Source organism: Arachis stenosperma, chromosome 5 (genome assembly GCF_014773155.1).
Source record: "Arachis stenosperma cultivar V10309 chromosome 5, arast.V10309.gnm1.PFL2, whole genome shotgun sequence".
In the NCBI taxonomy this organism is placed as follows: domain Eukaryota; kingdom Viridiplantae; phylum Streptophyta; class Magnoliopsida; order Fabales; family Fabaceae; genus Arachis; species Arachis stenosperma.
In genome coordinates, this window is record NC_080381.1 from 98222394 (window position 1) to 98294482 (window position 72089).

A 72089-nucleotide genomic window follows, 5' to 3' on the forward strand; every position below is an offset into this window, starting at 1 on the left:
AGGCAAAAGAGTGTGCTTAAGAGCTCTGGACACCACTAACTGGGGACTTTAGCAAAGCTAAGTCACAATCTAAAAAGGTTCACCCAGTTATGTGTCTGTGGCATTTGTGTATCCGGTGGTAATACTGGAAAACAAAGTGCTTAGGGCCACGGCCAAGACTCATAAGTAGCTGTGTTCAAGAATCAACATGCTTAACTAGGAAAGTCAATAACACTATCCGAAATTCTAAGTTCCTAGAGAAGCCAATCATTCTAAACTTCAAAGGAAAAAGTGAGATGCCAAAACTGTTCAGAAGCAAAAAGCTACAAGTCCCGCTCATTTAATTATAATTAATATTCATTGATATTTCTGAATTTATATTATATTCTCTTCTTTTTATCCTATGTGATTTTCAGTTGCTTGGGGACAAGCAACAATTTAAGTTTGGTGTTGTGATGAGCGGATAATTTATACGCTTTTTGGCATTGTTTTTAGGTAGTTTTTAGTAATTTCAAGCTACTTTTAGGGATGTTTTCATTAGTTTTTATGTTAAATTCACATTTCTGGACTTTACTATGAGTTTGTGTGTTTTTCTGTGATTTCAGGTAAATTCTGACTGAAATTGAGGGATTTGAGCAAAACTCTGAAAAAGGCTGACAAAAGGACTGCTGATGCTGTTGGATTCTGACCTCCCTGCACTCGAAATGGATTTTCTGGAGCTACAGAACTCCAATTGGCGCGCTCTCAACGGCGTTGTAAAGTAGACATCCAGGGCTTTCCAGCAATATATAATAGTCCATACTTTATTCGGAAATTGATGACGTAACTTGGCGTTGAACGCCAAGTACATGCTGCTGTCTGGAGTTAAACGCCAGAAAAACGTCATGATCCGGAGTTGAACGCCCAAAACACGTCATAACTCGAAGTTCAACTCCAAGAGAAGCCTCAGCTCGTGGATTGATCAAGCTCAGCCCAAACACACACCAAGTGGGCCCCGGAAGTGGATTTATGCATCAATTACTTACTCATGTAAACCCTAGTAGCTAGTCTAGTATATATAGGACATTTATCTATTGTATTAGACATCTTTTGACAGTTTAATCTCTTTGAATATTCGGTCACTTGATCATGGAGAGGGCTGGCCATTCGGCCATGCCTGAACCTCTTTTACTTATGTATTTTCAACGGTGGAGTTTCTGCACACCATAGATTAAGGGTGTGGAGCTCTGCTGTACCTCAAGTATTAATGAAATTCTATTTTCTTTTATTCAATTCCTCTTTTATTCTTATTCCAAGATATTCATTCGTACCCAAGAACATGATGAATGTGATGAGTTAGATAACCCTCATTATTATTCTCACTTATGAACGCGCGTGATTGACAACCACTTCCGTTCTACATGCAACCGAGCTTGAACGTGTATCTCTTAGATTCCCCAACAGAATCTTCGTGGTATAAGCTAGATAGATGGCAGCATTTATGAGGATCCGGAAAGTCTCACCTTGTCTGTGGTATTCCGAGTAGGATCCTGGGAATCCGGAAAGTCTAACCTTGTCTGTGGTATTCCGAGTAGGATTCCGGTAATGAATGACTGTGACGTGCTTCAAACTTGCAAGTGCTGGGCGTTAGTGACAGACGCAAAAGAATCAAGAGATTCTATTCCAGTAGGCGCGGGAACCAACCAGTGATTAGCCGTACTGTGACAGAGTGCGTGAGCATTAGTTTTCACTGCGAGGATGGGATGTAGCCATCAACCATGGGTGATGCCTCCAGACGATTAGCCGTGCGAGTGACAGCCGCATAGGATCATTTTCCCGAGAGGATTGAAAGTAGCCACCGCTGATGGTGAACCCCTAAACAAAGCTTGCCATGGAAAGGAGTAAAAAGGATTGAGTAGAAGCAGTAGGAGAGCAGGCGTCCTTGAGCCATATAGCATCTCCATCCACTTATCTGAAATTCTCACCAATGAATCGGCATAAGTATTCTATCCCTTTTATTATTTTCTTATTATTAATTTCCGAAATCTTAAACAATTTTAATCTGCCTAACTGAGATTTGCAAGGTGACCATAGCTTGCTTCATACCAACAATCTCTGTGGGATCGACCCTTACTCACGTAAGGTTTATTACTTGGACGACCCAGTACACTTGCTGGTTAGTTGAACGGAGTTGTGAATTTAACCAAGAGCCACAATAGTTTTTGTGTACATACCAAAGAGCCAATATTGATGATCACAATTTCGTCCACCAGCAGGGATAGAGATGCTTCTCCTATAGAAGTCGGGAGTAGGTGCAGTAAAGTCACCCAACACCTTCCTTGCATTATTGGCATTGTTGTTGTTTTCGGCTGCCATGTCTTCTTCTTCTTTGAAGATTTCTGTTAGGTCCTCTATAGAGAATTGTGCCCTAGCTTCTCTTAGCTTTCGCTTCAAGGTCCTTTCAGGTTCAGGGTCAGCTTCAACAAGAATGCCTTTGTCTCTGCTCCTGCTCATATGAAAGAGAAGATAACAAGAAAATGTGGAATCCTCTATGCCACAGTATATAGATTCCTTGAGGTGTCAGAAGAACGGAAAAATAGAAGAAAGAGGTAGAAGAATTCGAACTTAATCAGAGAGAGTTCGAATTGTGCATTGAGAATGACTAGTACTCCATAAATAGAAGGATGTGAGAAGAGAGGAGGAGCTTTTTCGAAAATTAAGTTAAAGAATTTGAAAACATTTTGAAAAACACTAATTAATTTTCGAAAATAAGAGTGGGAAAGAAATCAAGTGATTTTTGAAAAAGATTTTGAAATTAGAAATAAAAAAGATTTGATTGAAAACTATTTTGAAAAAGATGTGATTAAAAAGATATGATTGGTTTTTTTAAAAAATGTGATTGAGAAGATATGAGTTGAAAAACATTTTTAAAAGGTTTGATTTTAAAAATTAATAACTTGGCTATCAAGAAAAGATATGATTCAAACATTAAACCTTTCTCAACAGACTTGAAATGTTGAATCAAATCATTAATTGATAGCAAGTATCTTTGAAAAAGGAAAGAAATTGATTTTGAAAACATTTGATTGAAAAGATATGATTTGAAAAAGATTTGATTTTGAAAAACTTTGAAAACTAACAAAAAAATTGATTTGAAAACAAAATCCTCCCCCTTGTGCCATCCTGGCGTTAAACGCCCAGAATGGTGCACATTCTGGCGTTTAACGCCCAATGCACTACCTTTTTGGGCGTTAAACGCCCAACCAGGCACCCTGGCTGGCGTTTAAACGCCAGTCTGTCCTTCTTCACTGGGCGTTTTGAACGCCCAGCTTTTTCTGTGTAATTCCTCTGCTGCATGTTCTGAATCTTCAGTTCCCTGTACTATTGACTTGAAAATAGAACCAAGATCAAATAAACAATGCATTGCAAGAAACCAAACTTAAAATTAGACACTAGACTCAAACAAGAAACATAAAATATTTTTGGTTTTTATGATTTTGAAATTTTTTTTTTGAATTTTTCGAAAATTAAGTGGAAAAAGAAAATAAAGGTATCAAAATTCTTAATGAGAATTCCAAGAATCATGCAATGTTAGTCTAAAGCTTTAGTCTAAAGGAATTAGACATGGCCAGCCAAGCTTCAGCAGGACATTGCATTCAAGAGCTAAATTGATGAAAATCAATCAGCTTTGGTGATGATAAGAACATCACCTTGAAACACTAGAATTCATTCTTAAGAACTCTGAAGAAAAATACCTAATCTAAGCAACAAGATGAACCGTCAGTTGTCCATACTCGAACAATCCCCGGCAACGGCGCCAAAAACTTGGTGCGCGAAATTGTGATCACTACAACTTCGCACAACTAACCAGCAAGTGCACTGGGTCGTCCAAGTAATAATCCTTACGCGAGTAAGGGTCGATCCCACGGAGATTGTTGGTATGAAGCAAGCTATGGTCACCTTGTAAATCTTAGTCAGGCAGACTCAAATGGGTATAGATGATGAATAAAACATAAAGATAAAGATAGAGGTACTTATGTATGTCATTGGTGAGAGCTTCAGATAAGCGTATGAAGATGCCTTCTCTTCCGTCTCTCTGCTTTCCTACTGTCTTCATCCAATCCTTCTTACTCTTTTCCATGGCAAGCTTATGCAAGGGTTTCACCGTTGTCAGTGGCTACCTCCCATCCTCTCAGTGAAAACGTTCCTATGCTCAGTCACAGCATGGCTAATCATCTGTCGGTTCTCGGTCAGGCCGGAATAGAATCCAGTGATTCTTTTGCGTCTGTCACTAACGCCCCGCCTGCTAGGAGTTTGAAGCACGTCACAGTCATTCAATCATTGAATCCTACTCAGAATACCACAGACAAGGTTTAGACCTTCCGGATTCTCTTGAATGCCGCCATCAGTTCTAGCCTATACCACGAAGACTCTGATCTCACGGAATGGCTGGCTCGGTTGTCAGGCGAGCACTCGGTTGTCAGGCGATCAACCATGCATCGTGTATCAGGAATCCAAGAGATATTCACCCAATCTAAGGTAGAACGGAGGTGGTTGTCAGTCACACGTTCATAGGTGAGAATGATGATGAGTGTCACGGATCATCACATTCATCAAGTTGAAGAACAAGTGATATCTTGGACAAAGAACAAGCGGAATTGAATAGAAGAACAATAGTAATTGCATTAATACTCGAGGTACAGCAGAGCTCCACACCTTAATCTATGGTGTGTAGAAACTCCACCGTTGAAAATACATAAGAACAAGAGTGATCATTGGTTTCGGCCCCAGAGAGGGAACCAGAAGAACCAAGATAAAAATACAATAGTAAAAGGTCCTACTTATAGAAAACTAGTAGCCTAAGGTTTACAAAGATGAGTAAATGACATAAAAATCCACTTCCGGGCCCACTTGGTTTGTGCTTGGGCTGAGCAATGAAGCATTTTCGTGTAGAGACTCTTCTTGGAGTTAAACGCCAGCTTTTATGCCAGTTTGGGCGTTTAACTCCCATTTTGGTGCCAGTTCCGGCGTTTAACGCTGGAATTTCTGAAGGTGACTTTGAACGCCGGTTTGGGCCATCAAATCTTGGGCAAAGTATGGACTATTATATATTGCTGGAAAGCCCAGGATGTCTACTTTCCAACGCCGTTGAGAGCGCGCCAATTGGGCTTCTGTAGCTCCAGAAAATCCACTTCGAGTGCAGGGAGGTCAGAATCCAACAGCATCTGCAGTCCTTTTCAGTCTCTGAATCAGATTTTTGCTCAGGTCCCTCAATTTCAGCCAGAAAATACCTGAAATCACAGAAAAACACACAAACTCATAGTAAAGTCCAGAAAAGTAAATTTTAACTAAAAACTAATAAAAATATACTAAAAACTAACTAAATCATACTAAAAACATACTAAAAACAATGCCAAAAAGCGTATAAATTATCCGCTCATCACTTATCTTTTAGGAAGAATAAGATAGCTAATAATAATAATTCAAATCCTAATAAAAAACAATTCAAATCAAATCCTATCTTATAGAATCTTCCACAATCTTAACCAAAATTACATCTTTGAGGGGAGAGTGGGCTTGCTTGGCGTGTAATTTGGGATCTTGAGCTTGTCACTTTAGGTCTTGGGCATGCCACTTGCTGTTTGGGTGTGTAACGCAACCCTTGGCCCTCTTCAAAGGCATCACACGCTAGTTTTGGGCATGACACACCATGCATTATTATTCTTGGAGCGTTGTTTTGCGAGCTGAAAAGATGAGGGTCATGCGCGGCTCAAACTAAATATCCACTATAGACATATGCATATCGCTTGGAAGCTCTAGATGTTAGCTTTTTAACGCCATTGGAACTGCCTCATTTGACTTCTCTAGCTCAGGTTATGATCACTTGAGTATAAAGAAATCTAGATTGACAACATTTATAAATTTACTTCCTAGGGGTTTGGCTTCTTCTAGGACGTGGCATGCTTAGCTTCTCTTCCTCCAGTGCATGGCACGTCCTGCTCCAGGTGTTGCTCGCCCCCTGCTTCTTGTTCTTGGGGGTGGCATTCCTCTGCTTGTTCCCCTCAGGGCTTGGCACGCCAGCTTGCATTTCTTCTAGTGTCGTTGCACGCCACTTTCTTCCTCTAGGGTGCGTTACACGCTTCTTATTTTGCATGAATTGCATGGCTTGATCCTTACGTGCTTGGCTTTTGACTTTTGATGCAATGCTTGCCCTTTTGAACAAGCTTTTTTTGCTACTTGATTTCTCTTTCTTTTAACTATGTTTCATTGAAAATACTTAACAAATACCTTAGTAGTAAAAGATATTTAAAAATATTGAGATTAGAAGATAAAACTATAATTAAACGTAGAAAAAAACAAGAAATTAAGACCAAAAAACTTACTAAAGATGCGAACGCATCAATTTAAAAAAAATAGAAAGCTCTTCTTTATTTTTTTTTTACTTTTTGTTAGACAACTATTCTAGCTAATTAGAGTTTAGAAGTTCAGCCACTTTTTTATTTATTTTCCTTGTTGGGGAAATTTTTTTAATAAATATATTACATTAAAAGTATAAGTCATTCTAAAATCACCAACCTACACTAACGATTAAAGTGGTTGGACTAATTTTGTTGATTTTAATTTGTTATGTAACAAATTAATTAGGTATCTTGGTGTAATACAAAGAAGAAAGCGGTGATTATTAAATTAGACTTTCAGAAAGCGTATGATCGGGTAAAATGGAGCTTCGTGGATATTGTACTACAAAAGATGGGATTTGGTTGGAGGTGGAGGGAATGGGTGACGGAGTGTGTTAGTACCGCCTCGATGTTGATTTTGATAAATGGTTCACCAACTAAACCATTTAAGATGGAGAAGGGTTTGAGACAAGGTGACCTACTGTCTCTATTTTTGTTTGTTCTTATTGTTGATGTCCTGCATAGGATGGTAGGGGAGGCAGTCAGAAATAGACGTATTTTGCCTTTGCTGGTTGGCAAGGATAATATAGAGTTATCACATCTTCAGTTTGCATATGACACTATATTATTTTGCCTGCCGGAGGAGAAGACCATCAGAAACTATGCCAGTTTGCTGAGGTACTTTGAGATGATGTCAGGGTTAAGTATAAACTTCGATAAGTCCAGTCTGATTCCAATCAACTACGAATAGCCATGGACACACAATATGTGTAATTTATTAGGGTGTAAGAAGGTGAACCTTCCAGTCAGATATCTTGGCATCTCCTTGGGAGCGAACCCCAGGTGGGTCAGCACGTAAAAATCAATAATTGATAAGGTCAAAGAGAAGCTTAGTCTATGGAAGGCAAAAGTCCTTAACAAAGCGGGTAAGTTAGTCCTAATTAAGTTTGTGTTGATTAGCTTGCCGGTGTACTATTTGAGTCTATATAAGATGCCAAAGGCAGTGGCAGAAAAGTTAATTTTGTTGCAGAGAAAATTTCTTTGGAGTAAGGAGGAAGGCAGGCATGGCGTGGCACTTGTCAAGTGGGAAGTGGTTCAGGCTCCTAAAAAGTTACGAGGATTAGGAGTGGGTGATGTCATGGTGAAGAACACAGCTCTCCTTTTCAAGTGGTGGTGGCGATTCTCAAAAGAGGAGTGTCCATTATGGAAGAAGGTTGTATGCTCTTGTCATAACTTGAAGCCTAATGTGATGTTGTCAGCTCAGACATTGCCTAGTAGAAGAGGTCCATGGAAAGATATCTGTCAATTGCAGTTCAAAGACCATAATGTGAGATATAAGATGATTGCTGGGTTGTCTATGAAGGTGGGTGATGGAAGGAGGACTCGGTTCTGGAGAGATGTTTGGCTATAAAGTGGGTCGCTTAAGATGACGTTTCCGAGACTTTTGTCTATTTCAAACCAAACATGATCTATTATAGGGGATTGTGGGTTTAGGGATGGGTTAAAGTGGATTTGAAACTTCTAGTGGAGACGAGAATTATACCAATGGGAGTTGGAACTAGTGGATCAATTGCATGAGACTTTAAGACCTGTAAAGATAGCATGTGATACGCAAGATAGAGTTGTATGGAAGTTTGACAAAGTATTTTTTCAACTAACTCCTTTGTGCAGGTGTTGCAGTCAAAAACACTATCAGAAGATATTACTAGCTACAGTTTCACCAGAGCCATATGGAAAGGTTTGGTTCCGCCACGAGTAGAGTTATTTATCTGGTTTGCTTTGACAGGAAGAATAAATACTAAAGAAAGATTGCATAGACTGGGCATTCTTAGCCATGGTGATAACATCTGTGTGTTGTGTAAAAAGATGTGGAACATATTTATCACTTGTTTCTTGGTTGTGAGTTTACCTAGCAGGTATGGTGTGAATGACTCTCTGAATTTGGGAGGCTGTGATCTGTTCCGGTTTCACTGAAAGAACACTTTGAGAGTTGGACAGATGTAATTAGCAAGAAAGAGGAGCGCAACAAATGGTTCATATATTTTTTGCAGTTATATGGAATGTTTGGCTTTAGAGGAAAGAGCGGATATTTAATAACAAGGAAGCCGGTGTACAAGACGTATTTCACAAATCTTTAACAAATTATGAAAAATGGAGTAGTGCGGATCCCTTTTGTTGTTGATGGCAATTCCAAAGATAACAATAGGGATCGTGTTCAGGTTGGTTTTTGTTACTTTTATTGTCTGAGTACCTTTATTTTCTGTCACTCCACTTTAATTGTGTTGAGCTCGTTTGTTCAAAAAAAAAAAACAAAGAAGACCTAAATACGTTACTTAATTGAATATGAATATCACAATCATCATATAGATCATTTTATCTCCGTTGTCATTTACTTTTATTTAATTTTTAAAATATAGATTTGGATTTTTTAATTTTTAGATTTTATTTTAGAGGATAGAATATTATCTATAATCAAGTTACTATTTATTTCATAAATAAAAAAATATAAAAAAAATTAAAAATAAAAAATTATATTTTATTTCTTCAAATAAAAATTCAAAATTTAAAAAATTTAAATTCTTAAAATATAGATAATGAAATAGGCTAAAAGGCGCTAGCTATTAATTACGAATATTGCAATTATTACGAATATTGCAATTATTATCCCCGTTGGCATTTATTTTTAGTTCATTTCCAAAATACATATGATCTAATATGCCCAAAGCCTCTTGGTGGGATTTTACATTTGGTATTATATTATTTTTCTGGGCTGTATAATTTTATAAAACAATTTTTTTTTTGTTTGGTTTTGATCTATGCCCTGTAAGACACACATCGGAAAACCAGCTTTTGTGCCTGTTTTTCCAATATTGCCACCGCCATAAAAGAGTGAAAGTGACCGTCTTTTATAGCGCCTTAATCACATGTTTACTCCTCCTCTTGGAATCTTCATTGTCACATGTCGGCAAATCACCCGCTGGTAAACTTCTAGCCATCGTTAGTTACTCAAAATCTTGGCCACTAGAGAACTTTCTTAAATAATGTGTGTTTTGTCGATGTTTAGTAAATTAATGGTGATTCGATATCTAATGGTTTGGGAGTGAAACCTATTCTTCTATACGAGTACCAGTTTTTTAGAAGTGCATCAAAACATCTTCGATTAGACAAATGTTAAAAAAAAATAAAGAGAAGTTATAAATTAATAAATAAAATTTAGAAATTAAAGTTTTCGAAAACTAAATACGTGGTAAATGAAATGGTTTGCATCAAAATTAAAAGAAAACAATAAAAGTGTCTTTAATTAAATCAAAGGACTTTAGCATAAATGATAAAGTGCAAAATGGTAAATTAAACAAAGAAAGTGAAGAAAATTGAGTAAATAAGATTAATTGAAATGTGAAATGTACAGAAAAATAAATTGAAAGAAAGAAGAAAGTGGAAGGAATCCTACAGAAAATGTAACTCAAATGCAAACTCAGGAATTTCCTGGGATATGAGAGTGCTAGAGTATTTTTTCTGAGTAAAAGTTCAAACCCTTATTCCCTAACATTTTCTAGTATCTATAGGCTATCTTACATAACGGTCAATTAAACCACCATTAATTACAATTAAATAAAAGTTACGAACTTTAAATACAATCCCTCTTGGTAACTGTTTCCGTTGCGTGATTGTAGATATTCCCCATGTTTTCCTCGTGTGATGAAAGCCACTAACCTTCCCACTTCCACAACTATTCGACCAGCTCTTCGAAGGCTTTACCCGATTTTCCGAATCGAATCTCCTACTTGATTTAGCTTCGCTCGATCAACAAGACGATCGAAACCCAAATCGACGCTAATTACTTTCGACCTCATACTTGTGTGCATGTCTTCTCGAGAAACCATACTTTACTCATTTCGATTCAACTCACTCTCGATCGAAAATATTTTCGATCAATAAATTGCCCCCTTGGATTAATGTGATTGCCTTCGATAACTTTATCGAAGAATAAAGCATTTAATCCAAAAGACGTCAGTTTTCAAATCAACAATAATTGTCATTAAAATTACCCATTACTACTGATCTACTTGACACATTTCCCGAGACTTGCGCTTTCTCTCTCCATTACTTCATCTTCTTCTCGAAGTTACCTTTATTCGTATTCCTCCCACAGTAACAGCTACAATAATACTTTAAATTCATCACTCTCTCCCTTGTTCGAACTTCTCGAACTTCGTTATTTTCTAAAATTTCCTTGTACCAAAAATTTCTTCATAGAAACCCTCAACCTTCATTCTTACTTCCTCTCCTAAAAAAATGGCAGGTTCTTTTTTTAGGCTGCCACCCAAGACAAGGGTAAAGGCCCCATGACAGCACCACCAGCCCTTCGCATCCTCAATCAAGTCAATGATGAAATCATCGATGATCCTCATTTGTAAACTACTGATACCAGAATTCGAGTCACCTTCACAATCGGTGCCGACACACATTGCTTTCTTGGACCAATTGAATCCCTTGAAAGGGCAAATAAAAAACTTTCCTTTTTTCCAAGCGCTGAAGGAGAAGATTTATTGATAAACCAAGCCTTCAACATCTCTCATTTTATCAATCAAAAGTCCTTCAGGAACAACCCAAAGATTAATCCTCGGGGATACGATTTTACAGCTTGGTATCGTCGTCTTGAACTTACCAAAAATGCTGATTGGCGAGCTTTAGGAATTCATGAACTATTAAGGCTCTCTCACTTCTCACTTATCACATACCCTTGGATGATGGGGTTGTGACTTGTTTTTGTAACAAAACAACCAACAACCTTCACCTTCCTTGGGGAATGGTTGGAATGTCTCTCCTTGATGTAGCCACTATTACAGGGCTTCCAATCAATTCTCCAGGCGTCAATACAACGTTGTTCTGACCAGGTCTTATAATGACTTCATTGCCCACAATATGGGCGCAGAAGGTACAAAAATCACTGAAAATGAACATGTAGCCTTCTTGTTTTACTGGTTAAATGCAATTTTGTTCTGCTCTCAAAGCGTACAAATGTGAAAACTCTACCTTCCCTTGGTTGTTCTCATTCACGAAGGAAAAGTTCTCAATTTTGCAAAGCTTCTTCTAGGACACATTTTTGAAGAGCTTAGACAATTTGTTTGTGACCTTCAAGATAATAAAATAATTAGTGCAGGAGGCCCTCTATGGCTTCTTCAATTATGGCTCAATGCCATTTTTGAAAATTTTATGACAAAACCTGAGAGTGGGAACACTAACAAGCAATACATTGCAGTTTTTGACTGTCCAAAATCAAACTCAATTTTCTGGATGCCCAATCAGATGAAGACAAATTCTGGGCTGTTTTTTCTGTCTTCCACTCCTGCAATGATTTCGAAAATGATCAACTCAATTTTACCCCATTTTTGTGCCCCAATCGTGGCCCTGCTTGGCTAGATCGTTTACTCTTTCCCGATATTAATGAAGAAAGTGAACTTACAAATCAAAGCTGGGCGAACTTACTGGTTGTTCAAGTAATTCCATTAGGATTGCCTTCAAACAAAAAGGAAAGGATCAAAATCACTCTATATGCCCCTTGATGAGTGGATAATTTATACGCTTTTTTGCATTGTTTTTAGAATATTTTTAGTATGTTTTAGTTAGTTTTTATTATATTTTTATTAGTTTTTAGTTAAAATTCACTTTTTTGGACTTTACTATGAGTTTGTGTATTTTTCTGTGATTTCAGGTATTTTCTGGCTGAAATTGAGGGACCTGAGCAAAAATCTGATTCAGAGGCTGAAAAGGACTGCAGATGTTGTTGGATTCTGACCTCCCTGCACTCGAAGTGGATTTTCTGGAGCTACAGAAGCCCAATTGGCGCGCTCTCAATTGCTTTGGAAAGTAGACATCTTGGGCTTTCCAGCAATGTTTAATAGTCCATACTTTGCCCGAGATTTGATGGTTCAAACAGGCATTTCAATTCAGCACAAAACTGCCCGGCGGTAAACGCCGGAACTGGCACAAGAATGGGATTTAAACGCCCAAACTGGCACAAAAGCTGGTGTTTAACTCCAAGAAAAGTCTCTACACATGAAAGCTTCAATGCTCAGCCCAAGCACACACCAAGTGGGCCCAGAAGTGGATTTTTATGTCATTTACTCATCTTTGTAAACCCTAAGCTACTAGTTCTCTACAAATAGGACCTTTTGCTATTGTATTTTCATCTTTGGATCACTTTAGATCTTTTGATCATCTTTGGACGTCTAGTTCTTAGATTATGGGGGCTGGCCTCACGGCCATGCCTGAACCTTGTTCTTATGTATTTTCAACGGTGGAGTTTCTACACACCATAGATTAAGGTGTGGAGCTCTGCTGTACCTCGAGTATTAATGCAATTACTATTGTTCTTCTATTCAATTCAGCTTGTTCTTGTTCTAAGATATCACTTGTTCCTCAACTTGATGAATGTGATGATCCGTGACACTCATCATCATTCTCATCTATCAACGTGTGCCTGACAACCACCTCCGTTCTACCTTAGATTGAGTGGATATCTCTTGGATCCCTTAATCAGAATCTTCGTGGTATAAGCTAGAATTGATGGCGGCATTCAAGAGAATTCAGAAGGTCTAAACCTTGTCTGTGGTATTCTGAGTAGGATTCAAGGATTGAATGACTGTGACGAGCTTCAAACTCCTGAAGGCTGGGCATTAGTGACAGATGCAAAAGAATCATTGGATTTTATTCCAACCTGATTGAGAACGGACAGATGATTAGCCGTGCTGTGACAGAGCGCGTTGAACATTTTCACTGAGAGGATGGGACTGTAGCCATTGACAACGGTGATGCCCAACATACAGCTTGCCATGGAAAGGAGTAAGAAGGATTGGATGAAGACAGTAAGAAAGCAGAGAGACGGAAGGGACAAAGCATCTCCATACGCTTATCTGAAATTCTCACCAATGAATTACATAAGTATATCTATCTTTATTTTATGTTTTATTCATTAATCTTCCATAACCATTTGAATCCGCCTGACTGAGAATTACAAGATGACTATAGCTTGCTTCATACCAACAATCTCCGTGGGATCGACCCTTACTCGCGTAAGGTTTATTACTTGGAAGACCCAGTGCACTTGGTGGTTAGTTGTGCGAAGTTGTGATAAAGAGTTGAGATTGTAATTGAGCGTACCATGTTGATGGCGCCATTGATGATCACAATTTCGTGCACCAAGTTTTTGGCGCCGTTGCCGGGGATTGTTTGAGTTTGGACAACTGACGGTTCATCTTGTTGCTTAGATTAGCTACTTTTCTTCAGAATTTTTAAGAATGAATTCTTGAGTTTCAAGGTGATGTTTTTATCATCACCAAAGCTGATTGATTCTCATCAATTTAGCTCTTGAATGTAATGTCCTGCTGAAGCTTGGCTAGCCATGTCTAATTTCTTTAGAATGAAGCTTTAGACTAACATTGCATGATTCTTGGAATTCTTGTTAAAAATTTTGAATCTCTTTATTTTCTTCTCCATATAATTTTCGAAAAATCCAAAAAAATTACAAAATTTTAAAATCAAAAATATTTTTATGTTTCTTGTTTGGGTCTAGTGTCTCATTTTAAGTTTGGTGTCAATTGCATGCATTTTTCGAATTCAATCATGTGTCTTCATTGATCTTCAAGTTGTTCTTGATGATTTCCTTACTCTGATCTTTAAATTCTCTTATCGTGAGTGTTTTGTTGTTTCTCATATGCATTCTCAATTTGTCAGGTCAATGGTATACAAACTTTTAAGTTTGGTGTCTTGCATGCATTTTTTATTTGATTTTAGTTGCATTTTGATTATTCCTCATCATTAAAAATTCAAAAAAAAAATTTTTAATTTGTGTCTTTTCAAGTTAATAATACAGAGAATTGAAGATTCAGAACATACAGCAGAGGAATTACGCAGAAAAAGCTGGGCGTTCAAAACGCCCAATGAAGAAGGAAAACTGGCGTTTAAACGCCAGCCAGGGTACCTGGCTGGGCGTTTAACGCCCAAAAGGGTAGCATTTTGGACGTTAAACGCTAGAATGTATACCATTCTGGGCGTTTAACGCCAGGATGGCACAAGAGGGAAGATTTTGTTTTTAATTCAAATTTTTTTTCAAGTTTTCATAATTTTTCAAAATCAAATCTTTTTCAAATCATATCTTTTCAATCATATATTTTCAAAATCAATTTCTTTCCATTTTCAAAAATACTTGCTAACAATTAATGATTTGATCCAACATTTCAAGTATGTTGCCTTTTCTGTTGAGAAAGGTTTAATGTCTGAATCATATCTTTTAAATTTCTTGTTAGCCAAGTCATTAATTTTCAAAATCAAATCTTTTTAAATTATTTTTCAAATCATATCTTCTCAATCATATCTCTTTAAAACTATATCTTTTCAATCATATCTTTTTATCACATTTTTTTAAATTAATTTTTCAATCATATCTTTTTTATTTCTAATTTCAAAATCTTTTTCAATTTCACTTAATTTCTTTCCCAATCTTAGTTTTCGAAAATCAATTACCATTTTTCAAAATTTCTTTTAATTAATTCACTTTAATTTTCAAAAATTTCTTCCCCTCTTCTCACATCCTTCTATTTATGGACTAACACTCCTCCTCAATGCACAATTCGAACTCTATCTCTCTTGATAAGTTCGAATTCTTCTACCTCCTTCTTCTATTCTTCTTTTCCTCTAACACCTCAAGAAATCTTTATACTGTGACATAGAGGATTCCATATTTTCTTGTTATCTTCTCTTTCATATGAGTAGGAGCAAAGACAAAAGCATTCTTGTTGAGGCTGACCCTGAACCTGAAAGGACCTTGAAGCAAAAGCTAAGAGAAGCTAAAGCACAATTCTCTGTAGAGAACCTAACAGAAATCTTCAAACAAGAAGAAGACATGGCAGCCGAACACAACAATAATGCCAACAATGCAAGGAAGGTGCTTGGTGACTTTACTGCACCTACTCCCGACTTCTATGGGAGAAGCATCTTTATCTCTGCCATTGGAGCAAACAACTTTGAGCTTAAGCCTCAATTAGTTTCTCTAATGCAACAGAATTGCAAGTTCCATGGACTTCCATTGGAAGATCCTCATCAGTTTTTAGCTGAATTCTTGCAAATCTGTGACACTGTCAAGACCAATGGGGTTGACCCTGAGGTCTAAAAACTTATGCTATTCCCTTTTGCTATAAGAGACAAAGCTAGGATATGGTTGGACTCACAACCTAAAAAGGCTCTTGGGAAAAGCTAGTCAATGCCTTCTTGGCAAAGTTCTTTCCACCTCAAAAATTGAGTAAGCTTAGAGTGGAAGTCCAAACCATCAGACAGAAGGAAGGTGAATCCCTCTATGAAGCTTGGAAAAGATACAAACAATTGATCAGAAGGTGTCCTTCTGACATGCTTTCTGAATGGAGCATCATAGGCATCTTCTATGATGATCTGTCTGAACTGTCCAAGATGTCATTGGATAGCTCTGCTGGAGGATCTCTTCATCTGAAGAAGATGCCTGCAGAAGCTCAAGAACTCATTGAAATGGTTGCAAATAACCAATTCATGTACACTTCTGAAAGGAATCCTGTGAACAATGGGACGAAACAGAAGAAAGCAGTTCTTGAGATTGATACTTTGAATGCCATATTGGCTCAGAACAAAATATTGACTCAGCAAGTCAATATGATTTCTCAAAGTCTGTCTGGAATGCAAGCTGCACCAGGCAGTACTAAGGACGCTTCATCTGAAGAAGAAGCTTATGATCCTGAGAACCCATCAATGGAAGAGGTGAATTACATGGGAGAACCCTATGGAAACACCTATAATCCTTCATGGAGAAATCATCCAAATCTCTCATGGAAGGATCAAAGAGACCTCAACAAGGTTTCAACAATAATAATGGTGGAAGAAACAGGTTTGGCAATGGCAAGCCTTTTCCATCATCTTCTCAGTAACAAACAGAGAATTCTAAGTAGAGCCACTCTGACTTAGCAACCATGGTCTCTGATCTAATCAAAACCACTCAAAGTTTCATAACTGAAACAAGATCCTCCATTAGAAACTTGGAGGCACAAGTGGGTCAGCTGAGTAAGAAAGTTACTGAACTCCCTCCTAGTACTCTTCTAAGCAATACAGAAGAGAATCCAAAAGGAGAGTGCAAGGCCATCAACATGGCCGAAATTGGAGAGGAGGAAGAGGCAGTGATCGCCACTGAGGAAGACCTCAATAGACGTCCACTGGCCTCCAATGAGTTCCCTAATGAGGAACCATGGGAATCTGAGGCTCACACTGAGACCATAAAGATTCCATTGGATTTACTTCTGCCATTCATGAGCTCTGATGAGTATTCTTCCTCTGAAGAGGACGAAGATGTCACTGAAGAGCAAGTTGCTAAGTACCTTGGAGCAATCATGAAGCTAAATAACAAGTTATTTGGTAATGATACTTGGGAGGATGAACCCCTTTTGCTCACCAAAGAACTAGATGACTTGACTAGGCAGAGATTACCTCAAAAGAGACAGGACCCTGGGAAGTTCTCAATACCTTGTACCATAGGCACCATGACCTTTGAGAAGGCTCTGTGTGACCTAGGGTCAAGCATAAACCTCATGCCTCTCTCTGTAATGGAGAAGCTAGGGATCTTTGAGGTGCAAGCTGCAAGAATCTCACTAGAGATGGCAGACAATTCAAGAAAACAAGCTTATGGACTTGTAGAGGATATTCTGGTAAAGGTTGAAGACCATTACATCCCTGCTGATTCATAGTCCTAGAGACTGGGAAGTGCATGGATGAATCCATCATCCTTGGCAGACCCTTCCTAGCCACAGCAAAGGCTGTGATTGATGTTGACAGAGGAGAATTGATCATTCAAGTGAATGAAGAATCCTTTGTGTTTAAGGCTCAAGGATACCCCTCTGTAACCATGGAGAGGAAGCATGAAGAGTTTCCCTCAAAACAGAGTCAAACAGAGCCCCCACGATCAAACTCTAAGTTTGGTGTTGGGAGGCCACAACCAACTTCTATGTTTGGTGTTGAATCCCCACATTCAAACTCTAAGTTTGGTGTTGGGAGGTTCCAACATTGCTCTGAACATATGCGAGGCTCCATGAGAGCCCACTGTCAAGCTACTGACATTAAAGAAACGCTTGTTGGGAGGCAACCCAATGTTATATTTATCTATTTTCCTTTGTTATTTTATGTTTTTTTTATAGGTTGATGATCATGGGAAGTCACAAAATCAATTGAAAAAGCAAAAACAGCATGAAAAACAGAAAGAAAAACAGCACACCCTGGAGGAAAATCTGCTGGCGTTTAAACGCCGGTGAAGATAGCAGAGTGGGCGTTTAACGCCCAGTCTAGCACCATTCTGGGCATTTAACGCCAGAAAGGGGCACCAGACTGGCGTTTAACGCCAGGAATGGGCAAGAAGCTGGCGTTAAACGCCAGAAATGGGCACCAGCTCGGCGTTTTACGCCAGGATTGGCAGAAGAAGCATTTTTGCTCGCCACTTGGTGCAGGGATGAATTATCCTTGACACCTCAGGATCTGTGGACCCTACAGGATCCCCACCTACCCCACCACTCTCTCTCTTCTTCACCCATTCACCAATCACCTCAATACCTCTTCCCCAAAAACCCATCACCTATTAAATCCTACCATTCTCTTCACCACTCACATTCATCCTTCATAAAACCCCACCTACCTCACCATTCAAATTCAAACCACTTTCCCTCCTAAACCCACCCATAATGACCGACACTTACCCCTCTCTCTACCCCTATATAAACCCATCTTCACTCCTTCATTTTCACATAACCTACACACTACTTCTCCCCTTTGGCTGAAAAATAAAGCCACCTTCATCCCCTCTATTTCTTCTTCTTCTACTCTCTTCTTCCTTCTTTTGCTCGAGAACAAGCAAACCTTCTAAGTTTGGTGTGGTAAAAGCATTACTTTTTGTTTTTCCATAACCATTTATGGCATCTAAGGCCGGAGAAACCTCTAGAAAGAGGAAAGGGAAGGCAAAAGCTTCCACCTCCAAGTCATGGGAGATGGAGAGATTCATCTCAAGGGTGCATCAAGACCACTTCTATGAAGTTGTGGCCATAAAGAAGGTGATCCCCGAGGTCCCTTTCAAACTCAAAAAGAGTGAATATCCGAAGATCCAACATGAGATCCGAAGAAGAGGTTGGGAAGTTCTTACCAACCCCATTCAACAAGTCAGAATCTTAATGGTTCAAGAGTTCTATGCCAATGCATAGATCACCAAGAACCATGATCAAAGTGTGAACCCGGACCCAAAGAATTGGCTTACAATGGTTCGGGGAAAATGCTTAGATTTTAGTCCGAAAAATGTAAGGTTGGCATTCAACTTGCCCATGATGCAAGGAGATGAACACCCCTACACTAGAAGGGTCAACTTTGATCAAAGGTTGGACCAAGTCCTCATAGACATTTGTAAAGAGGGCGCTCAATGGAAGAGAGATTCAAGAGGGAAGCCGGTTCAACTAAAAAGGCATAACCTCAAGCCCGTGGCTAGGGGATGGTTGGAGTTTATCCAACGCTCAATCATTCCCACTAGCAACCGGTCCGAAGTTACTATAGACTGGGCTATCATGATTCATAGCATCATGATTGGAGAGGAAGTAGAAGTTCATGAGGTTATATCCCAAGAACTTTATAAGGTGGCGGACAAGTCCTCTACCTTGGCAAGGTTAGCCTTCCCTCATCTCATTTGTCACCTCTGTAATTCAGTTGGAGTTAACATAGAGGGAGACATCCTCATTCATAAGGACAAGCCCATCACTAAGAAAAGGATGGAGCAAACAAGAGATCCCACTCATCATGAAATCCCTGAGATGCCTCAAGGGATGCACTTTCCTCCACAAAACTATTGGGATCAAATCAACACCTCCTTAGGAGAATTGAGTTCCAACATGGGACAACTAAGGGTGGAGCACCAAGAACATTCCATCCTCCTCCATGAAATTAGAGAAGATCAAAGAATCATGAGAGAGGAGCAACAAAGGCAAGGAAGAGACATTGAGGAGCTCAAGCACTCCATAAGATCTTCAAGAGGAAGAACAAGCCGCCATCACTAAGGTGGACCCGTTCTTTAATTTCCTTGTTCTTTATTTTTCTGTTTTTCGAATTTTCATGCTTATCTTTTGTCTTATGATCATTAGTGTCTTAGTGTCTATGCCTTAAAGTTATGAATGTCCTATGAATCCATCACCTTTCTTAAATGAAAAATGTTCTTAATTGAAAAAGAGAAGAATTGCATGAAGTTTGAATTTTATAACAGATTAATTATTTTGATGTGGTGGCAATACTTTTTATTTTTGAATGTATGCTTGAACAGTGCATATGTCTTTTGAATTTGTTGTTCATGAATGTTGGCTCTTGAAAGAATGATGAAAAAAGGAGACATGTTTTGGGGCGCTCTCAACGGCGTTGGAAAGTAGACATCGAGAGCTTTCCAGCAATATATAATAGTTCATACTTTATTTGAGATTTGACGATGTAAACTGGCGCTCAACACCAGTTTCAAGCTGCATTCTGGAGTCAAACGCCAGAAACACGTCACGAACCAGAGTTAAACGCCAAAAACACGTTACAACTTGGCGTTCAACTCCAAAAGAAGCCTCAGCTCGTGTAAAGTTCAAGCTCAGCCCAAGTACACACCAAGTGGGCCCCGAAAGTGGATTTCTGCATCAATCACTTACTTTTGTAAACCCTAGTAGCTAGTATAAATAGGACTTTCTACTATTGTATTAGAAATCTTTGGTCTCAGTTTTATTTTATTATTCACCTTAGAAGACTATTGATCACGTTTTGGGGGCTGGCCATTCGGCCATGCCTAGACCTTTATCACTTATGTATTTTTAACGTTGGAGTTTCTACACACCATAGATTAAGGGTGTGGAGCTCTACTGTACCTCAAGTTTCAATGCAATTACTACTATTTTCTATTCAATTCCGCTTGTTCTTATTCTAAGATATTCGTTGCACTTCAACATGATGAATGTGATGATCTGTGATACTCATCATCATTCTCACCTATGAACACGTAACTAATAACCACTTCCGTTCTACCTTAGACCGGGCGCATATATCTTGGATTCCTTAATCAGAATCTTCGTGGTATAAGGTAGAATTGATGGCGGCATTCATGGGAATCCAGAAAGTCTAACCTTGTCTGTGGTATTCTGAGTAGGATTCCGGGATTGAATGACTGTGACGAGCTTCAAACTCGCGATTGTTGGGCGTGATGACAAACACAAAAGAATCAAGGGATTCTATTCCAACATGATCGAGAACCGACAGATGATTAGTCGTGCTGTGACAGAGCATTTGGACCATTTTCACTGAGAGGATGGGATGTAGCCATTGACAACGGTGATGCTCTACATACAGCTTGCCATGGAAAGGAGTAAGAAGGATTGGATGAAAACAGTAGGAAAGCAGAGATTCAGAAGGAACACAGCACCTCCATGCACTTATATGAAATTCCCACCATTGAATTACATGAGTAACTCTCTCTTTATTTTCTGTTTTATTTATTTACTACTCCAAAACTCCATAACATTTATTATCCGCCTAACTAAGATTTACAAGATGACCATAGCTTGCTTCATACCAACAATCTCCGTGGGATCGACCCTTACTCACGTAAGGTATTACTTGGACGACCCAGTGCACTTGCTGGTTAGTTGTGCGGAGTTGTGACTAAGTGTGATTCACGTTTGAGAGCGCTACCAAGTCTTTGGAGCCATTGTTTATGATCACAATTTCGTGCACCAAGTTTTTGGCGCCGTTTCCGGGGATTGTTCAAGTATGGACAACTGACGGTTCGTCTTGTTGCTCAGATTAGGTAATTTTCTTTTTGTTTTTCTTTTTCAAAAAGTTTTAAAAAAATATATATTTTTCAAAAATTTTTTCTTTCTTTTTGAAAAATTATTCAAAATTTTTAAGAATGAATTCTAGTGTTTCATAAAGTATGTTGAAGCTTGGCTGGCTGTAAAGCCATGTCTAACTCAATTGGATTGAGGCTTCAAAACCATCAGCATAGAGGCAAGTTAATTGGAATATCAGTTGTTACATGCCTGATTTATATCTTCTAAAGCTGGCTGGCTATTAAGCCATGCCCAACCCTTGGATTGGAGCTTTAGGCTAATATTGAAAGATTCCTGGAACTCTTATTAAAAATTTTGGATTTCTTATTTTCTTTTTTCTATATGTTTTTCAAAAAAAATATAAAAGAAAATACAAAAAAAATCATAAAATCATAAAAACCAAAAATATTTTGTGTTTCTTGTTTGAGTCTTGAGTCAAGTTATAAGTTTGGTGTCAATTGCATATTCATCTTGTTCTTGCAATTTTCGAAAATTCATGCATTCATAGTGTTCTTCATGATCTTCAAGTTGTTCTTGGTAAGTCTTCTTGTTTGATCTTGATGTTTTCTTGTTTTGTGTCTTTTATTGTTTTTCATATGCATTTTTGCATTCATATTGTCTAAGCATTAAAGATTTCTAAGTTTGGTGTCTTGCATGTTTTCTTTGCATCAAAATTTTTCAAAAATATGTTCTTGATGTTCATCATGATCTTCAAAGTGTTCTTGGTGTTCATCTTGACATTCATAGTGTTCTTGCATGCATCTTGTGTTTTGATCCAAAATTTTTATGTTTTGTGTCATTTTTATGTTTTTCTCTCTCATCAATAAAAATTCAAAAAATTAAAAAAATATCTTTTCCTTATTTCTCTTAAGATTTCAAAAATTTGGGTTGACTTAGTCAAAAGTTTTAAAATTAGTTGTTTCTTACAAGTCAAGTCAAATTTTCAAATTTAAAAATTTTATCTTTTCAAAATCTCTTTCAAAAATCAATTCTTTTTCATTTTTTTCTATTTTTTGAAAATTTAAAAAAAAATATTTTTTCAAAAATCTTTTTCTTAATAGTATTTCATGATTTTCGAAAATTACACTAACAATTAATATGATTGATTCAAAAATTTGAATTTTGTTACTTTCTTGTTAAGAAATGTTCAATCTTTAAATTCTAGAATCATATCTTTTTGTTTCTTGTTAGTTAAGTAATTAATTTTAATTTAAAAAAAATTAAATCTTTTCCAACCATATCTTTTTAATCATATCTTTTTATCATAACTTTTTCAAGTTTTATCTTTTTTTCAAAAAGTTTGATTTTAAAATATCTTTTCTAACTTCTTATCTTCTTATCTTCTTATCTTTTCAAATTTGATTTTAATATCTTTTTCAACTAACTAATTAACTCTTGTTTGTTTCTTATCTTTTTCAAAACCACCTAACTACTTTTCCCTCTCTACTTTTTGAAAAAAAATCTCATCCCTTTTTCAAAATTCTTTTTAATTAACTAATTTTTTTAAATTTTAATTTTAATTCTATCTTACCTTTAATTTTCGAAAATCACTAACTACTTTTTCAAAATTTATTTTCGAAATTCCTTCCCTCTCCTCTTCTTCTATTTATGTATTTCTTCACTAACACTTCTCCTCATCTCAAATCACTGCCCTTATCCTCACCCTTGTGTTTGGATTCTCCTTTCTTTATCCCATTTCTTCTTCTACTAATAATAAGGAACCTCTTTACTGTGACATAGAGGATTCCTCTTCTTTTTCTGTTCTTTTCTCTTTCATATGAGCAGGAACAAGGAAAAAGGCATTCTTGTTGAAGCTGATCCAGAACCTGAAAGGACTCTGAAGAGGAAACTAAGAGAAGCTAAATTACAACAATCCAAAGACAACCTTGCTGAAATTTTTGAACAAAAAAGGAGATGGCAGCCGAACCCAACAACAATAATGCAAGAAGGATGCTTGGTGATTATACTACACCTACTTCTAAGTTTGATGGAAGAAGCATCTCAATTCCTACCATTGGATCAAATAATTTTGAGCTGAAACCTCAACTAGTTGCTCTAATGCAACAAAACTGCAAGTTTCATGGACTTCCATCAGAAGATCCCTATCAGTTTTTAACTGAGTTCTTGCAGATCTGTGAGACTGTAAAGACGAATGGAGTAGATCCTGAAGTCTACAGGCTCATACTTTTCCCTTTTGCTGTAAGAGACAGAACTAGAACATGGTTGTATTCACAACCTAAGGATAGCCTGGACTCCTGGGATAAGCTGGTCACGGCCTTCTTGGCTAAATTCTTTCCTCCTCAAAAACTGAGCAAGCTTAGAGTGGATGTTCAGACCTTCAAACAAAAAGATGGTGAATCCCTCTATGAAGCTTGGGAAAGATACAAACAGATGACCAAAAGATGTCCTTCTGACATGTTTTCAGAATGGACCATGATAGATATATTCTATTATTGTCTATCTGAGTTCTCTAAGATGTCATTGGACCATTCTGCAGGTGGATCCATTCACCTAAAGAAAACATCTGCAGAAGCTCAAGAACTTATTGACATGGTTGCAAATAACCAGTTCATGTACACTTCTGAGAGGAATTCCGTGAATAATGGGACGCCTCAGAAGAAGGGAATTCTTGAGATTGATGCTCTGAATGCCATATTGGCTCAGAACAAAATGTTGACTCAGCAAGTCAACATGATTTTCCAAAGTCTGAATGGATGGCAAAATGCATCCAACAGTACTAAAGAGGCATCTTCTGAAGAAGAAGCTTATGATCCTGAGAACCCTGCAATAGCAGAGGTAAATTATATGGGTGAACCTTATGGAAACACCTATAATTCATCATGGAGAAATCATCCAAATTTCTCATGGAAGGATCAACAAAAGCCTCAACAAGGCTTTAATAATGGTGGAAGAAATAGGCTCAGTAATATCAAGCCTTATCCATCATCTTCTCAGCAACAGACAGAGAATTATGAATAGAGTACCTCTAACTTAGCAAATTTAGTCTCTGATCTGTCTAAGGCCACTTTAAGTTTCATGAGTGAAACAAGGTCTTCCATCAGAAATCTAGAGGCACAAGTGGGCCAGCTGAGTAAGAAAATCACTGAAACCCCTCCTAGTACTCTCCCAAGCAATACAGAAGAGAATCCAAAGAGAGAGTGCAAGGCCATTGATATACTCAACATGGCCGAATGCAAGAAGGAGGGAGAGGACGCAAATCCCAATGAGGAAGATCTCATGGGACATCTCTCAAGCAAGAAGGAGTTCCCTATTGAGGACCCAAGGGAATCTGAGGCTCATAAAGAGACCATAGAGATTCCATTAAACCTCCTTCTGTCATTCATGAGCTCTGAAGACTATTCTTCCTCTGAAGAGGATGAAGATGTAACTGGAGAGCAAGTTGCTCAATATCTAGGAGCTATCATGAAACTGAATGCCAAGTTATTTGGTAATGAGACTTGGAAAAGTGAACCTCCCTTGCTCATTAGTGAACTAGATACCTGGATTCAGCAAACTTTACCTCAAAAGAGACAAGATCTTGGCAAATTCGTAATACCCTGTACCATAGGCACCATGACCTTTGAGAAAGCTCTGTGAGACCTAGGGTCATGCATAAATCTTATGCCACTTTCTGTAATGGAGAAGCTGGGGATCATTGAGGTATAGCCTGCCTTATTCTCATTACAAATGACAGACAAGTCAGTAAGACAAGCTTATGGATTGGTAGAGGACGTGTTGGTAAAGGTTGAAGGCCTTTACATCCCTGCTGATTTAATAATCTTACACACTAGGAAGGAGGAGGATGAATGCATCATCCTTGGAAGACCCTTCCTAGCCACAGCAGGAGCTATGATAGATGTTAATAGAGGAGAATTAGTCCTTCAATTGAATGGGGACTACCTTGTGTTTAAGGCTCAAGGATCTTCTTCTTTAACAATGGAGAGGAAGCACGAAAAGCTTCTCTCAATACAGAGTCAAACAGAGCCCCCACAGTCAAACTCTAAGTTTGATGTTGGGAGGCCACAACCAAACTCTAAGTTTAGTGTTGAATCCCCACAACCAAACTCTAAATTTGGTGTTGGGACTATACAACATTTACCTGATCACCTGTGTGGCTCCATGAGAGCCCACTGTCAAGCTATTCACATTAAAGAAGCGCTTATTGGGAGGCAACCCAATTTTTATTTATCTAATTTTATTTTTTATTTTATCATTCATTTATGTTTTATTAGGTACATGATCATGTGGAGTCACGAAAAAAATATTAAAATTAAAAACAGAATCAAAAAGCAGTAGAAGAAAACTTACACCCTGGAGGAAGGACTTACTGGCGTTTAAACGCCAGTAAGGAGCATCTGGCTGGTGTTCAACGCCAGAACAGAGCATGGATCTGGCGTTGAACGCCAAAAACAAGCAACACCCTGGCGTTCAAACGCTAGGAATGCACTCTGAGGAGAGCTGGCGTTGAACGCCAGAAACAAGCATGGAACTGGCGTTCAACGCCAGAAACATGCTGCACATGGGCGTTGAACGCCCAGAACATGCACCACTTCGGCGTTTAAATGCCAGCATTGCATGCAAAGGCATTTTACATGCCTAATTGGTACAAGGATGTAAATCCTTGACACCTCAGGATCTGTGGACCCCGCAGGATCATCTTAGGATCTGTGGACCCCACAGGATCCCCACCTACCATATTCTTCCCTCTTCTCAACATTCATCCTCTCTTTCCAATAAACACTCTTCCCCAAAACCCTTCACCAATCACCTCGATCTCTTTTCCCAATTACCCCTTTCACCACTCACATCCATCCACTCTTCCCCATAAACCCCACCTACCTTCAAAATTCAAATTTCTTTCCCACCCAAACCCACCCTAAATGGCCGAACCTACTCCCTCTCCTCTCCCTATATAAACCCCTCCATTCTCCTTAATTTTCACACAACACAACCCCCTCTTCTACACCTTGGCCGAATACACCTCCCCTACTCTCCTCCATATTTTCTCTTCTTCTTCTTCTTTTCTTTCTTCTCTTGCTCGAGGGCGAGCAATATTTTAAGTTTGGTGTGGTAAAAGCATAAGCTTTTTGTTTTTCCATTACCATTGATGGCACCTAAGGCCGGAGAATCCTCTAAAAAAGAAAAAGGGAAGACAAAAACTTCCACCTCCGAGTCGTGGGAAATGGAAAGATTCATCTCCAAAGCCCATCAAGACCACTTATATGATGTTGTGGCCAAGAAGAAGGTGATCCCCGAGGTCCCTTTTAAGCTCAAGAAAAATGAGTATCCGGAGATCCGACATGAGATTCAAAGAAGAAGTTGGGAAGTTCTAACCAGCCCCATTCAACAAGTCAAAATCTTGATGGTTCAAGAGTTCTATGCCAATGCATGGATCACTTGGAACCATGATCAAAGTATGAACCCGAATCCAAAGAACTATCTTACAATGGTTCGGGGGAAATACTTAGATTTTAGTCCGGAAAATGTGAGGTTGGCATTCAACTTGCCCATGATGCAAGGAGATGCACACCCCTACACAAGAAGGGTCAACTTTGATCAAAGGTTGGACCAAGTCCTTAGGGACATATGTGTTGAAGGAGCTCAATGAAAAAGAGACTCCAAAGGCAAGCCGGTTGAATTAAGAAGACTAGACCTCAAGCCTATGGCTAGAGGATGGTTGGAGTTCATCCAACGCTCCATCATCCCCACTAGCAACCGATCTGAAGTTACTGTGGATCGGGCCCTCATGATCCAGAGCATCATGATTGGAGAGGAAGTAGAAATTTAGGAAGTTATCTCACTTGAATTCTACAAAATAGCCGATAAGCCCTCTACTTTGGCAAGGCTAGCTTTTCCTCATCTTATTTGTCATCTATGTTACTCAGCTGGAGTCATCATAGAAGGAGACATCCCCATCGAGGAGGACAAGCCCATCACTAAGAAAAGGATGGAGCAAACAAGAGAGCCCACTCATGGAACCCAAGAGACGCATGAGGAAGCTCATCACCAAGAAATCCTGGAGATGCCTCAAGGGATGCACTTTCCTCCCAACAACTATTGGGAACAACTCAACACTTCTCTTGAAGATTTGAGTTACAATATGTATCAATTAATGGTGGAACATCAAGAGCACTTCATCATTCTCCATGAAATTAGAGAAGATCAAAAAGCAATGAGGGAAGAGCAACAAAGGCAAGGAAGAGACATAGAAGAACTCAAGGACATCATTCGTTCTTCAAGAAGAAAGCGCCACCATTACTAAGGTGGATTCATTCCTTGTTCTTATTTTTCTATTTTTTTCGGTTTTTTATGCTTATTATGTCATCTATATTTGTGTCTCTGTTACATGATTATTAGTATTTAGTAACTATGTCTTAAGGCTATAAATAATTCCATGAATTATTCACCTCTCTTAAATGAAAAATATTTCTAATTCAAAAGAACAAGAAGTACATGAATTTTGAAATTATCCTTGAATTTAGTTTAATTATATTGATGTGGTGACAATACTTTTTGGTTTTTGAATGAATGCTTGAACAGTGCATAATTTTGATCTTGTTGTTTATGAATGTTAAAATTGTTGGCTCTTGAAAGAATGATGAACAAAGAGAATGTTATTGACAATCTGAAAAATCATGAAAATTGATTCTTGAAGCAAGAAAAAGCAGTGAAAAAGCAAAAGCTTGCGAAAATAAAAAAAAATTTAGAAAAAGAAAAAGCAAGCAGAAAAAGCCAATAGCCCTTAAAACCAAAAAGCAAGGGTAAAAAAGGATCCAAGGCTTTGAGCATCAATGGATAGGAGGGTGATGAGCGGATATTTTATACGCTTTTTGGGGGTAATTTCATGTAGATTTTAGCATGTTTTAATTAGTTTTTAGTAGAATATTATTAGTTTTTAGGAAAAAATCATATTTCTGGACTTTACTATGAGTTTGTGTGTTTTTCTGTGATTTCAGGTATTTTCTGGCTGAAATTGAGGGAGTTGAGCAAAAATCTGAGTTAGGCTGAAAAAGGACTGCTGATGTTGCTGGATTCTGACCTCCCTGCACTCGAAATGGATTTTCTGGAGTTACAGGAGTCCAATTGGTGCGATCTCAACGGCGTTGGAAAGTAAACATCCAGGGCTTTCCAGCAATATATAATAATCCATACTTTGCATGAAGATAGACGACGTAAACTGGCGTTCAACGCCAGTATCATGCTGCTGTCTGGCGTCCAGCGCCAGAAACAGGTTACAAGCTGGAGTTCAACGCCAGAAACAGGTTACAACCTGGCGTTGAACGCCCAAAATAGCCCCAGGCACGTGAGAAGCTTAAGTCTCAGCCCCAGCACACATCAAGTGGGCCCCAGAAGTGGATTTCTGCACTATCTATCATAGTTTACTCATTTTCTGTAAACCTAGGTTACTAGTTTACTATTTAAACAACTCTTAGAGATTTACTTTGCACCTCATGACATTTTAGATCTGAAATTTGTACCTTTTGGCAGCATGAGTCTCTAAACTCCATTGTTGGGGTGAGGAGCTCTGCAGCGTCTCAATGAATTAATACAATTACTTTTGTTTTCCATTCAAACACGCTTGTTCCTATCTAAGATGTTCATTCGCGCTTAAACATGAAGAAGGTGATGATCCGTGACACTCATCACCTTCCTCAGATCCATGAACGTGTGCCTGACAACCACCTCCATTCTACATCAGATTGAATGAGCTTCTCTTAGATTCCTTAATCAGAATCTTCGTGGTATAAGCTAGAATTGATGGCAGCCACTCTTGAGGATCCGGAAAGTCTAAACCTTGTCTGTGGTATTCCGAGTAGGATTCAAGGATTGAATGGCTGTGACGAGCTTCAAACTCGCGATTGCTGGGCGTGATGACAAACGCAAAAGGATCAATGGATCCTATTCCAACATGATCGAGAACCAACAGCTGATTAGCCGTGCTGTGACAGAGCATCTGGACCATTTTCACTGAGAGGATGGGAGGTAGCCACTGACAATGGTGACACCCTACATACAGCTTGCCATGGAAGGAGCCTTGCGTGTGGAAAAGGATTTCAAGGAAGAGTTGAAGTTCAGAGGACAAAGCATCTCCAAAATCCCAACATGTTCTTCCTTAATAAAGTAACTATTATTTATTCCAAACACTTTTACTTCTTACAATTAAATCCAAATAACCTTATTGATATCCTGACTAAGATTAATAAAATAAACATAGATTGCTTCAAACCAATAATCTCCGTGGGATCGACCCTTACTCACGTAAGGTATTACTTGGACGACCCAGTGCACTTGCTGGTTAGTTGTACGGATTGCAAATTCGTGCACCAAGTTTTTGGCGCCGTTGCCGGGGATTATTCGAGTTTGAACAACTAAAGGTTTATTTTATTTCTTAGATTAGGAATAATTTATTTTTGTTACTATAGAGTCATTAAATTCTGATAGGATAATTTCTTTTCAAAAAAATTTTTTTCAAAAATATTATTTTTCTTTATCAATTTTTAATTTTTTTTCGTGAGTTTAGTGTCTTGTTCTAAGTTTGGTGTCAATTGCATATTTTATATTTTTCCTTTAAATTTTCGAATTTGTGTTTTTTTTGTTCTTCATTGATCTTTAAGTTGTTCTTGTTTATTTTTCTTGTTTGATCTTGAGTTTTTCTTGTTCTGTGTCTTTTCTTGTTTTTCTTGTGCTAATCTAAAGCATTAGTCTTCCAAAAGAAATATACCTATTCAGAACAATTGTTACATTTTCTGCCCAATTGGCTAGAGCGTTGGTCTACGTTCTTGGTAATTGGGTATCTTTATTTCAAAACTTCTTTTAAAAATAATTTTTCTTGATTTAATCTTGTGCCAAACTTTAAGTTTGGTGTTTTATTGTTAATTTTTCTTCAATTTTCGAAAACTTAGTGAAGTTTTCTAAAAATTTTAAGTTTGGTGTTCTTTCTTTTGTTCTTGTGTTCTTGTGAATCTTCAAGGTGTTCTTGAGTTTTTCGTGTGTTTTAATCTTAAAATTTTTAAGTTTGGTGTTCCTTGGTTTTTTCCCTCCAAAATTTTCGAAAATAAGGAGCATTAGATCTAAAAATTTTAAGTCTTGTGTCTTTTGTGTGTTTTTCTCTTTCATCACAAAATTCAAAATTCAAAAAAATATCTTTTCTAACTAATTTTAAACTATATTTTCGAAATTTTTATATAAAAATTCATATTTCAATTTCAAAATTTTTCAATTCTTATTTTTTTATTTTATTTTTTTATTTATCTTTTTCAAAAATTTTTTCCTAACCACTTTCTCCTTTTCCTCAAATTTTTCGAAAATCTTCAAAAAAAAAATATTTTCATTTTTTTTCTTTATTTCATTTTTATTTATTTTATTTTTATTTTATTTTATAAAATAAATCTTTATAAAATAAATAATATCAACATCGATATCATCTCCTTTATTCCATCATGGGACTAAGTGGAAATGAACAGTCCAGGAGGACTTTGGGGTCATATGCTAACCCCACTACTGCTTCATATGGGAGTAGTATCTATATACCCTCCATTGGAGTTAGTAGCTTTGAGTTGAATCCTCAGCTCATTATCATGGTGCAGCAAAGCTGCCAGTATTCCGGTCTTCCACATGAAGAACCTACAGAGTTTCTGGCACAATTTTTACAAATTGCTGACACAATACATAATAAGGAAGTAGATCAGGATGTCTACAGATTATTACTGTTTCCATTTACTGTAAAAGATCAAGCTAAGAGGTGGTTAAATAACCAACCTAAGAACAGCATAAAGACATGGAAACAGCTGTCTAAAAAATTCCTAAATCACTATTTTCCTCCAAAACGGATGACACAGCTAAGGCTAAGCATCCAAGGCTTCAAACAAGGAGATAATGAATCCCTTTATGATGCCTGGGAGAGATACAGAGAGTTGCTAAGAAAATGCCCCTCTGAGATGTTTTCAGAGTGGGTGCAATTAGACATCTTCTACTATGGGCTTACAGAAAAAGCTTAGATTTCTCTAGATCACTCAGCTGGTGGATCTATACATATGAGAAAAACAATTGAAGAAGCTCAAGAGCTTATTGATACAGTTGCCAGAAATCAGCATCTGTACCTAAGTAGTGAATCTTCCATGAAAGAAGAAGCTAAAACAGTAACTGTTGAACTCAGTCCTGTGGACCAGGCTAATGAATTCAATAAGCAATTAGACTTTCTAACTCAGCAGCTAGCCGAATTCAAGGAAATACTACAGGAAACAAGAATGGCTAACAGGAATATAGAAGTACAGTTAAAGCAAATAGAAAAGCAACTGTCAAAACAAATAACAGAAGAATGCCAAGTAGTTCAATTAAGAAGTGGGAAAACATTAAATACCTCACTTCAAAGCAGCAGGAAGCTAAGAAATGAACAAATGGCTACTCAAAATCCCTCTGAGGACAATCAGAGCCCAGAGAGGAATAATGCTGGCGCTGAACGCCCAGACCATGCTCATTCCTGGCGTTCAACGCCAGAAACAAGCATGAATCCGACGTTGAACGCCCAAAGGGAGCACAGTTCTGGCGTTCAGACGCCAGTAACAGATAAGGAGTTGGCGTCTAACGCCACTCCAGCTTCCACCCCTGGCATTCAAACGCCAGTGGGGGATCAGTCACATACAAGTGCTGATAACAACCCTTCTAAAAAGGCTTCCCAACTCACTTCTACAGGTAATAAACCTGCAGCAACTAAGGTTGAGGAATACAAAGCCAAAATGCCTTATCCTCAAAAACTCCGCCAAGCGGAACAGGATAAGCAATTTGCCCGCTTTGCAAACTATCTCAGGACTCTTGAAATAAAGATTCCGTTTGCAGAAGCACTTGAGCAAATACCCTCTTATGCTAAGTTCATGAAAGAGATCTTAAGTCATAAGAAGGATTGGAGGGAAACTGAAAAAGTTTACCTCACTGAAGAATGCAGTGCAGTCATTCTAAAAAGCTAACATGAGAAGCTTAAAGATCCCGGGAGCTTTATGATACCATGCACATTAGAGGGTAATTGTACCAAGCAAGCTCTATGTGATCTTGGGGCAAGTATCAACTTAATACCTGCATCTATTATCACAAAGCTTGATTTGACTGAAGAAGTCAAACCAACCCGGATATGTCTTCAACTTGCTGATGGCTCCATTAAATACCCATCAGGCGTGATTGAAGACATGATTGTCAAGGTTGGGCCATTTGCCTTTCCTACTGACTTTGTGGTGCTAGAAATGGAGGAGCACAAGAGTGCAACTCTCATTCTAGGAAGACCTTTCCTAGCAACTGGCCGAACCCTCATTGACATCCAAAAAGGGGAAGTAACCCTGAGAGTTAATGAGGAGGAGTTCAAGTTGAATATTGCCAAAGCCATGCAACATCCAGATGTAACATCCCGCATTTTTGAAAAAATCTAAATATAAATAAATTGTGATTTTACCTTATTGAGTTTAAACTTTATAATTTTAGAAATTATTTTATTAGAGTTAATTAAATAGATTCGGAGATAATTTCGTTTTAAATCAAATAAGATTCTTAAGTAATTTTCTATAATGGAATATTTTGTATAATTTTAGTAATTGAAAAATTAGAAAGGATTGTATAATTTAATTCAAGTAACTTTTATTCTGAAAGGGTTACGATTTATTTTATTAATTTGATATCTTATTTTATAAATTAGTCAATTAAGAATAATTAAATTAGTTTTATTAATATTTGGAGTTTAAGTTAATTAATATTCTTATGTAATTTTTATAATTGGTTATTTCATATGCTTTGGAAATAAAATTTAGTGATGGAAGTATTATATAATTTAATTTAAGTAATTTCTATTATGAATAAATTATGGTTTATTTTATTACTTTGAGCTCTAGGAGATTTATTTATTAGGAATGATTAAATGGATTTTTATAAATACTTAAAGTTTAAGTAATTTTATTATAATTAGATATTTTGTAAATTGAAATTAAAGTTTCGGTGATAGAAAAATAATAAAAGGTTATATCATTTAATTTGAATAATTAGTATTGAGTTTAAACTATATTTTATAAAAATGTGATTAATATGCTTATTTTATAATGTAAAATTAGAAATAATTGATTGAACTTAGCAATATGTTGATAAATAATATTCTTATATATTTTTAATAGAGTATATTTAATTTTAAAATTACTCTACTCTTCAATTTCATCAAAATATCTATTCATATCTATCCATATTCTTTTATAAAATCCTAATTTCTAACCATAAATCCCAAAATCCCCAAATTCATTCGGAAACACTAATTTTCCCAATTCACAAACCCTAACCCCTTACCCCCTTTCTCCCAAAACGCAGACACACACACACAGAGGAGAGGAGAGCGTTTGAGGGAGCTGAGAGGAAGAGAGGGGACTACACCACATCATCGTCCAGCCACCGTCCATCCCGCCATCACCGGCATCTCACTGCTGTCGCTGTGGAGACCGAACGCCTTCGGGTTTCCTGCTGCCACCTTGGAGCCCGTCGTCATCAAGAGCGTCAGGAGAAAGAGAGAGGGACGAACTCGCGACGGAGAGGGAGGAGGTTGCGCCGCGCAGCCGTGGAGCCCGTCACACGTGTCACCACCGTCGGAAGCAGAACCACGAAGAGGAGAGGAAGAACGACGTTGGGAGGAAACTGTGAGCTGCAAGCCGCTGACCGAGAAGAAGCTCTGCCTTTGTCACCGTGTTGGAGTCGTCACTGCCAACGCCGCGCACCGCCGTTAGCGCTGCCGTTGAAGGGAGCTCGCCGTCACAGTTCAATCATCATTGAGCTTGAAGGAAGGCGCCACTGAAATACCCGACAGCAGCTTCCCCTGCGTTCCCAATTCCATTCTTGAAACTGTAACACTCTTGCTCGTGCTCTGCTTCCCGATTTTATTTCTCTACTATATTTTCATTCTGAATACAATAGTGTATGTTCCTGTTTTGTATTGTTGTCTCCATCGTCAATCTGGATCCTAGTCGACCCCGTCGTTCATGCCCCTTTGCTGCACCTGTTTCTCTACTGCTATTATTTGGAATACCGGCGTTGATGCTATTATGAATCTGTTAGAGTTGCTATTGGTGATTCTGATGCTACTTTAATTCTGGATTGATCTTTTCCTTGATCATTGTCTAATAACACATTTTATTGTCACTGCTATACTTGTTTTGAGTTGATTCTGGTATGTGCCCTGTCTAGAAATTTCCAGGGCTGTGATTGCTCTTAATTTCCACCCAATTTGAATCCTTTGCTTGGTTACAACCCCGATCACTGCTGTGATGATTAACAATGCTGCTATTCTGGTTACTGCTTCTGCCGTTGCAGTTGCGTGAGAGTCACTGCTGTTGCCATGAAACTAAAAGGGAAGGGAGTTGTTACGTTAAAGTATGCGATTGCGACATCGAGGTAGGGGGTTTAAAACGATTTCAATTTAAGAATGCCTACAAGGTTTATTGAATAACTGCAAATAGATTTAATACCTGTGAGTAATTGATTGACTATGTGAATATTGAATTGTGGCTGAAATTGTAATTGGAATGGTTGGGATTGTGATTTGGAATTGTTGATTAGTGATATTGATTGATTGTGTGGACTGGGAATTGTTTGATGACTAATTCTTGAGAATTCCTGAATTTTAATGGGTTATGTTGGATTTGTTGCCATTGAGTTGTTATTTGGTATATTGTAATGTTAAAGAACTTGGTTGGTGGTTGGTGGTTGGTTTGGAATTGGTTTTGAGGGGTTTTGAAGGGTTGGATTTTGAATACTAAATAGATTGCTGAAAATCTGATTTTTGAAATTAAAAAGTGACTTTGGAAGTGAATCAGTTATTCAACGATAACCGAAATGGTATAAGAGTAAAGGCTGAGTAAAGTATAATAAAAGTTGTTGTTGAGACTCAATTTTGAGAAGTTTGAATTAATTATAGAATTAGTTATGACTTTTCAAAGTTAAAATGTAAAACTTGATTTTCTGCATTATTTTTAAAGGAAGCCGGAAACTTTGAAAAACTATAACTATTTCTGCGATTATCGGAATTGCGTGGGACTAAGTCCGGATTGAGCTTGGGAATATAGGGAACTGGACTGCTGAATTTGAGATTTTTTCACTAAGTTTATGGTTTATGGTGAATTTTTGAATTATGGATGTCAAATCTGGTTTTTTCTGCTGAGCGTTTAACACAGCAGCAACTTGTTTCCTCTATTAGAAATTCTCGAGTTTGCATTTTGAAATGGAACCAATTTTAAATGAAACTTTGGTTTTAACACTTTAATTTTATAAAAATTTAGAATTGTTAGAGTTGTGGTTTTAAAGATTTGGATTTTCAAAGAAAGATGTATTAAGCAGTAAAAGTCAGGCTTTGTTTTCTAAGTCAGTAACTTTGAGGCTTTATAATTTTTGAATCTGGAATGATATTGAGATGCAACCAATTGGGAGTGAAAACTAAGTATGTTTAGCATATGTGACTTAAATTTCAGGGCTATCCATGTTTTAATGAGTAAGTTATGGGACTTGGAAGAAGATAAGTTCATTAACTTTTAAAACAGAATTCTACAGAAAATTAGTCAGCTTCTAGGTTATATAACTTCTTCATTAAAAATGATATTGACTTGAAACCAATTGGAAAAGAAACTTGGATGAGTGAAGTTGACCTGTATTAATTTTCAAAGTCATTGGATTTAACTTGGATTTTATATTGAATTTTGAATGTCACATGCTGCTGCTGTTTTTCTGGTTTTACGCACTGCAGAGCAGTCTCGGTTTTTCCTTTATTCCTAAGGCTAGAGAAACCAGAAAATTATGATCTTTGGTTTGTTAGAAAGCTTATCTCAAGAGGAACGCCTGGACATAAAGTTTGCACAATTCCGAGTTCATTTGCTATATTAAAAATAGAAAAGAAGATAAGGTGTTGAGAATGCTTGAGTGAGAGTTATGAGTTCATAAAATTAAAGATGAACCTTAGCGTTATATGGCTGACTCAATGTTGGAATTTGCTTGTTTCTGAATTCAATTGATATTGGAAAGGTTGAAAAGAGTTTGGTAAATTGTTTGGTTGGGACCCGTAAGGGTGGCTAAGTCCTATTTTTAAAGGAGATTATGCCCGAATTTTTATAAAAATATAAGGACTTCATCAAAATAAATATTTAAGGCTTATTTAATGATAATAACTTCAATGAATCTTTTGAGAAAAGATTATTTGGTTTAAGAGATTGTTGGCAAGGGCGTGGGTCTAGTCCCGCTTGCGTATTTGCAATTATGAAAGAAGAAGGAAAGAGTAAAGTACTTATTGTATGGTTATCTGTTGCTTGAAGCAACTCAAGAGATAGTTATATATATATATTAGTTGCTTGATGCAACCCAGAGCTATATTTGATATATATTAGTTGCTTAATGCAACCCAGAGCTTCTGTAGGGAAACTAGGATACCTACAGTAATTTTCCGTTCACAAGAGCTTCTGTAGGGAAACTAGGATACCTACAGCAATTTTCCATTCCCAAGAGTATATTTCCTGCGAGTAGAAAGCAGAGGCTGTCTCAATAGAGCTGCTAATAATTATATGCGCATTTATTTGAACGGAAAATCGTATCCGGGAAATCGGGAACTCGTGACGGGATAAATGTCGGGAATGCAGGTGCTAACCGACACATGAGCTCATGGCCTGTACTAGGACTAGACATTCATCATATGCATCTATGTGACATTGTTTGGGTGTGTATATTGTAATTGGTTTGCCTAAATGAATAATCCTGTTTAACTGTTAATTGCTATACTTGATATAATTGCTCTTGATTGTGTTTGAACCTCATTACCTGTGTTTGTAACTGATTGGTTGGATTGTAGTGATTGGATGTTGATTGAGTTGTTTGGGCCTGAGGCCGTGACTGGTACGTTTGAGGTCTAGTTTTGTATAAAGTATCTGACTGGTTCAGCATAGACTTAATGAACCTATGCTTGGAGCAGGATGATCATTTATACCGCGTAGGTAACTTCTTTTATGTTAAGGTCTAGTAAAGTATGAAAAATCAAACTGGTTCAGCATAGACTTAATGAACCTATGCTTGGAACAGGTTGGTCATTCATACAGTCTAGGAAACTTTTACGAGTTTTATAAAGAAAATGTGGGTCTAGGATTTTAAATAATTAACTAATGCTTTTAAAAGAGGTTAATTTTCTTTTAGATGTCTCTGGATGAAATTAACTATTTGCGCTTTATTCTTTACTTTCACGGTATTCTCTACCTCTATTGAGAACATGTGGTTTGGTTCTCACCCCCAAATTTTCCACCCTTTTAGTGACACAGGTTTGAAGACGCAATTTGAAGCTGCGAGCGATTAGTAGGTTTTCTTTATGGTTTTAATTGGTCTGGTAGAGTCCCCTCACTGATTGTCCCTTGAGATTTTATTTCATATAGAGGGGTAGGTTTGGTATATTGTATTTGAGTTTTATTTGGTTTCTTTTGTACAAGAATTATTATCAATAATATTTATATGACTATTATTATTTGTAAATGTTTGAATTATGACTTTAATGAATAAAAAAAAAAACAAAATTTTCTGGAATTTTCTTAAAACTAAGACGCGAACTCGATACAAAGGCTCGATAATTAAGTAGTTAATACTAGAGAAGGTTACGTAATGTTTTTTCTAGTAGAAATACCCTGACTTAAGCAAGGTATTTTGCTGGAAGGGATGTTACACCAGACACCCCAGATGACTGCATGAGTGTTGATATCATTGACTCTCTGGTAAGAGAGGTCAATATGGCTGAGAGTCTCGAATCAGAGCTAGAGGACATCTTTAAAGATGTTCAGCCTGATTTGGAGGAATCAGAGAGAATAATAGAACCTCTGAAAATCCCTCAGGAAGAGGAGAAATCTCCCAAACCTGAGCTCAAACCATTACCGCCATCCCTGAAATATGCATTTCTGGGAGAAGGTGATACCTTTCCTGTAATCATAAGCTCTACCTTAGAGCCACAGGAAGAGGAAGCACTAATTCAAGTGCTAAGGACACACAAGACAGCTCTTGGGTGGTCCATCAGTGATCTTAAGGGCATTAGCCCAGCCAGATGCATGCACAAGATCCTATTGGAGGGTGATGATGACAAGTCATCATATACCCATTTTTCAAGCTAATTTCACTTGTTTTGTTAGCATTTATGCACTTTCTTGCATCCTAAGTAAGTGATTTGGAGTGAAAATGCATAACTTCTTTAAATCAAGCAACCACCATGAAATTAATGTTAAATCATAAGGTTTAAGCTAATTTTAATTGAATTTTAATTGCTTTATAAGCCTTATGAATTTAGTGATACTTGGAGTGGTTGTTTTGGTTTATTGTAGGTGAAGAAAAGAAAAAAAGAAAAAGCGTGGCCTAAGGAAGTGTGGCCCAAGGAGAAGAAAGTGTGGTCAAAGGAAGGAAAAGTGTGCCGCATGCAATGGGGGAGGCAAGCCTTGCCCTCCACAAGGGCACACTGCCCTCTAGGAGGGCAACATAAGGGAACAAAGCAAAGAAGGCAACTCTGCCCTGCCCACTACAAGGGCAGAGCACAAATTTGTGCTTTGAAATCAAGAAGAAGAAAATGTTGCCCTGCCCTCCACAAGGGCAGTATCGGGCTCACCAAGGAAGAAAATCAAAGGAAAAATGCCTATGATGCTTGCCACAAGAGTTGAACACGGGACCATGAGGAAGCAAGGAACTAAGGTCCATTACCGTGCCAAGAAACCAAGGAAAATGATTGAGCGTGTGTTTCCGCCCGGATTCGAACGCGGGACTTCATTTTGGAAACACTGCCCTGCCCTCCGCGAGGGCAGGGCAGCATTTTGTTGGTGCATGAATCTGGCGCACCAAGGACATTTCTGGCGCACCAAATCACTATCCTGACAGCACCAGCGCGCACCACAGCACGATCCTGGCAGCACCATATTTTTCTGCCCTGCCCTCCGCGAGGGCAGGGCAGCATCCTGTGCACCAAGGCACCATTCTGGCGCACCATGGTATGAATCTGGCAGCACCAAGCAGCGCACCAAGCACCCATCTGGCGCACCAATTTTTCCTGCCATGCCCTCCGCGCGGGCAGGGCAGCATTCTGCGCACCAAGCCTGCACCACGCCGCACCAACAACGCACCAAACACCAAATCCTGCCCTGCCCTCCGCAAGGGTAGGGCAGCCTCCTGGAAGCAACTTCTCATGGGCCAAAAATTGAATTAAAAATCCAATTCAATTCAATTCTTCACCAAATTAAAAGCCCATCCAAATCCCAAGATCCAAGAATAGAAAGGGTATAAATAGGAGTTAGTTTGATGTAATTAGAACCTTTACTTTCACTTTTGAACTTTGGATATTTACCTTTTACTTGATTTTTGAATTTCATACTTCCTTTGGAGCTTTGAATTCTGCAAATTCTCTTGGTGACCTCACTGAGATTTCAGAGAATTAGGGAGGAGAATTGATCTCTCTTCTTCCTCGTTCTTGCTTGGGTCTTTTTAATTTCCTTGTTTTGAGTTTTGGGTGTGAAGAGTTGAGGAAATTATGTCTCAACCTCCATTCAAAATCTCTTTAATTCCTTTCTGCATAATTAAATTGAATTTCAATTTCCTTTACTGCTTCTTCTTCTATTTCTTGTTAATTGCTTTGAGAACTTGGATCTAGGAAGGTAATTGAGATCTAGGCTCTGCTACCTAGTCTCTTGAACCCTGAGATCCCAATTTACTTTTGGTTCTTCTGTGAACCTCTGCTGCACTTTATTTCCTTTCTGTTTGAATCCTCATTGCTTCTAATTCAATTTCTGCTCTCTTAATTGTTGCAATTCACATTCTCTTGTTTAAATTCTGCAATCCCTGTCCTCAATTCCCTTTTACTTTCAAGCAATTTATATTCCTTGCAATTTAAGTTACTACAATTTACATTTCTTGCACTTTAAGTTTCAGTCATTTACTTTCTTGTTCTTTAAGATTCTGCAAGTTTACTTTCCTGCTCTTTAATTTACTGAAATTTTCCCTTCCCCCTTTACATTTACTGTCATTTACTTCCTATTAAACACAAATCACTCAACCAATACTTGATTCGCTTGACTAAACCAACCATTAAACTAAAATTGCTCAATCCTTCAATCCCTGTGGGATCGACCTCACTCATGTGAGTTATTATTACTTGATGCGACCCGGTACACTTGCCGGTGAGTTTTGTGTCGAATCGTTTTCCGCACATCAAGTTTTTGGCGCCGTTGCCGGGGATTGAAATAGATTGACAATGATTAAGTGAAGTGGAGGTCTAGATTAAGCACTTTTTCTTTTCTATTTCTCTAACACACTAACTGTTTGAATTTTTGCTTAAACTAACTAAAACCTCATTCTAGCAATAGATTGAAGTTTTATTGATTTTCTGGGTCTGTGTGTTTATTGTTGTGCGTTTGTATGTCAGGTACAGGAAGATCTTCACCTGTCCTCTCTGAAATTGACCAAAGAACTCTTCGAAGAATAAGAAGAGCTAAAAGAGGAAAGAACGTTATTGGAGAGGAAGAATCTGAGGAGGAATTCCAAGAGATGGAAGGAGATCTCAATCAACCAGGAGAAGGAGCCAACAATAACCAACAACAACGAAGAGTCTTGGCTTCATACACATTTGCAAATGCTAGACACTGTGGGAGTAGCATACTTCCCCCCAATGTCAATGCAAACAACTTTGAATTAAAGCCACAACTCATCACTTTGGTTCAAAACAACTGTTCCTTTGGAGGAGGACCATTGGAGGACCCAACTCAACACTTATCCACCTTCTTGAGGATTTGTGACACTGTTAAAACCAATGGTGTGCCCCCTGACAGTTACAAGTTGTTGCTCTTTCCATTCTCTCTCAGAGACAAAGCCACTCAATGGCTAGAAACGTTCCCAAAGGAAAGCATCAACACTTGGGATGACTTGGTGAGCAAGTTCCTTGCCAAATTTTATCCCCCCCAAAGAATCATAAGATTGAAGACTGAGGTACATACATTCACTCAATTGGAGGCTGAGAATTTATATGAAGCATGGGAAAGATATAAAGCTCTATTGAGAAAGTGTCCACCAGAGATGTTTACTGAATGGGATAAGTTGCAAAACTTCTATGAAGGACTTACTCTAAAGGCTCAAGAAGCACTTGATCACTCAGCCGGAGGCTCATTACAACTCATGAAAACCACAGAGGAAGCTCAAAACCTCATTGATATGGTGGCCAACAACCAATATTTCTTTGCTCATCAAAGACAACGCCAACCATCACAGAGAAGAGGAGTAATGGAGTTAGAAGGAGTGGATTCAATTCTAGCTCAGAACAAGATGATGCAGCAGCAGATTCAACAACAGTTTGAGCAAATGGCCAAAAGAATTGATGGCTTGCAAGTGGCAGCAGTGAGCACCACAAGCCAACCACCAACCACTTGGGTGCAAAGTGAAGAAACTCAAGAGGAGCAACAGCAAGAGCAAGTCCAATACATGCACAACCAAAATCCTGGAACAAATGAAGTCTATGGGGATACTTACAATCCATCTTGGAAGAACCATCCCAACCTCAGATGGGGAGACAACCACAGTCAAAACTAACAATCATGGCAAAGAAACTCAAGTCAAAACAATTGGAAAAACACAAACCACAACCCCCAGCCAAACACTAACCAAAACACATACAGAAAACCACAAAACAACTACCCCAATTCTAACCATCACATACCCAATAACCACCCAACTAACCAAAACACTTACCATCATCCATCAACACCCCAAAATCAACCAATCTCACAAGACTCTCAGAGGATCACTAATCTAGAGCTGCTCATGGAGAAAATGATGAAGAACCAAGAATTGACAACAAAGAACCAAGAAGCTTCCATGAAGAACCTAGAGAGGCAGATTGGACAAATCTCCAAACAGATTTCTGTTGAAAAACCATCAAGCTCACTACCAAGTGACACCATTCCCAACCCAAAGGAAGAATGCAAGATCGTGCAACTAAGAAGTGGAAAAGTGTTATTGGATGGTAACCAAGTGGCAACCAAGCATAGTGACAATGAGCCAACAAAGAATGATGAAACCATCAACAAGGACATGATAAACAAGAATGCCCCAGGAGAACTCACAGAAGAAAATAACCAACCACAAAATTTGAAGAAGGGAAAGCAGATCATGGAAGAACCAATCCCAAGACAACTTCAAGGGGAGAAAAACTTGACACCCCCAATACCTTATCCACAAAGATTCCACAAAGAAACAAAGGATCAGCACTTCCACAAATTTCTTGAGACTTTCAAGAAGCTGGAAATCAACATACCTTTGGCTGAGGCATTAGAGCAAATGCCTCTGTATGCCAAGTTTCTAAAGGAGCTCATCAACAAGAAGAGAAGTTGGAATGAGAAGGAGACTGTAATGCTTAGTGAAGAATGCAGTGCACTCATCAAAAAGGGACTCCCTCCCAAGCTTGAAGATCCTGGAGGTTTCTTCCTACCCTGCACTATTGGAAACCTATTCATTAACAAGGGGATGTGTGATTTAGGAGCAAGCATAAATCTAATCCCATCTTCTTTAGTGAAAAAGCTTGGCATAGAGGAGGTGAAACCAATACAGATATCCTTGGAATTGGTGGATCAATCAGTAGTGCATCCTAAAGGGCTGATTGAGAACCTTTTAGTTAAGGTTGACAAGTTCATCTATCCGGCAGATTTTGTGATCTTGGATTCTTCAGAAAATGGAAATGACTCCATAATACTTGGTCGACCATTTTTGGCCACTGCTAGAGCCATTGTGGATATAGAACAGGGAGAGCTAACCCTCAGGATGCATGAGGAAAGCATCACCTTGAAAGTCTTTCCAGAATCACAAAGGAATGAAGAACCAAGCAAGACAAGTGGTGACTTCCTTCCAAAGCAAGCAACTGACAAAACAATAGAACAAGAGAGTGAGATTGTACAAGGAGAAAAAGGAATTCAAAAAGAAGCTGGGATAATAAACAAAAAGGAAGGCAACACAACTCAAGTCACTGTCAAGGGAAGCATATCAACAAGGAAGAAAAAGAAGAAAAAAGACAAGAAAAGGGCCTACAAAGGATGGAAAAACAAGAAAATCCCAACAGAAGGATTTGCCAAAGGTGACAAGGTGCAACTAGTGTATCAACAGCTGGGAACAAAGGATTACTACACTGTCAACCAAGTACTCTCTCTTGAGCACATTGAAATTGAGCATCAAGGAACACAGAGAAAGATTACAGTGAGAGGTGACAAGTTGAGACATCACCAACATCAACCACCTTAAAGGGAGTTCAATGTCAAGCTAGTGACAATAAAAGAGCGCTTCATGGGAGGCAACCCATGATTTAAAATTTCTGTCTTCTCTTTAATAAGCTTTGATTTCCTGAGTATGATTTTGAACTTTCATATTTGATAACGGCACATTTTAGAGCATAAGTCAGACTTCTAAGTTTGGTGTCCCTTAAGACACACTTAATTTTTGCTTTTCAAAAAGAAAGGGAGCTATTCTTAGAACATATGCATAATTCTTTTTGATGAAGCATATGACCAAACACTAAGTTTGGTGTCTGCATGTGTAACAATGTTCAGAAGATCATTTCCCAATCATGGAATCAAAACCATACAGAAAGGGATCATGCATTAAATAATTTCTTTAAAAATACATCAATTGTGAAGAATGGTTTACATTACTAAGCCGCCCCCTCAATAAAAGATAAGTTTGGTGTTCACCAACTTTTAGCATATTTAATTAAGGGACACAATTGACCATAAAAAATTTTTTTTAATAAATAATAATAAACAAAACAAAACAATTCTTTTCCTTTAATACAAATCAATTGCCAACGACTATATTGATGATCTAAGGCTAGTTGTTTTGGTTCATGCAGGAGAAAAAGATTGAGACAAAAGCAAGGAGGGGCCACGGCTAGGATCAGCTATGAGAGGATGGTCACATGTGCCTAGAAGAACGTGCTCATGGGGAACAGAATTTGCATGCATGCAACATTGAACACCTAAATGCATGCAGCCAATGGGAGAAGGATCCTCGTCAAAGCCTCAACAATACATGCAGGCCGTCCATTTCATGCATTCCTTGGATGAACAACTCAATCTTGGCCATTCATGAGCACCAACGAGTTCCTCTCTCTCTCATTATGGTTTTGTTGGAAAGCTTGAAGAATTCACTTATAAGTAGCCGTTGGCACCAACACGGTATACACACTCTCATTCAAGCCATTTTCATATGAAAGCCATAATCTCTTCCACTTCCAAAACCAACATAATCCCCTTATCTCACACAACAAAACCGAACCAAAACTCATCCCAAAATACAACACACACTTCTTCTATTCTCACTCTTTCTTTCTTTTTACCTCAAATCCGGTGGCCTCCTCAAGTTCAAAAAGAAGGCCGGGAAAGGAACCTATGGTAGCCGAACCTCCATCATTTGATGCTGATGTGTGGAAAACGATCCAACACAAAACTCACCGGCAAGTGTACCGGGTCGCATCAAGTAATAATAACTCACATGAGTGAGGTCGATCCCACAGGGATTGAAGGATTGAGCAATTTTAGTTTAGTGGGTGATTTAGTCAAGCGAATCAAGTTTTGATTGAGTGATTTGCGTTTAACAGAAAGTAAATGACAGTAAATGTAAAGGGGGAAGGGAAAAGTGCAGTAAATTGAAGAACAGAATTGTAAATTTGCAGAATCTTAAAGAGCAAGAATGTAAATGACTGAAACTTAAAGTGCAAGAAACTTAAATTGCAGTAACTTAAATGGCAAGAAAGATAAATGGCTTGAATATAAAAGGGAACTGAGGAATGGGATTGCAAGATCTAAACAAAGAGGAAGTAAAGTGCAACAATTAAGGTAGCAGAATTTGAATTAGGAGTAATGGGAATTTAAACAGCAAAGAAATTAAATGCAGCAGAGGTTCCAAGAGGAACCAAGTAAAATTTGGGTCTCAGGTCTCAAGAGACTAGGTAGCAGAGCCTAGATCTCTGTTTTCCTTCCTAGATCCAAGTAATTGACAGAAAATTAATGAAGAAGTAATAGATGAACAGAATTTGAATTGAATTATGCAGAAAACAAAGTGCAAAGAGCTTGAATGGGAATTGGGACAGAATTTCCCCAATTTCACACACCCAATACTCCGAAACAGAAGAGTAAAATTACTAAGGCAAGAATGAGGGAGAAGAGAGAACAATTCCCTCCCCAATTCTCAGAAATCTCTCAAGGAAAACTCCAAGTGAAAATTCAAAAGTAAAGGTTGCTAAAAGAAGGTTCAAAAGTCCTAATTACATCAAACTAACTCCTATTTATACACTTTCTATTCTTGGATTATGGGATTTGGATGGGCTTTTGATTTGGTGAAGAAATGAATTAAAATGGGAATTTAATTTGATTTTTCGGCCCATTAGATTCATTCCCAGGAGGCTGCCCTGCCCTTGTGGAGGGCAGGGCAGAAAATTGATGCATGGTGCACAAGCTTGGTGCGGCCTTGGTGTAAGTTGGTGCTGCGTGGTGCGCGTTTGGCATGAGTTTGGTGCGCCAGAGGCTGCCCTGCCCGCGCCAAGGGCAGGGCAGAAAAGTTGATGCGCGCGCTTGGTGCTGCCAGGAAGAAAGTTGGTGCGCTAGAATTGAGGAGCGCGTGTGCGCGCGATGCACGTTGGTGCGTGGGACGCTGCCCTGCCCGCGCCAAGGGCAGGGCAGGAATGGTTTGGTGCGCCAGGGAAGGAACGCGCGCGTCAGATGCTGCCAGGACGAGTGTTTGGTGCGCCAGAAAGCAAAGTTGGTGCGCCAAGGTTTTGTGTGTGATGCGCCAATTCAATTGCTGCCCTGCGCGCGCCAAGGGCAGGGCAAGGTTCCTTCCTTCACGTCTCGGGTTCGAACCTGGGAGGGTGCAAACACGCTATTTATTTTCTTGATTTCTTGGCACGGTAGTCACCCTTAGTCTTTGACTTCCTCATGGTCCCTTGTTCGAACCTTGTAGCATGCATGGGTAACCTTTTTTCTTGATTTTCTTTCCTCATGGAGCCCGATTCTGCCCTCCACAAGGGCAGGGCAGAGTTTGCTTTCTCTTGGCTCCAAGGCACCATTTTGTGCTCTGCCCTTGGAGTGGGCAGGGCAGAGTTGCTTATTCTTGTTTGGTCACCTAATGTTGCCCTCCTAGAGGGCAGTCTGCCCTTGTGGAGGGCAATGTTGCTTCTCCCTTAGCATGCGGCACTCTCTTTCTTGATTCGGCCACGCTTTCCTTTTCTTGGCTACACTTCTTAGGCCACGCTTTTCATTTTCTTTTCTTTTCTTCACCTACAATAAACCAAAACAACCACTCAAAGTATCACTAAATTCAAGAGGCTTATAAATCAATTAAAATTCAATTAAAATGAGCTCAAACCTCAATGATTAACATTAAATTCATGGTGGTTGCTTGATTTAAAGAAGTTATGCATTTTCACTCCAAATCACTAACTTAGGATGCAAGAAAGTGCATAAATGCTAACAAAACAAGTGAAATTAGCTTGAAAAATGGGTATATGATGACTTGTCATCACAACACCAAACTTAAACCTTGCTTGTCCCCAAGCAAGCATCAAAACTAAGAGTAAATGAAGTGAATAAGAAAAGAGTATATATCCTTATTATGCAGATAGCAGAACTTCGATTTATGGGGCATTTATGCAGACAAAGGCAACTCAATTATTGTTGCTGCTACATAATACATATCTTTCTTCAAAGGCTTGCTAAACTTGCTGTTAGAAGGCTCACTTTTTGATTCCACCCTTGCTAACTTTTCTTGGCTTTTCAATGCTTAACAAGCTTGTCATTCTTTAAGAGGTTTGGTGTTAAATGTTGCAGCATAGCCTTTGGCTCTATTTTCTTTTCTTTTGCTCAACATCTTTCCACCACAGACACTTAGCTCACTAATTCTTCCTAGGATCATTGATGCCCAGCATCTCTTTGGATCACTAAGTGCTTTGTATCTAAGTTGCTCTTTATTGTGGATTTTCAATTGGCCATCCCAAATCAGTTGATCTAAGTGACCGGGTTTCAAAATACCCCTTAGAATTTACTCCTCCAAGCAGATCTCAGTACAAGAACACCACAAGCATATGTCCTAAGGTCCAAACCATTGGTGTCCAACCTTTATTCTTTGTTTTTCCTGCCATTTTGGCTTTTTCTTTCCTTCTTCTTTCTGTTTTTGTTACCAAGGGTGTTTCATTATTGATAAAAGTCTTTGTAACAGCAAGTTAACTTACAATTGAATGAGAATGACATCATGCAACACTTATTTCATGAGTTATACATTTAATCAAGCACATATGCCACCACCAACTTCCATTCATACTTATGCAACATTGGATATTTTACTTTTCAATTCAAACCAAACTCTTTTATTTAAGCATATGGGAAACAAAGCAATTTTCAAGCTAAATGATGGATACAAGCATTATGCAGACTTATCATTTTCACAAACAATTTCACTTGCAACTAGATAAATACTTTAGTAAGCCATACAAGGGTTTCCATGTTCAAAACAATACACAGCAGCAAGGATTAAGTTCAGATACAACCTTTGAAGTTGCAGCCCTTTGATTTTTCTTTCTGCTGTGTTCCCTTTGAGTCAAAATGCATAGTGTCTTCAATTGTTGATTCATGTCCTGCATAATCCTCAAAGTTGCTTGCTTCTCAAGCTCTTGATTATATGGTTAGTATGTTCAATACTGAGTGTGGCTCCTGGATTGATTTTGGTGTGTGAACACCAAACTTAATTGTTTTGCCACTGTCTCAGATGTAACAAGTTAACCATATTTGAAACCATGTGTTCTTGCTAAAGGTTAATGGAATAAAAGCTAGAAAACAATTCAACAGCTGAATAATGTGTTTGATTACTTGGAGCTAGAATCATGCAAGAGGTGAGAATGTATTAAATGATCTTGTTGGTGGAACACCAAACTTAGAAGTTTTCATTCTCCCTCAAATTGTTTTGGTGTGCAACACCAAACTTAGCTCCTTGCAATCCACACCAATTACTCAACATTTTTATTGAAAAGCTATGAAAAGAAACTACCTCAGGTTGGGTTGCCTCCCAACAAGCGCTCTTTTATTGTCATTAGCTTGACATTGACCTCCCTTTAAGGTGGTTGATGTTGGTGATGTCTCAATTTGTCACCTCTCACTGTCAGCTTTCTCTGTGTGCTTTGATGCTCAATTTCCATATGCTCAAGAGAAAGAATTTGGTTGACAGTGTAATAATCTTCTGCTCCCTGCTGTTGGTATATTAATTGCACCTTATCACCCTTAGAGAATCCTTCAGTTGGGATTTTCTTGTTCTTCCACCCTTTGTGAGCCTTTTTCTTATTCTTCACCTTTTTCTTGCTTGTTGATCTTCCTTTCTTGGCAGTTACTTGAGTTGTGATGCCTTCCTTTTTGCTGATCACCCCTGCTTCCTTGTGAATCCCTTTTTCTTCTTGCATCTGTTTGTTTATCTGTTCCACTTCGTTTTTAGTTGATTGCTTTGGAAGGAGATCATCGCTCATTTTGCTTGTTTCTTCATTCCTTTGTGATTCTGGGAAGACTTTTAGGATGATACTCTCCTCATGCATCCTAAGGGTTAATTCTCCTTGCTCTATGTCCACAATGGCTCTAGCAGTGGCCAAAAATGGTCGACCAAGTATTATGGAGTCATTTCCATTTTCTGAAGAATCTAAGATTACAAAGTCTGCCGGATAGATGAACTTGCCAACCTTAACTAAAAGGTTCTCAATCAGCCCCTTAGGATAGACTATTGATTGATCCACCAATTCCAAAGTCATCTCTGTTGGTTTCACCTCCTCTATGCCAAGCTTTTTCACTAGAGAATATGGGATTAGATTTATGCTTGCTCCTAAATCGCACATCCCCTTGTTAATGAATAGGTTCCCAATAGTGCATGGCAAGAAGAAACCTCCAGGGTCTTCAAGCTTGGGAGGGAGTCCCTTCTTAATGAGTGCACTGCATTCCTCACTAAGCATCACTGTTTCCTTCTCATTCCAATCCCTTTTCTTGTTGATGAGCTCTTTTAGAAACTTAGCATACAGGGGCATCTGCTCCAAAGCCTCTGCCAAAGGTATGTTGATTTCCAACTTCTTGAAAGTCTCAAGAAATTTGTGGAAGTGCTGGTCCTTTGTTTCCTTGTGAAATCTTTGTGGATAAGGTAGTGGTGGTGTTGGGCTCTTCTCCACTTGATGTTGTTTTGGGCTTGATTCTTCCATGATTTGCTTTCCTTGCTTCAACTTATGTGGCTTGTCATCTTCCTCTGGGAGCTTTTCTGGAGCATTCTTGCTTATCTTGTCCTTGTTGATGGTTTCATCATTCTTTGTTGGCTCAGTGTCATTCTCCATAAGCTTTTTGGTTGTTCCTTGGTTGCCATCTGTTAATACTCTTCCACTTCTCAGTTGCACCACCTTGCATTCTTCCTTTGGGTTGGGGATGGTATCACTAGGTAGTGAACTTGATGGTTTCTCAACAGAGATCTTCTTAGAGATTTATCCAATCTGCCTCTCTAGGTTCTTCATGGAGGCTTCTTGATTTTTGTTTGTCAATTCTTGGCTCTTCATTAGTTTCTCCATGAATAGCTCTAGATTGGTGATTCTCTGTGAATCTTGTGTGATGGGTTGGTTTTGGGGTGTTGATGGATGAAGATAAGTGTTTTGGTTAGTTGGGTGGTTATTGGTTGGGTATTGGTTAGAATTTGGGTAGTTGTTTTGTGGTTTTCTGTATGAGTTTTGGTTAGTGTTTGGCTGGGGGTTATGGTTTGTGTTTTTCCAATTGTTTTGGCCTGTGTTTCTTTGCCATGGTTGTTGGTTTTGATTATGGTTGTCTCCCCATCTGAGGTTGGGATGATTCTTCCAAGATGGATTGTAGGTGTCACCATAGACTTCATTTGTTCCAGGATTTTGGGTGTGCATGTATTGAACCTGCTCTTGTTGTTGCTCCTCTTGAGTTTCTTCACTTTGCACCCAAGTGGTTGGAGGTTGGCTTGTGGTGCTCACTGCTGCCACTTGCAAGCCATCAATTCTCTTAGCCATTTGCTCAAATTGTTGTTGAATCTGCTGCTGCATCATCTTGTTTTGAGCTAAGATTGAATCAACTCCTTCCAACTCCATTACTCCTCTTCTTTGTGATGGTTGGCATTGTCTTTGATGAGCAAAGAAATATTGGTTGTTGGCCACCATATCAATGAGGTTTCGAGCTTCCTTTGTGGTCTTCATGAGTTGTAGAGAGCCTCCGGCAGAGTGATCAAGAGCTTCTTGAGCTTTAAGGGTGAGACCTTCATAGAAGTTTTGTAGCTTGTCCCACTCAGTGAACATCTCTGGTGGACACTTCCTCAATAGAGCCTTATATCTCTCCCATGCTTCATACAAGCTCTCGGCCTCCATTTGAGTGAATGTTTGAACCTCTGTCTTCAACCTTAGGACTCTTTGAGGGGGGTAGAATTTGGCAAGAAACTTGCTCACCAAGTCATCCCAAGTGTTGATGCTTTCTTTTGGAAAGGTTTCTAGCCATTGAGTTGCTTTATCTCTGAGAGAGAATGGAAATAGCAGCAACTTGTAGCTATCAGGAGGTACACCGTTGGTTTTCACTGTGTCACAAATTCTCAAGAAAGTAGACAAATGCTGGTTTGGATCCTCCAAAGGCCCTCCTCCAAAAGAACAATTGTTTTGCACCAGAGTGATGAGTTGTGGCTTGAGTTCAAAGTTGTTTGCATTAACATTGGGAGGGAGAATGCTACTCCCACAATGTTTGGCATTTGCAAATGTGTATGAAGCCAAGACTCTTCTCTGTTGGTTATTGTTGGCTCTATCTCCTCCTGGTTGATTGGTATCTCCTTCCATATCTTGGAATTCCTCCTCAGATTCTTCTTCTTCTCCAACAATGTTCTTCCCTCTTTCAGCTCTTCGTATTCTCCGAAGAGTCCTTGGATCAATTTCAGAGATGATAGGAGAGGATCTCCCTATACCTGACATACAAACACACAGCAATAAACACACAAACCCAGAAAGCCAATGAAACTTCAATCTATAGCTAGAATGAAGGTTTAGTTAGTTTAAGCAAAGATTCAAACAGTTAGTGTGTTAGTGAGAGTTAGAATAACAGAAAAGAAAAAGTGCTTAATCTAGACCTCCACTTCACTTAATCATTGTCAATCTATTTCAATCCCCGGCAACGGCGCCAAAAACTTGATGTGTGGAAAACGATCCAACACAAAACTCACCGGCAAGTGTACCGGGTCGCATCAAGTAATAATAACTCACATGAGTGAGGTCGATCCCACAGGGATTGAAGGATTGAGCAATTTTAGTTTAGTGGGTGATTTAGTCAAGCGAATCAAGTTTTGATTGAGTGATTTGCGTTTAACAGAAAGTAAATGACAGTAAATGTAAAGGGGGAAGGGAAAAGTGCAGTAAATTGAAGAACAGAATTGTAAATTTGCAGAATCTTAAAGAGCAAGAATGTAAATGACTGAAACTTAAAGTGCAAGAAACTTAAATTGCAGTAACTTAAATGGCAAGAAAGATAAATGGCTTGAATATAAAAGGGAACTGAGGAATGGGATTGCAAGATCTAAACAAAGAGGAAGTAAAGTGCAACAATTAAGGTAGCAGAATTTGAATTAGGAGCAATGGGAATTTAAACAGCAAAGAAATTAAATGCAGCAGAGGTTCCAAGAGGAACCAAGTAAAATTTAGGTCTCAGGTCTCAAGAGACTAGGTAGCAGAGCCTAGATCTCTGTTTGCCTTCCTAGATCCAAGTAATTGACAGAAAATTAAAGAAGAAGTAATAGATGAACAGAATTTGAATTGAATTATGCAGAAAACAAAGTGCAAAGAGCTTGAATGGGAATTGGGATAGAATTTCCCCAATTTCACACACCCAATACTCCGAAACAGAAGAGTAAAATTACTAAGGCAAGAATGAGGGAGAAGAGAGAACAATTCCCTCCCCAATTCTCAGAAATCTCTCAAGGAAAACTCCAAGTGAAAATTCAAAAGTAAAGGTTGCTAAAAGAAGGTTCAAAAGTCCTAATTACATCAAACTAACTCCTATTTATACACTTTCTATTCTTGGATTATGGGATTTGGATGGGCTTTTGATTTGGTGAAGAAATGAATTAAAATGGGAATTTAATTTGATTTTTCGGCCCATTAGATTCATTCCCAGGAGGCTGCCCTGCCCTTGTGGAGGGCAGGGCAGAAAATTGATGCATGGTGCACAAGCTTGGTGCGGCTGATTTTTAATGATTTTTCAGATCCTCAGTAACATGTCTCCTTTTTCATCATTCTTTCAAGAGCCAACATTCATGAACCACAAATTCAAAAGACATATGCACTGTTTAAGCATACATTCAGAGAACAAAAATATTGCCACCACATCAAAATAATTAAACTAGTATAAAATTCAGAATTCATGCAATTCTTTCCTTTTCAATTAAGCACATTTTTATTCAAGAAAGGTGATGGATTCATAGGACATTCATAACTCTAAGGCATTGACACTAAGACACTAATGATCACAAGACACAAACATGGATAACATAAAGCATAAAAATCGAAAAACAGAAGAATAAAGAACAAGGAAATCAAGGAATGGGTCCACCTTAGTGATGGCGGCTCTTTCTTGCTCTTGAAGATCCTATGGAGTGCTTGAGCTCCTCAATGTCTCTTCCTTGTCTTTGTTGCTCCTCCCTCATGATTCTTTGATCTTCTCTAATTTCATGAAGGATGATGGAGTGTTCTTGATGCTCCACCCTCAGTTGTCCCATGTTGGAACTTAGTTCTCCTAGGGAGGTATTTAGTTGCTCCCAATAGTTTTGTGGAGGAAAATTCATCCCTTGAGGAATCTCAGGGATCTCATGATGAGTGAGATCTCTTGTGTACTCCATCCTTTTCTTGGTGATGGGCTTGTCCTCATCAATGGGAATGTCTCCCTCTATGTCAACTCCAACTGAATAACAGAGGTGACAAATGAGATGAGGAAAGGCTAACCTTGCCAAGGTGGAGGTCTTGTCCGCCACCTTATAGAGTTCTTGGGCTATAACCGCATGAACCTCTATTTCTTCTCCAATCATGATACTATGGATCATGATGGCCCGGTCTATGGTAACTTCGGACCGGTTGCTAGTGGGGATGATTGAGCGTTGTATGAACTCTAACCATCCTCTAGCCACGGGCTTGAGGTCATGCCTTCTCAATTGGACCGGCTTTCCTATTGAATCTTGCTTCCACTGTGCGCCCTCTTCACATATGGTTGTGAGGACTTGGTCCAACCTTTGATCAAAGTTGACCCTTCTAGTGTAAGGATGCTCATCTCCTTGCATCATGGGCAAGTTGAACGCCACCCTCACACTCTCCGGACTAAAATCCAAGTATTTCCCCCGAACCATAGTGAGATAATTCTTTGGATTCGGGTTCACACTTTGGTCATGGTTCTTTGTGATCCATGCATTGGCATAGAACTCTTGAACCATCAAGATTCCGACTTGTTGAATGGGGTTGGTAAGCACTTCCCAACCTCTTCTTCGGATCTCATGGCGGATCTCCGGATATTCACCCTTTTTGAGTGAAAAGGGGACTTCGGGGATCACCTTCTTCAAGGCCACAACTTCATAGAAGTAGTCTTGATGCACCCTTGAGAGGAATCTATCCATCTCCCATGACTCGGAGGTGGAAGCTTTTGCCTTCCCTTTCCTCTTTTTAGAGGTTTCTCCGGCCTTGGATGCCATAAATGGTTATGAAAAAGCAACGCTTTTACCACACCAAACTTAAAATGATTGCTCGTCCTCGAGCAAAAGAAGAAAGAAGAGAGTAGAAGAAGAAGAAATGAAGAAGAGGGAGATGGTGGTGTATTCGGCCAAGAAGGGGGAAGAAGGGTGTTTAGGTTGTGTGAAAAATGAAGAGTTGAAGAAGGGTATTTATAGGAGAGAGGGGGGTAAAGGTTCGGCCATTATGGGTGGGTTTGGGAGGGAAAGTGGTTTGAATTTGAAGGGTGAGGTTGGTGGGGTTTTATGAAGGATGGATGTGAGTGGTGAAGAGAAAGATGGGATTTGATAGGTGAGGGGTTTTTGGGGAAGAGGTGTTGAGGTGATTGGTGAATGGGGGAAGAAGAGAGAGAGTGATGGTAGGGTCCTGTGGGGTCCACAGATCCTGTAGTGTCAAGGAAAAGTCATTCCTGCACCAATTGTTGCTCAAAATCACGTTTTGAGCCATTTCTGGCGTTAAACGCCGGGCTGGTGCCCATTCCTGGCGTTTAACGCCAGGTTCTTGCCCTTTACTGGCGTTTAACGCCAGTCTGGTGCCCCTTTCTGGCGTTAAACGCCCAGAATGGTGCCAGACTGGGCGTTAAACGCCCAACAGCTAGCATTACTGGCGTTTGAACGCCAGCTTCTTCTCCTCTAGGGTGTGCTGTTTTTCTTCCTGTTTTTCATTCTGTTTTTGCTTTTTTCATTGTTTTTGTGACTTCTTATGATCATCAACCTACAAAAAAGATAAAATAACAAAAGAAAATAATTAATTATAAAACATTGGGTTGCCTCCCAACAAGCGCTTCTTTAATGTCATTAGCTTGACAGAGGGCTCTCATGGAGCCTCAGAAATGCTCAGAACCGTGTTGAAACCTCCCAACACCAAACTTAGAGTTTGAATGTGGGGTTTCAACACCAAACTTAGAGTTTGGTTGTAGCCTCCCAACACCAAACTTAGAGTTTGACTGTGGGGGCTCTGTTTGGCTCTGTTTTGAGAGAAGCTCTTCATGCTTCCTCTCCATGATGACAGAGGGATATCCTTGGGCCTTAAACACCAAGGATTTTTCATTCACTTGAATGATCAACTCTCCTCTATCAACATCAATCACAGCCTTTGCTGTGGCTAGGAAGGGTCTGCCAAGGATGATGGATTCATCCATGCACTTCCCAGTCTCTAGGACTATGAAATCAGTAGGGATGTAGTGGTCTTCAATCTTAACCAAAACATTCTCTACAAGTCCATATGCTTGTTTTCCTGAGTTGTCTGCCATCTCTAGTGAGATTCTTGCAGCTTGTACCTCAAAGATCCCTAGCTTCTCCATTACAGAGAGGGGCATGAGGTTCACACTTGACCCTAAGTCACACAAGGCCTTCTTGAAGGTCATGGTGCCTATGGTACAAGGTATAGAAAACTTTCCAGGATCCTGCCTCTTCTGAGGCAGTTTCTGCCTAGACAAGTCATCCAGTTCTTTGGTGAGCAAGGGAGGTTCATCTTCCCAAGTCTCATTTCCAAATAACTTGTCATTTAGTTTCATGATTGCTCCAAGGTATTTAGCAACTTGCTCTTCAGTGACATACTCATCCTCTTCTGAGGAAGAATACTCATCAGAGCTCATGAATGGCAGAAGTAAGTCCAATGGAATCTCTATGGTCTCATTTTGAGCCTCAGATTCCCAAGGTTCCTCATTGAGGAACTCAGAGGAGAGTGGTGCACACCCACTGGGGTCTTTCTCAGTGGCGTCTTCTTCCTCTCTTTCCTCTCCATATTCGGCCATGTTGATGGCCTTGCACTCTCCTTTTGGATTTTCTTCTGTATTACTTGGGAGAGTACTAGGAGGGAGTTCAGTAACTTTCTTGCTCAGCTGACCCACTTGTCCTTCCAAATTTCTGATGGAGGACCTTGTTTCATTCATGAAACTTTGAGTGGTCTTTATTAGATCAGAGACCATTGTTGCCAAGTCAGAAGTATTCTGCTTAGAACTCTCTGTCTGTTGCTGAGAAGATGATGGAAAAGGCTTGCCATTGCTAAACCTGTTTCTTCCACCATTATTGTTATTGAAACCTTGTTGAGGTCTCTCTTGATTCTTCCATGAGAGATTTGGGTGATTTCTCCATGAAGAATTGTAGGTGTTTCCATAGGGTTCTCCTAGGTAATTCACCTCTTCCATTGAAGGGTTCTCAGTATCATATGCTTCTTCCTCAGATGAAGCTTCTTTAGTACTGCTTGGTGCATTTTGCATTCCAGACAGACTTTGAGAAATCAAATTGACTTGTTGAGTCAATATCTTGTTCTGAGCCAATATGGCATTCAGAGTGTCAATCTCAAGAACTCCTTTCTTCTGATTAGTCCCATTGTTCACAGGATTCCTTTCAGAAGTGTACATGAATTGGTTATTTGCAACCATTTCAATCAATTCTTGAGCTTCTGCAGGCGTCTTCTTCAGATGAAGAGATCCTCCAGCAGAGCTATCCAAGGATATCTTAGATAGTTCAGAGAGACCATCATAGAAAATACCTATGATGCTCCATTCAGAAAGCATGTCTGAAGGACATCTTCTGATTAATTGTTTGTATCTTTCCCAAGCTTCATAGAGGGATTCTCCATCCTTCTGTCTGAAGGTTTGGACTTCCACTCTAAGCTTACTCCATCTTTGTGGTGGAAAGAACTTTGCCAAGAAGGCATTGACTGGCTTTTCCCAAGAGTCCAGGCTTTCTTTAGGTTGAGAATCCAACCATATCCTAGCTCTGTCTCTTACAGCAAAAGGGAATAGCATCAGTCTATAGACCTCAGGGTTAACCCCATTAGTCTTGACTGTGTCACAGATTTGCAAGAATTCAGCTAAAAACTGATGAGGATCTTCCATTGGAAGTCCATGGAACTTGCAATTCTGTTGCATTAGAGAAACTAATTGAGGCTTAAGCTCAAAGTTGTTTGCTCCAATGGCAGGGATAGAGATGCTTCTCCCATAGAAGTCGGGAGTAGGTGCAGTAAAGTCACCCAGCACCTTCCTTGCATTGTTGGCATTGTTGTTGTTTTCGGCTGCCATGGGTTCTTCTTCCTTGAAGAATTCGGTCAGGTCCTCTAAAGAGAGTTGTGCTTTAGCTTCTCTTAGCTTTCTCTTCAAGGTCCTTTCAGGTTCAGGATCAGCTTCAACAAGAATGCCTTTGTCTCTGCTCCTGCTCATATGAAAGAGAAGAGAAAAAGAAAATGTGGAATCCTCTATGTCACAGTATAGAGATTCCTTGAAATGTCAGAGGAAAAGAGAAATAGAAAGAAGAAGGAGAAGAAGAATTCGAACTTTAATTAGATAAGGTTCGAATTGTGCATTAAGAAGGAGTAGTACTCCATAAATAGAAGGATGTGGGAAGGAGGGAAGATGATTTTCGAAAATTCAATCAAAAGATTTTGAAAACATTTTGAAAATTTGATTGATGATTTTCGAAAATTGAAAGTGGAAGAGAAATCAAGTGATTTTTGAAAAAGATTTTGAAATTAGAAACTAAAAAGATTTGATTGAAAACTAATTTGAAAAAGATATGATTAAGAAGATATGATTAGTTTTAAAGAGATGTGATTGAGAAGATATGATTTGAAAACAATTTTAAAAGATATGTTTTGAAAATTATTTTAAAAGATTTGATTTGGAAAATTAGTGACTTGCCTAACAAGAAAAGATATGATTCAAACATAAACCTTCCTTAACAGAAAAGGAAAAAAATGTTCAATCAAATCATTAATTGTTAGTAAGTATCTTTGAAAGGAAAGAAATTAATTTTGAAAACATTTGAATGAAAAGATTTGATTTGAAAAAGATTTGATTTTGAAAAACTTGAAAAAATTGATTTGAAAACAAAATCTTCCCCCTAGCACCATCCTGGCGTTAAACGCCCAGAATGGTATACATTCTGGTGTTTAACGCCCAAAATGCTACCTTTTTGGGCGTTAAACGCCCAACCAGGTGCCCTGGCTGGCGTTTGAACGCCAGTCTGCCTTCTTCACTGGGCATTTTTGAATGCTCAGCTTTTTCTGTATAATTCCTCTGCAGTGTGTTCTGAATCTTCAATCCCTTGTATCATTGACTTGAAAAGACACAAATTAAAATATTTTTGGATTTTTAATAATTAAAATGCAACAAGAATCAAATAACAATGCATGCAAGACACCAAACTTAGCAGTTTGTATACTACTGACACTAACAATATGAGAATGCATATGAGATACACAAAATACTTCAAGTCAATAGAATTCAAAGATCAGAGCAAGAAATCATCAAGAATTATTTGAAGATCCTTAAGACACATGAATGAATGCATGCAATTGACACCTAACTTAAGATGAGACACTAGACTCAAACAAGAAATATTTTTGAATTTTATGATTTTGTGATTTTTTTTGTGTTTTTCGAAAATTAAGTGGAAAAAGGTATCAAAATTCTTAATGAGAATTCCAGGAATCAGTGCAATGCTAGTCTAAGACTCCGGTCCAGGAATTAGACATGGCTTCACAGCCAGCCAAGCTTCCAAAGAAAGCTTCGGTCCAAAACACTAGACATGACCAAAGGTCAGCCAAGCCTTAGCAAATCACTGCTCCAAGAGCAAGATTGATACGAAATCAACAAGCTCTTGTGGTGATAAGTTGAAACCTCGGTCCAATCAGATTAGACATGGCTTCTCAGCCAGCCAGATTTCAACAAATCATCATGAAACTCTAGAATTCATCTTCAAGAATTTCGAAAAAAAAATACCTAATCTAAGCAACAAGATGAACCGTCAGTTGTCCAGCCTGAACAATCCCGGGCAATAACACCAAAAATTTGATGTTGTTGCCGGATCTCGGCACTGATGTTACCAAAGGCTTGCTCAAAACTAGAACAATCCCCGGCAACGGCGCCAAAAACTTGGTGCGCGAAATTGTGAACTATACTTTTTCACAACTCTCATAATCCCTGGTAATGGCTCCAAAAACTTGGTGCGCTCAATACCATGGCATTACACAACTTCGCACAACTAACCAGCAAGTGCACTGGGTCGTCCAAGTAATAAACCTTACGTGAGTAAGGGTCGATCCCACGGAGATTGTTAGTATTGAAGCAAGCTATGGTCATCTTGTAAATCTTAGTCAGGCAAACTCAGATATATATGGTGATGAACGAAATAACATAAAAGATAAAGATAGTGATACTTATGTAATTCATTGGTAGGAACTTCAGATAAGTGCATGAAGATGCCTTCCCTTCCGTCTCTCTGCTTTCCTACTGTCTTCATCCAACCCTTCTTACTCCTTTCCATGGCAAGCTCGTATAGGGTCTCACTGTTGTCAGCAGCTACCTCCCATCCGCGCAGTGAAAGCTAATGCACACACTCTGTCACAGTGCTGCCAATCACCGGTTTGGTTCCCTCCCCTACCGGAATAGAATAACTCTTTTGCGTCTGTCACTAACGCCCAGTAGGTTACAGGTTTGAAGCACGTCACAGTCATTCAATCATTGAATCCTACTCAGAATACCACAGACAAGGTTAGACCTTCCGGATTCTCTTGAATGCTGCCATCAGTTCTTGCCTATACCACGAAGACTCTGATCTCACGGAATGGTTGGCTCGTTTGTCAGGCAAGCACTCGGTTGTCAGGCGATCAACCATGCATCGTGCAATCAGGAATCCAAGAGATATTCACTAAGCCTCAGATGCTTGTAGAACAAGAATGGTTGTCAGTCACCTTGTTCATGGGTGAGAATGGTGATGGGTGTCAATCATCACCTTCATCATGTTGAAGAACAAGTGATATCTTGGACAAAGAACAAGCGGAATTTGAATGGAAGAACAATAGTAATTGCATTAATACTCGAGGTACAGCAGAGCTCCACACCTTAATCTATGGTGTGTAGAAACTCCACCGTTGAAAATACATAAGCATAAGGTCTAGGCATGGCCGAATGGCCAGCCTCCCAATGATCTAAGAACTAAGATGTTCAAAGATGATCTAGAGATCTAAAAGTGATCAAAAGATTTCTATACAACAGTAAAAGGTCCTACTTATAAGAAACTAGTAGCCTAGGGTGTACAGAAATGAGTAAATGACATAAAAATCCTCTTCCGGGCCCACTTGGTGTGTGCTTGGGCTGAGCAATGAAGCAATTTCGTGTAAAGACTCTTCTTGGAGTTAAACGCCAGCTTTGGTGCCAGTTTGGGCGTTTAACTCCCATTTGGGTGCCAGTTCCAGCGTTTAACGCTGGGATTTCTTTAGGTGACTTTGAGCGCCGGTTTGGGCCATCAAATCTTGGGCAAAGTATGGACTATTATATATTGCTGGAAAGCCCAGGATGTCTACTTTCCAATGCCGTTGAGAGCGCGCCAATTGGGCTTCTGTAGCTCCAGAAAATCCGCTTCGAATGCAGGGAGGTCAGAATCCAACAGCATCTGCAGTCCTTTTTGGTCTCAGAATCAGATTTTTGCTCAGGTCCTTCAATTTCAGCCAGAAAATACCTGAAATCACAGAAAAACACACAAACTCATAGTAAAGTCCAGAAAAGTGAATTTTAATTAAAAACTAATAAAAGTATACTAAAAACTAACTAAATCATAACAAAAACATACTAAAAACAATGCCAAAAAGTATACAAATTATCCGCTCATCAGCGGCCTTGGTGTAAGTTGGTGCTGCGTGGTGCGCGTTTGGCACGAGTTTGGTGCGCCAGAGGCTGCCCTGCCCGCGCCAAGGGCAGGGCAGAAAAGTTGATGCGCGCGCTTGGTGCTGCCAGGAAGAAAGTTGGTGCGCCAGAATTGAGGAGCGCGTGTGCGCGCGATGCACGTTGGTGCGTGGGACGCTGCCCTGCCCGCGCCAAGGGCAGGGCAGGAATGGTTTGGTGCGCCAGGGAAGGAACGCGCGCGTCAGATGCTGCCAGGACGAGTGTTTGGTGCGCCAGGAAGCAAAGTTGGTGCGCCAAGGTTTTGTGTGTGATGCGCCAATTCAATTGCTGCCCTGCCCGCGCCAAGGGCAGGGCAAGGTTCCTTCCTTCACGTCTCGGGTTCGAACCTGGGAGGGTGCAAACACGCTATTTATTTTCTTGATTTCTTGGCACGGTAGTCACCCTTAGTCTTTGACTTCCTCATGGTCCCTTGTTCGAACCTTGTAGCATGCATGGGTAACCTTTTTTCTTGATTTTCTTTCCTCATGGAGCCCGATTCTGCCCTCCACAAGGGCAGGACAGAGTTTGCTTTCTCTTGGCTCCAAGGCACCATTTTGTGCTCTGCCCTTGGAGTGGGCAGGGCAGAGTTGCTTATTCTTGTTTGGTCACCTAATGTTGCCCTCCTAGAGGGCAGTCTGCCCTTGTAGAGGGCAATGTTGCTTCTCCCTTAGCATGCAGCACTCTCTTTCTTGATTCGGCCACGCTTTCCTTTTCTTGGCTACACTTCTTAGGCCACGCTTTTCATTTTCTTTTCTTTTCTTCACCTACAATAAACCAAAACAACCACTCAAAGTATCACTAAATTCAAGAGGCTTATAAATCAATTAAAATTCAATTAAAATGAGCTCAAACCTCAATGATTAACATTAAATTCATGGTGGTTGCTTGATTTAAAGAAGTTATGCATTTTCACTCCAAATCACTAACTTAGGATGCAAGAAAGTGCATAAATGCTAACAAAACAAGTGAAATTAGCTTGAAAAATGGGTATATGATGACTTGTCATCAGATGCAACCAAATTTAGATCCCAATTCCATGAAGGGAGATATCATAGGTTCATGGAAACAAAGAATGTCATTTATGAGAAAGGCCTTGAGTTGAGAGATGGAGAATACCCCATCATGAGGCAAATCACTAAAGAAAGAAGGTGGAAACTTGTATGTGCTCCTCTTGTTGACATCAGTGCAGTCATGATCAGGGAGTTCTATGCAAATGCTGTAAAAAAAACAAAGATAGTGCTCCTTACACAAGTTATGTCAGAGGAGTTGAAGTGAGTTTTAGCCCAGCTGCCATCACAAGGGCTCTCAAGTTGAGAACCATAACTTTTGCAGAGCCCAGTTATGAAACCAGATTGCAGATGGAAAACAATCCTGATGAGATCCTGCAGGGGTTATGTGTAGAAAATACAGATTGGGAAAGAGATTCAAAGGGAGTTCCAAGTCACTTGAGGAGGATAAATCTCACTCCTGTAGCTAAGGGATGGTATGAAATAGTGCGAAGATCTATCCTTCCTACTGGAAACGCTTCTTGGGTCACAATCAAACGAGCACTCTTGACTTACTGCATCTTGCATGGAGGTGAGATCAACCTCGCACAACTCATAGCTGACAGTATTCAAGAGATGGCCAATAGCACAAGCAAATCAAGTGGTCTTGGACATCCAAGCACCATCCTCAGGCTATGTGACAAAGCTAAAGTAATCTTTGAAGATGAGGACACAGAAAAAGTGAAAAAGGGAAAAGGGATCACTAAGAAGAGTATGGAAGGAATAAATGAAGAAGATGATCCAGAGGGGGTGGTAGCCCCCAGGCAAAGGAGATCACAAAAAGAGGAAGGACGAAATCAAGCTCATGATGCCATAGACATGAGCCAGCTACACAGAGCAATAGAAGAGCTATCCCAACAACTCATGCAAACTCAACAAGGGCAAAATCAGGGGTGCCAAGAGCAATATCTAGAGCCCCATCCAGAGTTTAGGGAGCAATATCTGAAAGACAAAGAGGAACGAGAAGCTTGGCAGCATCAAATGGAGGAGAAACAAGAGAGATGGCAACAACAAATGATGACTCAGCAGCAAGAATTTCAAGCACAGATTCTTGAAGGACAAAAAGAGCAATACAAAGAGTTCAAAGAATCATATGATAAGCTGTATTTTAGTCAAGCTAAAGCAGGGGAATATAGTCACAACCTGTATCAATGGAAGAATGTTCATCACACCATGGGAGAAGTTAGATACGCACAAAGAATGGAGAATGATGAAAACATGCAAGCAAGGTTGGAGTACTTGACCCACAATTTGCCAACACTCAATCCTGAGATCAAGCCTTTTGAGCAATGCCCTGAATTTTTAGCCAAGCAACAGGCAAGATCTCATCAATATACTGAGGCAACCTTTAAAAGATTGGAAGATGTTGGGCTCTCAGGACTCTTAGATTCCGTTTGGGGTAGAAGATGTCCTGGTGAAGAGATCCGAGATTATTCCAAGACAGGGAAGAGAAAGAAGAAAAAGGGAGAATCAAGCAGCAGCCACGACCATTAGAAGGTGGCAAAGTTCTTTCATGTTCCCTTTTTCATGTCTTTAATAAGGAGATGCATGTCTGAAACATGATATGCCTCCATCATCTATTTTCTTTTTACTTCATGCAATTTTTGTTCTTTGCTTTCATTTTAGTTAGTTAATAAATAGCTAGAAAATTGCTAAATCTGCATGATGCTTGTTATCCATCACTTAGCTTTAAATTTTGTCTTGTTTCCCATATGCTTAAATAAAAGAGATTTGGTTTGAATTGAAAAGTGAAATATCCAATGTTGCATGAGTAAGAATGGAAGTTAGTGGTGGTATATGTGTTTGATTAAATGCATAACTCATGAAATAATTGTTGCATAATATCATTCTCATTCAAGTGTGAGTTAGTTTGCTGTTGTAAAGACTCTTATCAATAATGAAAAAGCCCTTGGTAACAAAAACAGAAAGAAAAGGGAAAGAAAAAGCCAAAATGGCAATAAAAACAAAGAATAAAGGTTGGACACCAATAGCTTGGACCCTAGGACACATTCCTGTGGTGTTCTTGTACTAAGATATGCTTGGATGAGTAAATTCTAAGGGGTATTTTAAAACCCGGTCACTTAGATCAACTGATTTGGGATGGCCAATTGAAAATCCACAATAAAGAGCAACTTAGATACAGAACATTTAGTTATCCAAAGAGATGCTGGGCATCAATGATCCTAGGAAGAATTAGTGAGCCAAGTGTCTGTGGTGGAGAGATGTTGAGTAAAAGAAAGAAACAAATAAAGCCAAAGGCTATTACTGCAACATTTGACACCAAACCTCCAAAAGAATAATAAGCTTGTTAAGCATTGTAAGCCAAGAAAAGTTAGCAAGGGAGGAATTAAAAAGTGAGTCTTATAACAGCAAGTTTAGCAAGCCTTTGAGGAAAGATGTATATTATGTAACAGCAAACAATAATTGAGTTATCATTGTCTGCATAAAGACTCCATAAAACAAGTTCTGCTATATGCCTAATAAGGATATGTGTTCTTTTCTTATTCATGTCATTTACTCTTAGTTTTGATGCTTGCTTGGGGACAAGCAAGATTTAAGTTTGGTGTTGTGATGACAAGTCATCATATACCCATTTTTCAAGCTAATTTCACTTGTTTTGTTAGCATTTATGCACTTTCTTGCATCCTAAGTAAGTGATTTGGAGTGAAAATGCATAACTTCTTTAAATCAAGCAACCACCATGAAATTAATGTTAAATCATAAGGTTTAAGCTAATTTTAATTGAATTTTAATTGCTTTATAAGCCTTATGAATTTAGTGATACTTGGAGTGGTTGTTTTGGTTTATTGTAGGTGAAGAAAAGAAAAAAAGAAAAAGCGTGGCCTAAGGAAGTGTGGCCCAAGGAGAAGAAAGTGTGGTTAAAGGAAGGAAAAGTGTGCCGCATGCAATGGGGGAGGCAAGCCTTGCCCTCCACAAGGGCACACTGCCCTCTAGGAGGGCAACATAAGGGAACAAAGCAAGAAGGGAACTCTGCCCTGCCCACTACAAGGGCAGAGCACAAATTTGTGCTTTGAAATCAAGAAGAAGAAAATGTTGCCCTGCTCTCCACAAGGGCAGTATCGGGCTCACCAAGGAAGAAAATCAAAGGAAAAATGCCTATGATGCTTGCCACAAGAGTTGAACATGGGACCATGAGGAAGCAAGGAACTAAGGTCCATTACCGTGCCAAGAAACCAAGGAAAATGATTGAGCGTGTGTTTCTGCCCGGATTCGAACGCGGGACTTCATTTTGGAAACACTGCACTGCCCTCCGCGAGGGCAGGGCAGCATTTTGTTGGTGCATGAATCTGGCGCACCAAGGGACATTTCTGGCGCACCAAATCACTATCCTGGCAGCACCAGCGCGCACCACAGCACGATCCTGGCAGCACCATATTTTTCTGCCCTGCCCTCCGCGAGGGCAGGGCAGCATCCTGTGCACCAAGGCACCATTCTGGCGCACCATGGTATGAATCTGGCAGCACCAAGCAGCGCACCAAGCACCCATCTGGCGCACCAATTTTTCCTGCCCTGCCCTCCGCGCGGGCAGGGCAGCATTCTGCGCACCAAGCCTGCACCACGCCGCACCAACAACGCACCAAACACCAAATCCTGCCCTGCCCTCCGCAAGGGCAGGGCAGCCTCCTGGAAGCAACTTCTCATGGGCCAAAAATTGAATTAAAAATCCAATTCAATTCAATTTTTCACCAAATCAAAAGCCCATCCAAATCCCAAGATCCAAGAATAGAAAGGGTATAAATAGGAGTTAGTTTGATGTAATTAGAACCTTTACTTTCACTTTTGAACTTTGGATATTTACCTTTTACTTGATTTTTGAATTTCATACTTCCTTTGGAGCTTTGAATTCTGCAAATTCTCTTGGTGACCTCACTGAGATTTCAGAGAATTAGGGAGGAGAATTGATCTCTCTTCTTCCTCGTTCTTGCTTGGGTCTTTTTAATTTTCTTGTTTTGAGTTTTGGGTGTGAAGAGTTGAGGAAATTCTGTCTCAACCTCCATTCAAAATCTCTTTAATTCCTTTCTGCATAATTAAATTGAATGTCAATTTCCTTTACTGCTTCTTCTTCTATTTCTTGTTAATTGCTTTGAGAACTTGGATCTAGGAAGGTAATTGAGATCTAGGCTCTGCTACCTAGTCTCTTGAACCCTGAGATCCCAATTTACTTTTGGCTCTTCTGTGAACCTCTGCTGCACTTTATTTCCTTTCTGTTTGAATCCTCATTGCTTCTAATTCAATTTCTGCTCTCTTAATTGTTGCAATTCACATTCTCTTGTTTAAATTCTGCAATCCCTGTCCTCAATTCCCTTTTACTTTCAAGCAATTTATATTCCTTGCAATTTAAGTTACTGCAATTTACATTTCTTGCACTTTAAGTTTCAGTCATTTACTTTCTTGTTCTTTAAGATTCTGCAAGTTTACTTTCCTGCTCTTTAATTTACTGAAATTTTCCCTTCCCCCTTTACATTTACTGTTGTTCCGAGGGTTACCTGAAACGCGCAGCTCGGTCGTCTTAGGGAGGCCCGAGATGGGGGGATTGATGACCCGAGCTTGGTATGCCGAGTGGTTGGTGGTGGTACCTGCAATGACACTCCGATGCTTAAGTTAGCATGGGTCCAAGCAGATATTGAGTAGAATTAGAGTGTGTGTTATACCTGGGTGCTCCAGTGTATTTATAGTAGTTGGCCGTGATCTTCCCTGGATAAGATATTCTTATCTTATCTTATCCTTCTGGGAGTTTTATCTTTATCTTTGTGGAACCGCCTTTCCTAGGCCTTTTCGGCCTTTAGGTCTTGGGCTTCGTTCCTTTTGGGCTTCTTTAGCTTTATTGTCCGAGGTCCGACCTCAGGCATGGGCCTGGGGATGAGGTCGGACCTTCTATGAACTTTGCCGAGTTTGGGGAGCTCGGTCAGGGTATGAATAGTGCCCCTGCCCGAGTTCGTCCTTGAGAGGTCGAGCTCGGGCATAGTAGTTCTTTTCAAAATTCAAAAATGGCCGTTTCTGCATTTATTGCATTTTACCGTTTCTCCTCGATTTCCGTTCGGGCTTTGTGAAGGCATTATTTATTTGCCCCTTTCCTCCTTTTCTTCGTTTATTCTGTTCCTTTCTGTTTTTTCTAAGTTTTCGCCATCTTCTTCTTCGAGCACCGCTCCTTCTTTCACTTTGTTCTTCTTCCTCAAATCTTTCTGTGCGTTTTTCTGGGGTTTCCTCTGCGCCGCCGTTTCGTTCCCCTTGCTGTCGGAGCTCGCCGTTTTCTTTCTTTCTAGGTTTGTTCGTCTCTTTCTTTTGTACTCATATGCTTCTGTTCTTTTGTGTGGCTCTTTGTCTGTTTCTTTTTCTCTATGCCTGGGTTGCCCCGAAAAGAGGCGCCGCCATTGCTCTGTTTGCTTGTATATGGGGGGGGCTCTTTTCTCTGGTATTTTGTTGCTGCATTTTCTTCTATAAAGATCTTTGTTTCTTGTTTTTGCTGAATGGGTTTTCGCTGTCTGCTTTTATGTGATTGTTGCTTGCTGTTGTATTCTTCTTTGTAGGCAAGAATTTTATGTCTCGAAAGGTTTTTCAAGCAATGTCGACCAAGATTCCAAGTGGTCTTGGCTGGGTAGATCCTGGTCCTCTAAGAGTCCCTTCTGTTGTAGATTCTGAGTATTTAGCTAGGTTCCGTAGGGAGTGTAGCATTTGTGAGAATAGAGAGTCTGAGCGGGATTATGAGCTAGTAGCCCCGGAGTCCGAGGAGAGAGTGTGCTTCCCGCCTTTAGAAAGTTCCGAGAAGCTTTTCTTTTATGCTTACGATTGTTTTTTCTCTAAGCTGGGTGTTCGACTTCCCTTTACTGACCTGGAATCCGAGGTGCTGTGGTCTTGTAATCTTGCCCCTACGCAACTCCATCCCAATTCTTGGGCGTTTTTAAAGCTGTTCCAACTTTTGTGTCAGTTTTTGGGCGTCTCCCCCTCTGTTTCTCTTTTTTCCTATCTGTTTGTGTTGACGAAACCGGGGTCGGGTGGAGGGAAGGTGTCTTGGGTCTCTTTTAGGGCTAACCAGGGAAAGAAGTTTTGTACTTTGTACGATGAGTCCTTTCATGATTTTAAGAACTATTATTTCAAGGTCCGGGCTGCTGGGGACGTCTGACCTTTCTTTCTAGATGAGAGTGGGGAGCCTTCTTTTCCTCTTTGTTGGCAAGAGAATGTAGTGTCGGTTAAGTATACCTTTGAGAGTCTAGATGAGGTGGAGCAGGCTTTTGTGGGTGTGTTGAGCAGTTTATGGGGTCGGGCACCTCACTTGGACACGAAGAAAATGTTGGGAGATCCAAGCCTTCTCCGTTCCGAGTTAGGTAGTTCCCGACCTCTCCGAGCTTCATCCTTTTAGTATTTTGCCTGTTTTGGTGGAATTCCTGTTTGTGATAATCCCTTTCTTTTTGTTTCTGCAGAGATGTCTTCTCAGGCGGATTCCATGAAGTTTCTTCGTCGGTCGAAGAAGTCTGCGGCTGCTCGGAATATCGAGGCTGAGGCTTCTGCCCGATCTTCTCCGCAGAAGGCTACTGTGGGTGTTCAGACTCGGTCGAAGACCATTCCGACTCCTCAGTTCCGAGGTATAACTCAAGATCCTCCGACCTCTGGGCCCGGTCACCTTTCCCCGCCTTCGACCTCGGGTCCTCCCCCCAAGAAACAGAAGACCTCTCAGGAGCTTGCGGGTTTTAATGACAAGGATTTTGATGCCCTTGGTTGGATTGAACAGCATATTCTTCCTCAGACTTTTATTTCTACTGATGATGTGTCTATGGAGCATCATTTTCAGTATATGGCGCGGAGCTGTGTCCGGATGGCCAGTCTTCATGCCGCTATTGCCCAGGAGTTCAAGAAATCCCCCATTGGTGCGACCAGCTCCCGACTTGAGAAGGCTCAGTCTGATCTTGATAAGATTAGTCAACTGAAGGCTGCCAGGATTACTGAGCTGGAGATCTCTTTGGAGGAAGAGAAAACTAGGGCTACCGCGGCTGTGGCGGCGGCGAAGACATCTGAGGAGATGGCGAAGGTGGCGACGGAGAACTATACCAAGCTGTATGCCGAGCTTGTGGAGACGAAGGAGAAGTTGCAATCGGCTCGGGATGATTTTTACGAGCTGGAAGATAATGTGGCCAAGGGTATGGATGCTATGTTTGTGAATTTGAGGGATCAGATCCGGGTTCTTGCTCCCGACCTGGATCTGAGCTTATTCAGTACGGATAACATTGTTGTGGAGGGAAAGATTGTCCCTGCCCCTGCCGAGGATGAGGTTCCGGTGTCCGACCCCAAGGCTCCGGCGTCCGACCTCAAGGTTCCGGTTGCGGATCCGACTTCAACTTTGGCCGGGGATGGTTCTGGCGTGGAGGTTTTAAACCGGGATGACGGTGTCGTTGATGCAGTCCCAGTTTCCATTTTTCCTCCGCAGCCTTCTGTTGATGTGGAGACCGGAAAGGTCCTTGATCCTCTGTGATCTTTTGTTTTTGGCCTTTTACCCGGCCTGTGGGTTCTTTTTGCTTTTTGGATGTTTTTCGTGAACGCTTTGGACACCTTTCTGCTATTTAGCTACTTGTAGTAACTTTTTTAGCTTATTATGCGGTGTTTTTGCGCTTTTGACTTTTTGTTCCGCTTTTTATGCTTTGTAGTTGTTTTTTGGATAGCAACTTTTTAGCTAGCGTTTTGCAACCTTTGTTTTAGCCTTGTTCGCGTTTTTGGCTTTTGTTTCCGCTTTTATGCTTTTTAGTTGCTTTTTGGATAACAACTTTTTAGCTAGCGTTTTGAAACCTTTGTTTTAGCCTTGTTCGCGTTTTGGCTTTTGTTTCCGCTTTTATGCTTTTTAGTTGCTTTTTGGATAACAACTTTTTAGCTTAGCGTTTTGAAACTTTTGTTTTGAGGCTTCTTCCTTGGATCCGGGCTTTTCTTCGGACCTCGGGCCTTTGAGTACCTCCTTTTGTTAGGTCCGACCTTTTCGTTGGTCGGCCCTTTAAGTTATTTTTGTAATCTCTTTTTATTTGGCTTTTTTTTTTTGAGCCTTTTCAGAGTTACTTTATAACTTCTCACATTAATTTGAACCTCGTCGCTTTTATCTTTGCCGACCTTGTATGGTCTCTTGACAAATGATTTTTTGCGTTTTGTCGAGCATAAATTAATGCGCCTTGGTGGGGTACTTTCTAGGATTTGTTTCGTCATGAGGAAGGAGAAAAGAAAATAGAAAAATTCGATTAGTATTAAAAAGAAAGAATATTTACAAAGTGTTTACCCTTGACTAGGTCGGGTGTTTTATTTTAACCGGGTGTCTCATTAAAAAACCCTTGTAGGGAAAAAGAGTACACCTCGGGTTAAATTTTTCTAGCTGTAGTACCGTCTTAGATTACAGGCGTGCCAGGCCCTGGGCAGCTCGTTGCCTTCTAGGTCGGATACTTTGTAATAGCCTGTTCCTAAGACTTCTGTTACCTTGTAGGGCCCTTTCCAATTTGCGGCTAGCTTTCCTTCTCCCGACTTTTGTGTTCCGATGTCATTTCGGATTAGAATTAGGTCGTGGATGGAGAAGCTTCGCTTTATAACTTTCTGATTGTATCTGAGGGCCGTTCGCCGTTTTAAGGCTTCTTCTCGAATCCGGGCTCTTTCTCGGACCTCGGGGAGGAGGTCGAGTTCTTCCCTTTGTGCCTGCGGGTTATCTTTTTCATTGTAGAAGATGATTCTGGGTGACCCTTCATCTATTTCGATGGGAATCATTGCCTCCATCCCATAAGCTAGTCGGAACGGTGATTCTCCCGTTGTAGAGTGTGGGGTTGTCCGATATGCCCATAGTACCTGGGGGAGCTCCTCGGCCCACGCCCCTTTGGTCTCTTGGAGTCTTCGTTTTAACCCGGCCAAGATGACTTTATTTGCAGCCTCTGCTTGCCCATTGGCTTGTGGGTGCTCCACTGATGTGAATTGCTGTTTGATTTTTAGTTCGGCCACCAATTTCTGAAAACTTGTGTCCGTGAATTGTGTTCCATTGTCTGTTGTGATGGAGTAGGGGACTCCGAACCTTGTGACAATGTTTTTGTATAGGAATTTGCGGCTTTTCTGAGCCGTAATGGTGGCTAAGGGTTCAGCTTCGATCCACTTTGTGAAGTAGTCGACCCCTATTATGAGGTATTGACTTGCCCCGGTCCTTGTGGGAACGGGCCGAGTAAATCGAGTCCCCATTTTGCGAAGGGCCATGGCGCAGTGATGCTGATAAGGTCTTCGGGTGGTGCCTTGTGAAAATTGGCGTGTTTTTGGCAGGGGGGCATATTTTCACAAACTCTGTTGCGTCTCTTTGCAAGGTCGGCCAGTAGAACCCGGCCCTGACTACTTTTTTGGATAGTGCCCGAGCTCCGAGATGGTTCCCGCACATGCCTTCGTGGACTTCTTCGAGGACGCCTTTTGTTTCTGAGGTCGGAACGCACCTAAGGAGGGGATTTGAGAATCCTCTTCTGTATAATATGTCGTGAATTAGTGTATAATTCTGGGCGTCCTTTGTAAGCCTTTTAGCTTCTTTTCTTTCGGCGGGGAGAGTTCCTGACCTCAGGTAGTTGAGTATGGGGGTCATCCATCCTTGCTGTTGGTTGGATATATTTAGTATTTCTTCCTCTCTTGGCACGGAGGGAGATTGTAAGGTTTCCTGGAGAAGACTTCTGTTGTTGCCTCCGGGCTTGGTGCTAGCAAGCTTTGAGAGGGCGTCTGCCCGGGCATTTTGTTCTGGATTTGTATTTCTGGGAAGTGGCGTAATTGTGCCTGTGTTTGGTCCAGGTATTTTTTCATAGTTGGGTCTTTGGCCTGGTAACTTCCATTTACTTGTGATGTGATGACCTGGGAGTCGCTGAAGATCGCGATTCTCTGGGCTCCAACCTCTTTGGCTAGCTTCAGACCAGCTAGTAGGGCCTCGTATTCAGCTTGGTTGTTTGAAGCCTGGAACTCGAATTTTAGGGATAGTTCTATCCGCGTTCCTTGGTCGCTTTCGAGTATGACCCCGGCTCCGCTTCCCGTTTTGTTTGAGGACCCGTCGACATATAGGTTCCATGAGAGTGGGGTTCCAGGGGTCTCAGTGTATTCTGCGATGAAGTCGGCTAGATATTGAGATTTTATGGCAGTCCGGGCTTCATAGTGGAGGTCGAACTCGGACAGTTCCACCGCCCATTGTAGTATTCGTCCTGCCAGGTCTGTTTTTTGCAGGATGTGTCTCATGGGTTGGTCTGTCCGGACTTTGATGGTGTGGGCTTGAAAGTAGGGACGGAGCCTCCGGGCTGTGAGCACTAGGGCGTAGGCGAATCTTTC

The 72089-nt window shown here is 39.7% G+C and overlaps 1 protein-coding gene and 2 non-coding genes across 3 annotated transcripts; 2 read left to right on the top strand and 1 right to left on the bottom strand.

The window, feature by feature from the left end:
- The first annotated feature begins 6708 nt into the window (after positions 1-6708).
- LOC130980992 (uncharacterized mitochondrial protein AtMg01250-like) lies at positions 6709-7107 on the top strand. Its single transcript, XM_057904635.1, has one exon. The coding sequence runs from the start codon at positions 6709-6711 to the stop codon at positions 7105-7107; it is 399 nt and encodes a 132-aa protein (XP_057760618.1).
- Positions 7108-23563: 16456 nt separating this feature from the next.
- On the bottom strand, positions 23564-23667 carry LOC130983992 (small nucleolar RNA R71). Its single transcript, XR_009087955.1, has one exon. It is a non-coding gene; the product is annotated as a small nucleolar RNA R71 (small nucleolar RNA).
- Positions 23668-56574: 32907 nt separating this feature from the next.
- LOC130984116 (small nucleolar RNA R71) lies at positions 56575-56682 on the top strand. Its single transcript, XR_009088070.1, has one exon. It is a non-coding gene; the product is annotated as a small nucleolar RNA R71 (small nucleolar RNA).
- The last annotated feature ends 15407 nt before the right edge of the window (positions 56683-72089 follow it).

Bases quoted from the DNA above. Each gene is read 5' to 3' on its own strand.
- LOC130980992 (XM_057904635.1), top strand. From the start codon at position 6,709: ATGGGATTTGGTTGGAGGTGGAGGGAATGGGTGACGGAGTGTGTTAGT.